This window comes from Ambystoma mexicanum, chromosome 2p (genome assembly GCF_040938575.1).
Source record: "Ambystoma mexicanum isolate Mex_15411 chromosome 2p, UKY_AmexF1_1, whole genome shotgun sequence".
Lineage (NCBI taxonomy): Eukaryota > Metazoa > Chordata > Amphibia > Caudata > Ambystomatidae > Ambystoma > Ambystoma mexicanum.
In genome coordinates this window covers 984,238,451-984,310,539 of record NC_090923.1, presented here as the reverse complement: position 1 = coordinate 984,310,539, position 72,089 = coordinate 984,238,451, and positions in this window count along the sequence as shown.

Below are 72,089 nucleotides of genomic sequence, written 5' to 3'. Positions count from 1 at the left end.
AAGGGACAGTGAGTAAATATGGTTGTAGACCCTCCCGGGTGGGCACCTTCCCATAGAACAGGTTATTTGGCCTTGTTCATTCTCAATAGAGGAGCTCCCACACCTATTTGTGAATGTTTAGGAACTTGGGGTTTCACCCTAAATTACCCAGGGAAATCCAGATGTGGACCCCTTGCTCACTGTGCTTAGAGAGGCACAGCTTCACATCACTGATGAGGCCGAACTAGGCTGAAACACGTGCCTGGGGTTGCTGTTCGTTTTCTTGTTCAGAAGTGATTTGCCGAGCATTTTGGTGCTGGATTGCCTATGTATGGGGGACCAGACTGATATGCAAATGGCTATTTCTCCTCTGTGAAAGGTACAGTGAGCTAAAATGTGCTTGTATAACCGCCTGAGTGGGCACTTTCCCAATAGGAAAGGCTATTTGGCCATGTTTGTTCTCAGTAGAGGGGCTCCCAGACCTTTTTGTGAATTTATAATTCTCCAAACTAGTTCAGACACGAGAGGTATTGCAATGGTCAGATCTCCATATTCTTCCCTATGGTCTTACTTTGTCTTACTTCATCACATGGAACTTATTTAATTCTGTTCCTTCTATAACAGGGATCCCTGTTGCCAAAGTAATTTGCTCTAGATCAGCATGGCTAGCTGCACAGTCACCCCACATTGCTAAAAACACTGATTCAACAAGACATGCCACTCAGTGTTCTGAGATTAGCGCTGCTGGCCCTGTGTACAAAAGACCAATACAGGTCATAGGATTTTTAAATGCTTCCCCGATAACTACTAACCAAAGTAACACAAAGGTTAGTCTTCACATTTCAACACCTTCCTCTTCTGCGACACAAAAGTCTGACATTGTAGGTGTGGAAGATGTCGCAGGAACATACCAGTTAGAGAAACAGCTTGTGTGCCTTAGAAGACAAACTGAAGACTTCTATGATAAGTTTGTCTACTTGCATAACAGGAATCTAGCAAGGGGCCACAATATACCAGACCATGTGGCACGATGTAAAACACCCGACATTCTGTCTCTGAATATTGACATGGTAAGGCCTGGAATGGTAACACAGAAAGTGATACAGACCTATACAGAGCAGATGGAAGACCTGAACTTGGCATATGCATACCAGCTACAGCTTAACACAGCTCATACCATTACCAGCCAAAGTAACTCAGACTGTTGCAAAACTAGTGAAGAAACCACTCCTCCAGTTGGCCAAACAGCTCAAGCTGACATTTCATCACAAGCCAAGTGTAACCTTTTGAGTGAAGATTCCGCTGAGTTGAAAGACTTGCCAGTTCTTGCCCTTGATGTCAATCCTTTACTCACACTTACAGCCTCTACTGAAGTGACCAAGTCAGATATGTACTCTGCTTCTATGGACATTCCAGCACCATACCATGAGTCATACATTGAGACCCATCCTGAACTTAACCCAGTACCTGTATGGAGTCCATTTCTGTCATCAGTCAATACCCCAGATCCATCTGTCAACCTGAGCACACACAACGTTGAAGGCCAGATACCTGAAAGCCTGCCCTTGCCTGATACTACCCTAACCAACAGGGAAGACATGAACTTGAACAAAGTTGTCCAAGACCTATTGATAAGCACAGTCATTGGTGTCATGTTTCTTGAAGCCTTTCCTTCCGTTCACAAAGACTGTATGAACCTCCAAGGGAATCCTGATCTACATCCCTCAAATTACCCTGTTGTGGAGACAGACACTGTTATATCCACTGAGGTAACTGAGTGGATAGTGGATACTGTTCCTTTCAAGAACCCTTCCAGGTACATGAATGCCAGTGAAGATTCATTTACGAACAAAGATGCACCCTTGTTTATACATTGCAATGAGTTTCCTGTCTTGCCTGATGTGCCTTCTAATAAGAAAATCACGCTGAATATCAATACATTGGAAGATTTGGAAGAACCCCATAAAGCAAACAATTCAGCCGTAGACCTGGTTCCACCTATTAGTGTTGTACCATTGCCAGCCCTACGGAAAATCTCTTCTTTCAGAAAAGAAGACGCAATGGAGCATGCAGCAGAGCTTCACAGCTCCTCAGTCCATGGACGCATTGCAATGTTTTGTGCCTCTGAAAACTTGTCTTTCCTGGATTTAAACACCATGGTTCTAAAGGATGTAAAATTGTCCTCCTTTAAAGACTCTCACCCTGAAGCCTTAAACAGTGTTCGGTTCATCATGATGTGCTATCACAGTATAAGACCCTTCTACAGTGAGACAGGCCTTGGACTCAATCTTCTTTTTGGTCTAACTACATGTGGCCTGGGGAGGGGTATACTGTCACGACTGTGCCACTGGTGCACCAATTGGCACCCATCGTGGACTATTTGGGACTCATTTGTTTCCGTAATACTCCCTGGACAACATATTTTCATATTATTGTCTTTACTTTTCCGTTTACAAGGCTGTTGCTGTTGGTTTTCTTGTTCAGAAGTGATTTGCCGAGCATTTTGGTTCTGGATTGCCTATGTATGGGGGACCAGACTGATATGCAAATGGCTATTTCTCCTCTGTGAAAGGTACAGTGAGCTAAAATGTGCTTGTATAACCACCTGAGTGGGCACTTCCCCATAGAAAAGGCTATTTGGCCAGGTTCGTTCTGAGCAGAGGGGCTCCCAGACCTTTTTGTGAATTTATAATTCTCCAAACTAGTTCAGACACGAGAGGTATTGCAATGGTCAGATCTCCATATTCTTCCCTATGGTCTTACTTTTTCTTACTTCGTCACATGGAACGTATTTAATTCTGTTCCTTCTATAAACAAGGCAACTGGCAGATAGAGGGGGCCGGTGCATATTTTCAATGGAGAGTTTAACCATTTTCAGTTATGAGTACAAATCATTCTAGAGGAGTTATGCATGGTCCTCTTCCCCCAATAGTTTTTTTTTTAAAATTTTCTGTTAAAATGGTGCAGTTTACAGCACACATTATTTGAAAAATTATTTAAAAGTCCATACAATTCACATCTGTTTCTATAAGTTACACATAAAAATCCCATTAGAAGCCAGGATATCAATAGTACACAGGAACATTTTTCAGTGCATGTCCTTGATGCCATAACTCACATTAGCACCTGGGGTGGGGGTGCAACCAATCAGGTTCTGCGTATCGTGGGCTGAAACCTATAATCTCAGCCCGTGTTCCACAGAACCCACAGCCTGCCTCCACCACCATGGCCCGCCATCTCCCCCCACACCCCATCACATATGTTTACTTATCCCAACCCCCCATCCCCACTTACCTGATTGCAGCGCTGGTCGCCTGCCGCTGCAGCAGCTTCCCTTTTCCATCCACCACGGTCACAGTACAGAGCCCCCCCTTCCATAACCATGGTGGCCATTTTGGATCAGTATTTCCATTCATTGAAAGGGACGCGTGTGGCGTCCCATTTAATGGATGAAAATACTTTTTTTTAATCACCCCAGGTTACCACTTTGATAACACAGGGTGCTAATGGCCTTAACAACCCGTTCCAAGGGCTGGCACAGGGGTGGGGGGGTAATGGCCCACAGCCCTTGTTAACCACTGCTGCTTCACTCGGGTCATTAACTTATATGCTAGCGTTGTCACTGTAAGAACACACTCTGTTGGCTGTACCCACTATTGCCATTATTTCTTCTGTAACAGTAAATGTCCAAGCTGGCTATGGCAATATAAGCCTGTATTGTGTTAAGGGTCAGTAATGCGAGGCGAACAACTGTTTGACGATCTTTCAAAATATGCCACTTTATTTTAAAAGCACATTTTTCAAAATGCCTCACTCCCCTACTCTGAGGAATTCCCTGCCTATTCTTAAAGCTAAGGGAACACACTCTAACTTGGGATAAAAATGGTCTTCACTCTAAACAACAAACACATTAATAAAATGTATGACAATTCAACATAATATGAACAATATATACATTTCCTAAATAGCCTTCTGAAGTCCTGGGTGATTTCCCTTCCCCAGGATTTAAAGACAAAGCAAAAGTTAATCAACAAAAAGGTTCCAATGGTAATAAGTCTCCTCCTTTTAACACATGTTCCACTAGCAACAAATCTCCTCCTTTTGGGCGAAGTTTTCCACTTTTCACTTCAATCAAAATAGCCCAAATGATAATCCTGGGGACGATGATTTGTCAATCCCACAGGAAGATTTGCCTCAGTTCACACTGTCAATGATACAAAGTTCCTGGTAAACAGTTAGAATTCTTGTAATTATGCTTTCAACAGTCACAATGGTATCAGGACAACCTCTGAATACTGCTGCTTCTACTTCAACAACTATAGTTTGTCTTAACTTTTGACTACTGTGACAGCTTCAATGAATTTAAGGCACACTTTGGCAAGATGTATTCAGCAATGTTTCAACCTCTTCAGGTAGGCTTGGCACTCTTCCTGCACACTACATTCTTCAAAGGTGCAGCCTCTTAGCCTCTATTGTCTTACTGTAAACAATGGTAACTTGTGTGTGCCTCCAAGACTCTTCTCCCAAGTCTCCAAAGTCATGGGCATTACAGTTTGAATCTACTTAAAAAAAACAATGATCTTCACAGCCAATTCCTCTTCCACAAATTTGCCCACACCTTTCTGTTAACGTTTAGTGTAACAATTACCCAGAAGCCTTAGTGCCACTCTCGTAGCCTCGGATAAGAGTTGTATACTTGTTGGTTTATGCCAATTAACTGCCAATAACTTCACAGTATTTCTGGACGGCTCTAAACTCTGAGAAAGTTTCAGTTTCTCTCTCAGTATGGGGTATCTCTTGGTTTTAGGCAATGCTTGTTCTCTTCTTCAGGCTTTTATACTCTTGTGAATACTAGTATACAAAGTATAAGATTCAGTCTTTCAGGGAAAACCACAATTAAGCACACACAACCACTCTTTGATGTAGTTTTCGAGTTTTGAAAATGGTGTAATTGTATTCCGATAGAAGCAGAGGATAGAGTTCAGGCCTCCTTGGGGAATCTCAATAAGGCACATGCAACCATTCACTAATGTAGTTTCCCACTGTAAAGATTGTAACTTTGAGATTGTCAGCATTAAGTGTTCTATAATGGTCTTTAAAGTGTTCAGTTTTCTAAATTGAGGACATGTAACCACTCTTTGAATAATTATAGTCCTCGGGTATTAGAACAATGGATTTAACAGCATTAGCTTCCTACGCAAGCAAGAGACCTTTTTACTTTATATGCATGTGTTACAATTCCATTGTTCAAGGAATTTTGAATACAGAGGTCCACTTCAACTCGCTGAAAGTCTTACGTGGGTGGAAAAGGAGCTGGTTACTGTTACCGGCAAGACTCGCTCAATGCTTTAAAAAGCTGTGCTTCACTTACCACTTCTGAAGAATTTGCTCTGTGGGTCACACTTCTTTCCTGTCTTCAATTACAACTTCTACTGCTTCTGGCTCACTGGGGACCCACACCCTTCTCTTGAACAGGTGTCTCTGGTCTGGCCACATGCCTTAGGAGTTTCCTCTGCTTCCAAGACCTTCGACTTGACAAGTGCTTCTTGCCTCAGTGTTCGACAAGCAGCTCTGCAACCACGGCAATCAGGCTCACATGGGGAAAACTGTTTCTCCAGCACGTCTTCCACTGCGCAGCCTCTGCACTTCAGATGTTTGGGAGGCCAGGACTCTCTCAGAACACGCTGGTGAAATCTGATGTTTTCACTTTCTGGCATCTCTCCTGTTCTCCCACTTCTGCTTGGTTTGCCAGCCTCTTGTCTTCCTTCTACTTCTACTACCACACCCTGTACTCTAGCCAGCGTTCCAGCTCCTTCCACTCCTCCGTTTTCTCTCTGCAGGGGCCTTTTATGCCTCCCAGGTTCAGTAAGCATTCTCAGATGTGGGCTATTAGCCTCAATTGCCTGACTACTACAATGGCTACTATGCTTAATTGTCTGACTTTGATGAGTGCATGCTTCTTTAGCTCTCTTCCTCATCTCAGCCCCCCTACGTTTCTGGGATTTGTAGATTATTTCCACAAAGTTAGGTTTCAGCATATCTGTCTTATTCTAAAGGGTAGTTTAATTCCCTTAAAATTATTAAGAGAGGGTCTATGAAAATGTGCCTTAAAAGAAGAAGCTAGTTTATTGAAGACAAGATTTCCACATCCCTTTATAGTGTATCCTTGGGTTTAGAGGAAGGTGTTTAATTTGGGATACCAAAAAGGATCTTTCTTTTGGTAAAGTTTGCTCAGAATTTACAACATTAATGTCAACAACTCTAGATCTAATGTGAGGGTTAGGCAGGTTGGACTGGGCCAAGAAATAGGCCTAGTCACCCAAAAAAAAGTGGCTCTCCCCTCGCCTCAAAAAAGAGGCCTATCCCTTGCCTCACGACCCTTGACCTCTGATGTCATGACCGGAAGAGATGTCATTTGACCCCACCCCAAAGTGACATCACGGGAAGTGACTAAACACGACCTTTCACCCCTTGACAAAATAGCAAGTGGCATCAAATTGCATTGTACCTAAGTACACTAAATTACTGTGAATCCAAGCAGACATCCAAGGCCAAATGATAATGTTATTGTATAGCACTTGCGCTTAAGCTCTTTTTTATAGTACAAATATGCACACAATTTCACCCAACCTATGTTGGTACTCATTTATCGACCTGGATAGAAATAAAAAAAAATGTGAAAAAAGAAAATCATTTCTTTTATTAAAAAAATGTCTTCCAAACTGACTCAGGCATGGCCAGAAACCAGCCCCCACTCCCCAGGGACGATTTCGGCCATGCCACGGGCGGAAAGGCCAAGGGGCCAATCTGACCCTGGTGTTAGCTCCTTCCAGAGAAAAAATACTGTGTCTTGTCCCATGAATTCTCCTTACTACCCTGGGCCCTGTATCCTCCCAGGTGATCCTTCCTCAGTACATGACTCCCAGGGTTAGGATCAGGAAGCATCTGCCTTCCCCAGGCCACCTGGAAGGGCACTTTAGGCAGAGTTTCAGTGAGGGATCTGCAGCATTCTTCACAATTGCCACTGTATCAACACATTCATGATGGCTTTGCCCAACAATGCCTCTGCTGCCACTGCAAAAAAAACACATATGAAGTAGGGTCTGTACTCCCACTCTAGGCGCGCACTCATGTTGGCTTTTCATAATAATGTCTCTACTGCCACTGTCAGAACACGCTTGTGTTGCCTTTGCCCAATAAGACCAGTACAGGTACTGTAAGGACATTTTCATGATGGCTTTGTCCAATAATGGCAGTACTATAACTGTGAGGACAAACTGGTATTGGCTTTGACAAATCATGTCTGTACTGGCACTGTAAACACAGACTTACAATAGCGTTGCCCAATAAAGTCAGTACTCCCCTATAAGCACATATTTGTGTTGACTTTAGCAAATAATGCCAGTACTGCAAATATAAGAACACACTCATGATATGATATGATATGATATGGCATTTGTAACGCGCCTATACAGAAGTGTTTTAAGGCGCGACGAGGCAGGGAGGGGGGAACAGGGGGAGGACAGACAACGATCCTACTAGGCCAGGTGTCATTCAGACCGCGCAAGTGCAGGGGTAGGGGGAAGGGAAAAGTGCAGTACAAGGTAAGTAGAATAGAAATAAATAGATAAATAAATAAATAGGGCCAGCTGGTGGCAAGTGCAAGGTAAGTACAGACAAGTGCTGGGAAGGGGGGGCTGTAGGGATACAGAGACAGTCCCGCAGTGCAGGGGTTGCCAGGGAGGCAGTGCAAGTGAAGAGTGGCTGGGCCCAGGACCGAGGTCGGTGAGAGTGGCCAAGTTTCAGATTCAGTGCAGAATTTAGTGAATAATTTAGCAGGGGAGAGGGAGAGAGAAAGCAGAAGCAAAGAGGAAGGTTTTGAGGTGCTTCCGGAACCGGAGATGGTTCTCCTCAAGTTTCAGGTGGCTTTAGGCAGGAGACCCAGTACTACCACTGTAAGCAAACACACTATGTATTTGTACACAATGTAAGCATTGCAAAAATAATGCCAGTTTCATCACATTAAGAACACACTCATGCTGGCTTTGCCTAATAAGACCACTGTTGTCTCGACAAGAAGAAACATGTGTTGACCTCGCCCAATAATGCCAGCAACGAAACTTTAACAATACACTCCTGCTGGTTTTGCTCAGTAAGGCCAGTACTGCTACTGTAAACACAAACTCATGTTCATATTGACCAATACTGTCAGTACCGCCACTGTAAGATCATAATCAGTCATGCTGGGTTTGTCAAGTATTTCTACTATTATCACTGTGAGAACACACTTGTGTTGACTTTGCCCTATAATGCCAGAACTTTCACTCTGAGAAGACGTTGGACCTCATCACGAGTTTGGTGGCAATCCAGTGGTAAATCTGCGGAATTACTGCCAAACATGATTACGGTTACCACCATTCAGTCCTGTGTCATTGGCATGGGATTGTGAGTGGTATTAAGGCAGTAGAAGTCCCAGTGTTTCGAGTCCATAAGACTCCATGTGGACTTTCAATATATTTCCATTGAGTGGTAATAATGTGCGATAAATCCACTGAGTTTTGGAGGTAAAATAGAGGATTTAGCTCCAGCAAAATGCTGATAGTATATTATTCATTTTACGTCCAAACCTGCAGTATGGCAGTGCATTAATGCGTCAGTAAAGTGGTGGTAACAGAATTACTGCCACTTTACCCCCATTTTTACCCAAAGCAACATCATGATGAACGTGAATGATGACTACCTAAGAGCTACACATTAACTACATCAGCTGGCACTCTGCTATTGCACATCAATTTGAGGCAGGAGACTAAGGAAATGTGTGGTTGCTTGGTAAGTCATCATACATAAAGCTCTTCACACGTCCATAGGTACACATGAATGAACACATCACATGTTGCCTCGCTCCTCCAAAGTTGGCAGTGGTAACCCACTAAGAAGCACTGTCTCACCCCATTCAGGTACCCAGTGGGCAGAAAGAAGCAAAGGTACAACACCATGCCCATATGCACCAGGAATCAGGTAGATTATGGATTCTTAAATTCCTATTCAGATGCTCAGTCCATTCTCGGGGAATGCTGCTGTATGACCCTCTGATGGTGTGTAACATCTTTGTTGCATGCTGTATGCTACTTTACATTGTGCTCAGGCATGTCCTGCAAATTGACCTTTAGTATGATCTGTTGCCGCAGCCGCCCATCCCACATGCTGTTCCAGAAGGACTGCAGGACACGACAGCAGCCCTGTGGGATGTCCTTCTTTTAAAGATATTCTGCATAATTGGGCTTGTGTGCCACCTAGGCCCTGCAACAATGTACACTGTGCATACCTGATCAGATAGGCCCATTGGCCAGTGACTGTATTGGCATGCCAATGTACTTCAAGGAACATATTCAACATATAAGAGCAATGATCTTCCCTGCTTCTGTCATGTTATGTTATGTTATGTTATTTTGCACTTATATAGCGCCTTATATACCATTGGTATGGTCTGAAGGCGCTGGTAGGTTGAACGCCCTTGGGAACCGAAGTTCTAGTCAGTAGAGGGAGGAGAGAGGGTCCAATAGGTGCGAGTGCGCATCTGGTATGTGTGCAGCTGGTGCGAAATTTCCTGTGGAAGCTGCTTCATAGCGGTAGGTGTGGTGGCTGAGAGGTCAGGAGTATGTGTTCGAATCTGGCAGGAATTATCCAGACCGAGAGTGGCAGCGTAAGGCCTGAGGAGAACGCCTGGCTGGGGGTGCGAGACCAGCAGTGATTACATAGAGTGATGTGGAGTGAGCGGCGTCAGATGTTGATATGAGAACAGTTATACCGAATGGTGTCATAGTATCTCTGTGTTCTAGTTGGGGGGTGGTGTAAGGAGAGAGTAAGCGTGGGGTGTGATATGAGGTATGATCTTTTAAAGGATCCATGCATTCTAGGTATAATATGGACTTCATGCAGTTAAGCGATTCGTCCGTTCTGCACATTCGTCGGCCCTCCACCCGTCTTCTCGCCACACACGTCCTCTCGCTACACATGTCGTTTCGCCACACACGTCCTCACGCCACACACGTCCTCTCGCCACAACACGTCCTCTCGCCACAACACGTCCTTTTGCCACCACATGTCCTTTTGCCACCCACGTCCTCTCGCCACCCACGTCCTCTCGCCACCCACGTCCTCTCGCCACCCTCGTCCTCTCGCCACACATGTCTTCTCGCTACACACGTCCTCTTGTCACAACGCGTCCTCTCGCCACAACACGTCCTCTCGCCACACACGTCTTCTCTCCACACACGTCTTCTCTCCACACACGTCTTCTCTCCACACATGTCTTCACTCACTACACCCGGCCGCCCTCCACACCAGGCCGCCCTCCACACCTGGCCGCCCTCCACACCCGGCCGCCCTCCACACCCGGCCGCCCTCCACACCCGGCCGCTCTCCACATCCGGCCGCCCTCCACACTCATGGGCCCTCAACACTCATGGGCCCTCAACACTCATTGGCCCTCAACACTCATGGGCCCTCAACACGCGTTCGCCCTCAACACTCGTCCGCCCTCAACACTCGTCCGCCCTCAACACTCGTCCGCCCTCAACACTCGTCCGCCCTCAACACTCGTCCGCTCTCAACAGTCATCCGCTCTCAACACTCATCCGCTCTCAACACTCATCCGCTCTCAACACTCATCCGCTCTCGACACTCATCCGCTCTCGACACTCATCCGCCCTCGACACTCATCCGCCCTCGACACTCATCCGCCCTCGACACTCATCCGCCCTCGACACTCTTCCCCTCAATAGGTCGGTGTGATGGTGCTAGTTTGGAAGCCGGTTGGTTTTAGGAGAAGAGCCAGGTTTTCAGTAGTTTGCGGAAGGACGTTAAGTCCTCAGTTAGGCGGATGTGGGGTGGGAGCGAGTTCCACAGGGTTGGAGCTTGGGCTGAGAATGATGTTCCGCCTATCCTGATTGAGTTTGTTTTAGGAATAGTTAGGAGGCCGGCTGAGCTTGATCTTAGGGTGCGAGAGGGATGATATGGTATTAGTTTTTCTTGAAGATATTGAGGTCCAGTTTTATGCAGTGCTCGATGGGTGAGGCATAAGGTTTTGAAAGCCACCCTACGGGCTACTGGAAGCCAGTGCAGTATCTTGAGGGCTGGGGATACGTGGTCTCTTGGACCTAGCTCAAGCAGCATTTTGGCTGCCGCGTTTTGTGCTCTTTGGAGTTTATTCAGCTGGTAGGCATGGATTCCGAGGTATAGGGGGTTTCCGTAGTCCAGTCTGGATATAACGATTGATTGGACGGCAGAGACTCTGTTCGGAAATGAGAGGTATGGAAAGATGCGCCTGAGGGTTTTAAGGTGGTAGTGGCAGGACTTTGAGACATTATTGACTTGGCGCGAGAGTGTTAGGCCGGAGTCTAGGGTGCAACCAAGATTTTTCACTGTGTTGGAGGGTGTCGGTGAGTTGCCCATGGCGGGTGGCCAGGGAAGAGGGTGCGGAAGAAGATCGGAGTTGCCGCACACCATGATTTCTGTTTTGGCGGGGTTTAGCAGGAGGTGGCTTTGGGTCATCCAGCGGTCAATGTTAAGGAGGCAGGCTGCCAGGTCGGGTCGGGAGTTGGGTTTCAAGTTCAGGAATTTTAAGATTAGTTGGGTGTCGTCGGCGTAGTTGTAACATATGATGTTGTGTGAGCGAATTATTGGCGGGAGGGTGATCAGGTAGAGATTGAACAGCAGGGCAGATAGACATGCTCCTTGAGGGACTCCCGTGTCGACTGGTCGAGCTTGGGAGGTAAAGCTGGAGAGTGTAGTTATTTGGTGCCTGTCTTTGAGGAAAGAGGCTATCCATTTAAGAGCGGTTCCACGGATTCCTAGGGAGTGGAGGCGGTCTAGGAGGATTGAGTGATTGATCGTGTCAAAGGCAGCGGATAGGTCAAGGAGGATTAGTGCTGCGCATCCTGCGGCGTCTGCTGTCATTTTGAGGTCATCCCAGATCGACGTTAGGGTGGTTTCGGTTCCGTGACGTGATCTGAAACCTGATTGAGCAGGGTCTAGGAGGTTATTGGCTTCGACAAAGGCATTTAGTTGGGAGTAGACGGTTCAGTCAATGAGTTTGGCAAGGAACCTGGTGTTTGAGATTGGGCGGTAGTTTTTGACGTCGTTAGGGTCGAGCGAAGATTTTTTTATTAGAGGTTTGACGTATACCATTTTGAATGTCTCGGGAAATATACCGGAGGAGAGGGAGTCGTTTATGATAGATCTTGCGTGCTCCCCTGCGCAGGTAGAGGCAAAAATTCCTTTAAGAGTTTTAGCTGGGCAAGGGTCTAGTGGCGATCCAGATGGTTTTGCGGGCAGATGTGGTAAACATATTGTCATAGGTAATTACACTGTGACCAGGTCCCTGAATAATGTACACCACTTGCCCAGTTGCAGACACTTGCCCAGTGGCAGCCACGTGACCTCATACTTTCATAACTACACATATCAACACACTTTGGTGATCACCATACCATGAACACACCTCAGGCATAGCTCCATAACCTGTGTTGTTTGTGGTGGGTTTAAATTCCTTGCCTTGCACGGGGGACATTTAGTGGGGTGGGCCATGGTACGAGGTGCCTCCACAAACTAAAGATCGAATGATTCCGGTGGCAGTGTGACTGAGATCCCCTGCACAACCTCCCTTAGTCCCTGTCGTATGGCAGGGGACAGTCACAAGAGGCCTCTATATGGATTGCCTCCCCGAATTAAGGAGCTTGAAGGTCTCACCACCGTGACCGAAAGCCTTAGAGAGAAAACAAAAACACAAACACACAGGCTCATAGACATTCATGTTTGTAAACGAGATACTTTAAATAGACACACTGTTACTTTTATTGATGGTCCAGTGTTAGAGAACAACTCACGCCAGAGGCCCAGTGAAGTTTTCTCAGAACTTTGAGTTCCAGTGTGTGATACAGTGATGCCAGTTCACGGTTTACCAGCATAATATCCATGTGAATCATGTAGCCTTTTCAATCCATTGTCTACCAGCAGTGTTTTCACCCGTGAGTGATACCAAGTTGCAATTATACCGAAGACAACTATTCCTTTCATTCTCGGGGATTAGACATACTATAAAAGGATTTACCAACATCATTTTCACAAGTAGGGAAGTAGTGGTGCTGGTTTGGCCCCTAAAGCTCAGAGTAAGCTCAGGTGAGCCTATAAGGGGAAGGCAATCCCAGCCTCGCCCTAATTCCAGGACTCAACTGCAGACCCACACAAAGACCACAATTCAGTGCGAGGAAATACAGGGCTATAAGCTGTGTCTGGTTGTGTGCTGGTTTGGAGAGAGAAGGTCAGGTATGGAGAAGTAGCTGGAATTGGAAATAGAAGTTTGGGAGGGATTGGTGAATACATAGAGTGCTCAGAGGAATTTTGAGCAGAGTTCCTAGAGACTTGGAGAAGCCAGGCAAGGGCGATGTGTCGGCGTAAAGAGCGAAGAGGCTGGGTACAGGAGGATGGCATGAAAACAGACAGGAAGCACTGATCTGGGTAAAGACTTGAATGGTTTGAAGTGAGACTCACAGGGTAGGGTGTGTCCACACCAGGATGCAACATTTTTGGATAAAGACCAGGGTGGCTGGAAAGATGATCCAGGAGGCAGGATGAGGTCATGACACGGGGGCGGGGGGTCCATTCTTGCTCAAGACCTGGGAAAAAGGAGAAGAGATCTGGAGATGGGAAGAAGTAAAAAGGAGGTTGGTAACAGTAGGGAAGATATTTGTGAAAAGAGTAAGAAGGAAGGTGGTGATAGTAAACAGGAGGTTGGAAAAGAGCATAAGAAAGAGATTGGTGACAATAAGGAGAACTTTTATTATAGTAACAACGATGTTGGGAAGAACAAGGAGATGGTTATTGAGAAGAAGAACAAGGCTGAAGAATATCCGAAGGTGGATGGTGATGGGTTGGGGGAGGTTGGTTTACATAGTAAGGAGTTGTGAGAAGGCTATCAGAAGGTTGCTGATAGTGTCAATAATAACAACGTTCTATTTATATAGCGCTTTCACCAAAGAGCTGTATATAGAACATATACATACAATTATTATCACCCAACCGACGTTGGTACCCATTTATCAACCTCCAAAGGATGAAAGGCTGTGACAGCCTTGCCAGGATTCCAACCAGCAAACTGCACATCACACCAAGGTTACACCAGCGAGTGTTGAACCAACTACCTTACCGGTTATAAGGATAATGTGGAGTATATGTGAAGGAGGAGGTGACAGGTCTCATCAGGCGGAAGATTATTAGGAGGTGGAGACATTTTCAGACATTGTCAGTGACGGTTGGTAGAGAAAAAAGAGGTAGGTAGGTGTGGCTGGAGAAGGTAAGGAGATGTCAAGTGAGGTGGTAAGAGAAAATGAGGAGGAAAGCTGAGAGAGTATCATGAGGTGGTTGAATGAAAACATGGAGGTGGTTGAAAAACAAGCACATTCCAGGGAGATGCATAAGGTGAAGCAAGACTAGGGTTATCCAGACGTGGTACCCCCGACTAGGCCGAAACACGTGTCTGAGTTTGCTGTGGGAACTCTTGTTCAATGGAGGATTGCGATAGCATTTCGCTGCTGGACTGCTCAAGTGGTGGCACACAGACTGATATGCAAATGGATATTTCTCCTTTGTGAAAGGTACAGTCAGCTAGCAGACTCTGAGTGGGTGCATTACCACAGAACAGGTTATCATGCCATGTTCTTTCTTGCCAAGGGGCACCCTGACCTCTTTTTATGTGTAAAAGGAACTTGGGGTTGGTCACCCTAAATTACCTAGGGTTATCCAGACGTGGACCCCTTGCTCAATGTGCTCAGAGAGGCACAACTAGGCCTAGGCCGAAACAGGTGTCTGGGCTTGCTGTTGGAACTCTTGTTCAAATGATTACGGCTGCGGATTCCGAGTGGGCACATTGCCACAGAACAGGTTATCATGCCGTGTTCTTTCTTGCAGAGGGGCCCCTCACCTCTTTTTGTATGTAAAAGGAAGTTGGGGCTGGTCAACCTACCATTACGTGGACCCCTTGATCACTGTGCTCAGAGAGGCACAGCTCCACCTCACTGATGAGGCCCGAATAGGCCAAAACATATGGCTGGGGTTGCTGTTGGTACTCTTGTCAAAGGAGGATTGGCATAGAATTTCGGTACTGGACTGCTCAAGTGGGCGGAACAAAGACTGATATGCAAATGGAGTCCTCCATTGTGAATGGTACAGTGAACTAAAACATGTGGCTGCAGACTCTGAGTGGGTACATTCCCACAGAACAAGTCACCATGCCATGTTTTTTCTTGCAGAGGGGAACCCTGATCTCTCTTTGTATGTAAAAGGAACTTGGGGTTGGTCACCCTAAGTTACCTAGGGTTATCCGTACGTGGACCCCTTGTTCACGGTGCTCAGAGAAGCACAACTCCTCCCGTCTAGGCCGAAACACGTGTCTGGGCTTGCTGTTGGTACTCTTGTTCAAATGAGGATTGCCATAGCATTTTGGTGCTGGACCGCTCAAGTGGGTGGGACAAAGACTGATATGCAAATGGATAGTCCTCCTTTGTGAAAGGTACAGTGAACTAAAACAGGTGGCTGCGGATTACGAGTGGGGACATTGCCACAGAACAGATTATCATGCCGTCTTCTTTCTTGCAGAGGGGCCCCCTGACCTCTTTTTGTATGTAAAAGAAACTTGGGGCTGGTCACCCTATCCATACGTGGACCCCTTGATCACTGTGCTCAGAGAGGCACATCTCCACCTTACTGATGAGGCCCGGATAGGCCAAAACATATGGCTGGGGTTGCTGTCGGTACTCTTGTACTTGCAGAAGGGTGCCCTGACTTCTTTTGATTGAAATGATACACATGTCACAGCTTTACTGCCAAAATAATTGATGTGTGTCTTCACATTAAACAAAATAAGTGTCAAAGGAAATAAAATACACTTTAACCCACCGTAAATTAAATCCCCTGTGAAAGTAATCTATTTATGAACATACAAGTTGCCATTGCCACTTGTTGGCATGCCGTGGCTGCAGCAGAGAGATAGCCCATCATGTATCAGGAGAAATCATTAGTGCTACTGCCAGGGTGGGCTATGACAAGGCAATCTGTGACTGGGAAATGGCACTCGGTGTAGAGCTGTGGCTTTTTAAAGGTGACCATTGCTGCCACAGGACCCTCCAGGGCAACAGCAATGTGGTTGGCGGCAACAATGGACTCACTCTGTATCCCTTCACCTGATGTACATCCAAATTGCTTCTGAACCACCTACACTGGAAGTATTGATGTGAAAAACCAACACCCATCTATGATGCTGGAAATGCATTGGAGGTACAGGGCCTCCCTGTCCCTGTCCTGTAGTCCCTTTTCCTTTGTGTTCTGTACTGTTTTCTGCCCAGGAGTCCATGTGGGACTCCTGGCAGTGCAGCTCTTCCTATTTCCGGTTTGGTGTACAGACCCATGGGATACCCTTATGGCACCCATGGGTGGGGGGTACAACCCTGTGCCCCTAGAGTATGTTTTTGGGCACCTGTGTGTGGCCCACAGAGCAGGGTATGGGCTGGTGGCCGTCCCATGCTGAATATGATAGGTGCTCTGAGTATCCTCCATTTTGGGATACCCAGGCCCTGCCATTGGAATCAGTTGATTCCTGATAGGAAACAAGGTGGCCCCTGTGGTCTCTTGCTTTCTATTGCCTGTTACCTTGTTTTCCCAAAGTCCTGGGAAGCCCTGACTCTGTCCCTTCCCCCTGACTGGCTGTTGGGTGGAAGTTCCATATATAGTATTGTAGTGAAGTCCAGGCCAGACTGGCTGGAGCCTTCCCAGTGACTGTATGTTGTGGGTACACCATGTGGGTGGGACCTGGGTGAATGGAGTGTGTGACCAATATGCACTTCTTGTTGTGGATGTCTGGTTTCTGGTATGAAACACAATGACTGAGACAGCCCTGCCCGAAACTGGTTTGAATGCAGTGTGTAGTGTTGAATGGCTGGGTACTTGTCCCAATACACATTACTTGTTGTGAGTGTCGGAGAATGGCCTGAATGCACTGTATGCCTGATTGGCTGACTGACTGCTGAATGCCCTTGTGAGTGATTGGTTGCCTGAGTGTGACCCAGCAGAGTGAATGGGAGATCAACTGGTATATCTAGGGGCCTCTCACTGCTAGAATTCGTTCAGAAGCTGAAGTTGAAACTGATGCTTGAATCTCTAAGCCGAGCCCGAAAAAGAAGGTTGACTGCTGTTACCTTCATTGCAATCTGAAAGCCGCTGTGACGTCGAGACTGATCCAAGGGAGGACCTGGCTAGGCATCTCTTGCCGTGCGCCGAGGGACATCGAGCACCGCTAACCTTCGCTGAAGCTCTCTGGAAGTCAGACCCTCGACAGGCTTCCGACCGGAGACGGGGACAGCCGAGGAGAACAAGGAGAAGCACCGGACATTCTGTCCACCGTCGTCGACCAGGGTTTGCAGGTTTGCTATAACCGCTGGAGGCCCGTCGAAGCTGGGTTGCCCAGAAGTGGGGAATGCTTGTCACCGTGCCATCGGCGACCGGAGCCGCAACGCTGCATTGATTAAGACATTTTGATTACTGGACGCGGTCGTCCGCACTGTCGACTGCCTTATCCCGCTGGAGAAGGCCAGGCTGTCGACACACCGAGGAGCATCCGCCGGTGGGTTTCCTGCCACTCAAAGACAGTAGAGACGCCGGAAGTCTTGATGCCCTTGCTGGGCCACAGTCCTTCACAAACTCTTTGCAGTCCTGAACTATCAACATTGAGGTGCCCCGCATGCCTCTTCCTTGCAGGACGTCTTTGATCTGTCGTCGACGAGCACCACCAGAACCGAAACTGCCGCCTCGACACCGAGTTCACTTTCTCCGAGGGATCTCGATGATCCGTGGCTCCTGCTTTAAAGGGAGCCGCTGAAGAAGGATCCGTCGACGACCCGGCGTAGAACTCTGCTATTCCAGGTACATTGGGGTGGTAGAAACATTATAGAAGGAAATAAGACTAATTGAACAATATATGGACTGGGCTTGCAGTATATCTTTATTTTGCAGGTTGCCCAGGTGGGGGGATCTCCACACAGAACTGTGTCTAGTGGTAGGAGCCAGTATTCTGCCAATTGTCCTAACCAACTGCTTTCCTCCTATGTCTATTGTTGGTTACCTTTATTAATTGATTTGTGTGACATTGAACCAGAGTACAGTTGATGCACTTTAATGAAATCTGATAATAATTGTGGTAACACTTAGAACTGTATATATTTGCCATTGTAGATTAACTGAGCACAAAGTGAGTTATTGTGATTGTGTACATAACCTTGAACCTTAACTATATAAAGACTGTATTTTAACTAATACAGTGTGTGGACATTCCTTTGTGGGTGCTTGGGGACTACACTGTACTTAAGAACCTGCCTGCATCACCTCCAATGTGGTTGCCGGCAACAATGGGCTCACTCTGTATCCCTTCACCCGATGTACATCCAAATTGCTTTTGAACCACCTATACTGGGAGAATTGATGTGAAAAACCAACACCCATCCAACTTTGATTTTGGATACATGGGTATAGCCTTATAATAACACAGAGGCAATGCCATCCACTCTGACTGAAGAGCACTGTCATTTTAAAATAATCAAATATAGTCTAACTGCAAGGTGTGGGCCAAGCTGCGAGTTGCATCGCTATTTTTCGTAGATATTAATAATCATATGTAAATGGGAAGGCCTGCATGGTAAAAGTGACATTGCATAAACTAGGCCCAAATTCCTGAGACCACAGAAATCCCCAGCCATGCCTGAACTCCCATAAGTACAACTCACCTCCCCAAATGCCACGTCTATTCATAGTTCCAAAAGTATTTCAAAGATTTGTTTTTCACCCAAGAGGAATGTGTCCTACAAGGCCGCAATCAGAGACCGGAACCTGGTGTGTATGTTATCTCACACTGGCCAATGCATTACCCTGCCTATTACCAGGTGACCACACATTATAGCCCATATAACTGACTAAATCCCTAAGACTCCTGAATACTACGGCATCAGTTGTACTTTGACCACCAACTCCAAAGTAACAAGTCCTGAAATGTTCAAAGAGGACGGACGGGGCATATCTGCAAAGTGACAATCGTGTGATTTGTTTTGCGAGGTGCTGGGAGGGATACATTATTGTTCAAAACAAGGGTGAACACCTTGGAGCCGGATGACGCGGAGGGAGTGAGTGAAATGTGTGTGTGAAGGTTAGAGTGCACCGAAACCTTCTTTGTGTCCGTCTTAAGGCCTGCCAGGTGCACAGTATAAGTGATAAAACAAGCTGTATAGTAGGAGTATAATTAATTTGTTTTCTGACCTTTCGACGTGAGAAGAAGATGAACGCTACAGCACCCACCTAATGGAAGAAGGACGGACTAGGCTGGAACGAATAAAATGCCATCCCTTATGGTTAAAGGTTTTACATGTATAGAGTCCATTCCAGTGACGGCCACTTACATAGGGGGGGGGTCGATGTACCCCTGCCCAGGCCCCCCCGGAGTGTGCAGAGAGAGAACATGGGTTCTCTCAGTGTGCCTGCAAATCAATGTTGTGCAGAGCAACAGATTCATTATTTATTTTTTAATCTGTACTATGCAATGTTCAATGTGCTGGCCTGGGCCAGGCCTGCTGCCACGGTGCTGTGCCACCCTTCAGATCAGCATGTCCTGATTTACACAGATTTGCCCCATTGTACCACGACTACCACACAGGCCTTCCCGTCTATCTATGATTATTAATATCTACGTAACCCTTCATCAATCAGAAGGCTGGCGGGGCACAGAAGGGGTGGCCTGCACTATTGTAATTGTGCGCAAACAGCGCAGCAGTCCTTACAGGATCAATGTGCTAACAGCTAGCATAGCAACAGGTTGTTTATGAATAATCATTGGCTGTTTGCCAGCCAATGACAATATGAGTGTGGGTGGGGTCAGGTCATGGGCACCCGGTGTGCATCACCTTCTTGTTCATTCTCTGCTTGCTTATGTGTCTGGTATCTTCTTCTTTCGAGGACTCCGAGGGCTGCCCACAACCAACCCACCACATGGGCTAATGCAACCCTAACCATCACCAACTCTGCTAATAAGGTAAGTGTTACTAATAGTTAAGTAAACTCTTCTTAGTCGTCATCATACACCATGATGAAGACATTGTTATTTGTGCCCACAGCCCGCCGCACGGCCTTCACCAGGAATGCTGGTGAAGGACAGTGGGCCGTAGGAAGGAATTATTTGTGTTCTGAGTCCGGGCAGGGAGGTTGCCAGCGGGCCCAGACCTGTCCTGGGCTGGGCTGGCCTGGTCCTCCTCTGGAATTCAGAGTCAGGATGCGAGACGGAGACCCCTGGTGGGATGGGTGCTCACACGCTTGCTCCAGCAGGCCCAGCCCATGACCGTCCTCCTGTGGACTGGAGAGACCATCCCATGACTGGAGAGCCCTGTCAGTGTGGCCCACTTGGTATCCCAGTGTGACTTCTCTGAGCTGCTTCAAGGTAGTCAGGAGTTGGGACTATAGTGTAGGAGGCCCTGCATTCCGAGTCAGAATGCAGGGCCTCGAGCTCCTAGAGTCCACACCCACCCACCCAAGCATCAATTAAAAATTGGCCCACACATTTGCAAATGGCTATTCATTCCTTTTTATGACACTGTTTTATATAGGAGCAGCTGCATACATCTGCAGGAGATCCCGCCCTTCTACCTCCCCTCTATTGTAGACATGAGACAGTGCCATGTCTGATACCAGCCGTCGTGCCAGTACTGCCATGAGTAGTTGGAAGGAGATACCCGTTGAGAGAGCCCTATCGAATGTATCCTCAAAGTGATGACAACCTACAAGGGGATCTCCTTGAAGGAATACCAAAAAGAGCAAAGAAAATGAATTAACAACATCATAAAAAGATGTGCACAATATCTTGAGCTATTGGCTGAAATGATGTATGGATCCTAGTGGGCTAATAATGAAATAAGGGATCGAGTGAACTCTCAAATGTAAAAGAAGATTACACATGCACAAAGTGTATAGACTGAGAAATCAAACGATGGAAAGGAGAAAAGGCAGCTTTAAATGCCAGACCCTTGGGAAAAAACAGTGACACTATTTTATCATATTTTGTGTCAGGGATTGCTTGAACCGGTACAGAGATGAATGAAAAAAAGTGGGCATGGGAGCGAAGCCATGGGCTGAGATACAGTTAACTATTGTGCATCATTGTCAGTTGCTACAAGAGAAGAATAAAAAGAAAGATGAGAATAGAAAGGTTGAGAACATCAAGTTGGTTCAGAAACAGTTGTCAAGGTTTGCCATAGAAGGATCAGTATTGACAAGTGGAGAAGGAGTAGGAACACAAGAAGTAATGGGTATGTTGCAGGTGAATAATGCACGCACGATGGAACAAAGCGGGTATTGGCTTTGGACATGAGGTAGAGGTGTAGGTTTTAGAGGAATAGGAGGCAGATTTCAGAGCACACAGGGTGGATTTCAGAACACTCAGAATGGGAGTCAAAATTCTCTGGGAGGATATAACCAAGGATGGTTTGCCAGAGGACCACCGCCAGTATGTTGGAACTGTGGAATGACAGGGCATATTGTGCGCATATGTAGAAGCTGAGGAAACACACAACAAAATGGACAACCTTCAAGAAGAGGGGCAGCATTTCCACCCCCATAGAGCACACAAGCATGAGAGGGGTTTGCCCAGGATCACAAGTCTCATCAGGCACAGGAACCACAAATACAGCAGGCACAACAGCAGGCACCAATGCAAATGTGCCCACCACAAGGGCAGCCACAACAAGCACCTATGCAAACTCAACAGAATGCTAACACAGGGCACATACTGACACCTATGATAGGGGGTGTCACTGTGGTAGGAACAAATCCTGTCACAGGGACAGGGATGAATTTATACTCTCAGTAGGACAGCTCACAGGGTGACATGATGTGTTCAGTACTATCTGTGACACAAGACCCCCAAGAGGAACCAAGGGTCAGTGTAACGATAGGAGGCTAATCCTTTTCTTTTCGTGTAGACACTTGGGCGACTTGCTCTTGTATACAGAAGGGAAAATATTCAATGTTAGGTATTGCCATGAATGCTCAAGGGTTCTCTAGAGCTACACATTTAGTTCCTTTTACTGATAAGTTACCTGTTTCTATAGGGGAATGTGACATTTCTGTCCCCTTGCTATATTCCCGACAGACACCAGTTAACATTTTGGGAGGAGATCTAATGACAAAACCAAACATGAACATTTCATTCACTGATCAGGGAATAGTGTGCTCCACTCCAGGACTACACTATTTAAAAGTAGGAGAGTTCATACTGGCATACACAGGGCAAGTTGCTCTACAGGGAGTCCTGGTAGATCCAGATGTCTTCATGTATTGGGTGATCATTTTATTGACATGGTTATCTGGACTAGTAGGGAAGAGTGTGAGGATACCTGATGAGTTCTTATTTACACCACACATATCTATGGATGAGGAAGGTTGACAGATTATTCCTACAGAATTGGAAACAGCTATAGTACGAGGAGGGATATCAATGCTTGAAGGGGTAGATAACGAAGGCAGATCATGCAGAACGATGATAGCTCTTGAGCTGGGCTACAGATTGACTGACATAACAGATGATGTGTTCAGAGAACAATGTATCGATGAAGAGGTGGTGTTCTTTAGGAGCATTACATACTGGATAAAGATCGAGGAAAGAGAAATCCCACAGAAAATGGTGAAAATTGCAACAACAATGTGCATTCTTTCAGGAAGACCTAGAAAAGGTGTCAAGTGTCCTTTGTACTACAGGCCCATATGACGTAGGCCTATTGAAGGGAATAGGGGAGGTTAAAATAAAACCTAAACAAGGAGCAATTTTACCCCAATGAAAAAAGTATCCTATGTCCCAAGAAGCTGATGAAGGCATATTCCAGACTATTTCTGCACTGATGAATCAGGGAATTCTATTATCATCAGAATCCCCATGCAATACTGCTGTGTCCGATCAAAAAAACTAAAGGGGGGGCATGGAGATTTATCTATGAATTTACGCCCTCTTAATCAGATTGTAGAAGCAGAGATTCCATTAGTTCCTAATCCTGCTAAAATATTTTGTAGTATCCCTGCTGATGCTAAGGGCCTCATCACGAGTTGGGCAGTAACGCCGGCGCTATTTGCGCCGGTGCTATTAGCCCTACCGCCAACCCCCCTGGTGCTATTAGCGCCGGATACGGGTTTGGCAGAACGGTTTGTGCCCATTCAGCCCATTCGGGAATTCCAAATTCCCCATTGGGCCCAATGGGGAATATTCGCGCTATTACCGCTGGCGGATTTCCCGCATTATTCTCAATCCCGTTGCACAAGGACTCACAAAACCTAACTTTCTTTACATTCAGACAAATGAGGCTAAAACATACTTGTTTACTTTAAGGGGATTGTTGACTTTAAGGGGATTGTGAGTCCCCATCAATCTTTAACAGGCTCCAACATATGGATCTAGGCAACATTGAACTCAAGAGTGCGGTGATTCAATACGCAGATGACATAATAGTCTGTAGTGAAACAGAATGCGTGTAGACAAGACTCTGTTCAGTTAATGACTAAATTGGCAGACAAAGGATCCAAGGTGGACAAGGAGAAATTACAGTATTGTCAGGAGGAGGTGTTGTACATAGGTCAGTTGATTTCACATGAAGGAAAGAAGGTGACACCTGAAAGAGATGAGGCTATCATGAAGACACCAAAGCCAAACACAATGAGGCAAATACAGCAGTTGCTGGGTTTATGCAATTATTGAAGGCCATGGTTGTTCGATTATAGCACATATACTAAGCCACTTTTGCAAGCACTGAAGAAAGCTCAAGTTGGTAAGGAAAAAATAAAATCGACTGAAGAAAAGGAGGAATGATTTCAGGAGTTAAAACGAGAAATTTGTACAGCTCCAGTTTTAGGGATTCCCAACTATAGCGAGGAATTTGATTTGTTTTCACATACAAATGGGTCAGTAATGACAGCAGTACTCACACACAGAACAGTGTTGGGATATACGCCATTGGCATCCTGCAGTGGGATTTTAGACCCATTTATGAAAGGACATTTACCATGTGAACAATCTTTGGCTGCTGCCACATTTGCTGTTGAGAAGTCCACAAGTATTACTATGTGCTGTTCCATGACTCTCTACATGGAGCATGCCTTATTTGCCATTTTAGAGAAACCCAAAGGTACATTAATGTCACAAAGAGGTTCAGTTTACAAAGTCATGATTTCTAATCCAGCGATTAAGATAGTGAGGTATAAAATAGTGAACACAGATATGTTTGTAGCTACACTGGTAGAAGAAGGTAATCATGTGCATGACTGTGCAAACCATGTTGAATTTTATGATTATATACCCTGGTTGAAAGAAAATGCTTTAGCGGGAGGGGAGATTTTCTTTATTGATGGTTCTTCGAAAGTTGCCCAGAGTAGTGGTGAGAGGCTTTCAGGCTCTGCAGTTGTAAGATAAAGATGAATCCCCTTCAGATCTAAGCATTTCTCATTATTTAAACACAGTGGAACTATTAAATATCCAATCATTGGAAGACACACATACGATTGAAACCTTTGCTGCAGATCTAAACTTAGATACAGGATTAGCAGAACCTTCGTCACTCAAACCGAAATCAACATTTTATCCTCAACTACTGACAGATAACCTAATTGATATTTTCCAAAAGGCAGTAATGGAAGACTTACGTAAAAAGTATCTCAGACACAGCAAATCAAAGATAAGCAAATCGAATTTAACACTCTCAGAAGAAAAGGCACTACAAGATCTGAGCAAAGATGATTCGATCACAGTAAAACAAGCAGATAAAGGAGGCAAGATTGTCCTCCTCAATACAGAAGATTACATAAAGATGGCAGAAACACATCTCAATGATGAAGAATGCTATGAAAAACTCCAGGACAATCCCATTCCAGGCTTAATAGAGGAATGGCATACATTAAGCAAACATTTGAATGATGAAGGTCTCCTCTCTGATGAAGAATTTGATTTCATGAAACAACAACATCCAATTATTTCCAGTATCTATTTTCTACCTAAAATACATAAGCAATTTGACACAGTGCCCAAAAGTAGACCTATAATTAACAGCATAGGCTCTTTGAACGAACCAATTTCTGAATATATAGACTCCTATCTACGGCCACTAGTTCAAGATTTATCATCTTTCATAAAATGATACAAAGGATGTAATCCAGCAACTAACACTCATCAATTGGGAATCAGACTTTAGATTAGTCACCTTCGATGTTACTGCATTGTACACTAGTATTCTGCACAGCAAGGGGATACACACAGCTCAACATTTTCTCCAGACCAGGTCGTTATCATACTTACATCAAAACAAAATGATATGCCAGATACTCGAGTTCACGCTTACCAACAACATTTTTGTATTCAATAAACAGTTATACAGACAGAAACAAGGAACTGCCATGGGCGCTAAGTTCACCCCAGCCTATGCCAACTTGTATATGGGAGTATACGAATTACAACACGTATGGAGACACAGTGCGTTCTCAGAAAGACAGCAAATAATCTATTGGAACAGATACATAGATGATATTTTCGTAATCTCGAAAGGGTGCAAAAAATCATTGAAAGAATTTCACAAACATCTCAACAACAATACATTCAACCTAAAGTTGACAATGGAAGAAGCAATGAAGGAATTCACTTTTTGGATTCTACATCAAAGACAATAAAATTCTTTTGACATTATACCTAAAACCATCCTCGGGAAACAGCATATTACATGCCAAGAGCAATCATCCTTCACATATATACAATAATATTCCATATGGTGTAGACTTGAGAATCAAACGCAATTGTACAGAACAGACAGAATATTAGAAACACAAGAAAGCAGCAACAATAAAATTTAAACAGAGAGGATATTCCAACAAAATCCTTAACAAAGCACAGGAAATAACAGATAGAAGACCAAGAATAGATATACTCAAAAATAAAATCAAAAACACAAATGAAAACAAAGATCGGAAACTAAGAGTCCTAACGACCTACATCTTGGAAGCAAAATATCTGAAAAAATATTGCAAAAACATTGGCATCTGCTTAACATGGATCTAGATCTTAAACCCTTTCTGGAGGATCACCCCAAAATCACCTATCGAAAAGCAAGAAACTTGAAACAAATTTTAAGCCCTTCTCATTTAGTACACCACAATTTATCAAAAGGATTAACGCAACTATGGAACATCTCCAGACTAACAGGGAACTTCAGATGCAGCACTTGTACCATGTGCCAATATTCTGAAAATGGACTAAAAACAATAAAAATACTGAATGGCAAAGATCACAAACTAAAAGACTTCATCAACTGCAAATCAAAATACGTAGTGTATGTGTTGAAATGTCAATGCTCCAAAATATACGTGGGAAGTACAATAAGGACTCTCAACACAAGAATGGCAGAACACATAAGAACCATCAAAAATAAGGACTTTAGATATCCCTTGGGACAACATCTCCTAACAGAACACACTGAAACATATTTGGACAACATTTAATTATATGTAGTGGAAAATATAGAGACACCTTCCAGAGGAGGCAACACCGAAAAAATACTGAGACAAAGAGAAACGTATTGGATTTGCTCGCTAGATTGCTGCCATATGGGACTAAATTTTGACACAGAACTGGGTCATTTCCTTTAAATGATTATTCAATATATTGATGAGGACATGGCATCATTTACTAATCATCGGATGCATTTAATCAGGTGGTATAGCCAATTTCATTTGATTCATTCCAACATAGGAACATCCAAGATTGATGGAAATCTGTCGATAACTTTGCCCTATATATTATGTATAATGAATTGTATCAATGGTGTTACGTATTAAGGCTTATCTTTTGTATACTGCATTATGTTCCTATATTTGTGCCATTTGTGTTATACATCACGTAAAAATGATTCTATTGCATGGGTATGTTTAGACTTTTCCATTAGATACATACAAAAACTTTTTTTTACTAACATTTAACTACCCAGCAATTTACCATTAGACCCATTATCAATATTGACCAGCACTGACATAAATGAGCAGGTCCAGAGCTTACAGCACATTACAACAAACAAAACCAATCCAAAATGGCGTCTCACGTATAGTCACGTTGCACGCACGTCTAAACGTGCTGACGTCATGCCGCTTTATTATAACGTGGCCATTTTGAAAAGATAGAGTTATCCACCTAGGATTGCAGCTGAAAGGAACACTGAAATCTATTCAAGGTAAGATTTGAAACCATAGTAACCTCTATAGATAGCAAATTAGAACCGCAAGAAAATATAGTATTAGAGCGAAAGTGGCACTTCACAACTGAGCTAATGGGTCAAATGTATTTCAACTCTAGAATTGAATTTTGGATCTGGCAACGCCGACCTAGAGGCAGAACCCCAAGAATCAACATAGTGATAGCATCACATGTTCTACAGGAATGCATTATAATCCCATGCACAAAAGTAAGTGGAGCAATAGCACAAATGTATTCGTATTTCTGCATATAGGTCATATCCACACATATTTAAAGGATGTCTGACAACTATAATTTGCGAATTAAGAAACACATAGAAATATACACATATAAAGTATATAGATCTAAGGATCATTAAATAATGCAGTGGTGTAGCAACACATTTGTTAATGTTCGCAATTGACATAAATATCATTGGCAAACTGTGAGATATGATCTAGAATATAATTTAAAAACCAGTAGATGAGACATCAATGCATCAAGATACTGCCTCTTATTCTCTCTTCTTCTTCTTTTTTCTTTTGTTTTTCTTTATTCCTCAATGTTATTGTAAAGTATTATATACCAACATACAAGTGGTATTGCAAAATGTAACCCTCCTGAAGAAGCACACAAATTGTGGGGAACTAAGTGTCGAGGAAACAACATTGCAAAGCAATTATGTAAACACTATTTTCGAAAATATGAAAATGATAAAAATATTATTTTGAAAACACTGCTGATCAAGAAATTTAAGTCTAAAACCAGTTTTGGAGTGCTAGAATTGAGTGACTGGACTTCTTCTTTATGGTAAGATAAAGATTAAATGGGGAATTTGAGGTAGTGGTGAGTGTAAAACTACCATCTCACTTTTCAGCATAAGCAACAGAATTGGTAGCGCTTATTGTCGCACTACAGAAACACGAAGGGCATTAAGTGATGGTGTACAGTGGCTCTGCCAATGTGATGTCAACCATACACGCAGGGCTGTCACGTTGGAAAAGGAGGGGTTATCTCCATGCTGACGGCTCTCCAGTGCAACATGCGGCCTTATTGGACATGCTTATTAAGGCACTACAGCTCCCAGTGGCCATAGTGGTTGTAAAATGCGCAGCACATACTAAACAAACAGACATTATTTCTTATGTAATTGAAGCGGCAGATGTAGAAGCCAAAAGGGTTGCATATTCTCCAGACATTTCGAGTTCTGATACTAAGAATACTAAAGAAATTTTGAATAGAAGCATGCTAGTGCAAGAAGGGTTTAATATGCTGTCAATTACGTAACTAATAGAAACTCAGGGCAGAGCCCCGCAAGAAGAGCAAGAGCTATGGAAACATAGGGGGTGTTCTTTATCCCCCACATAAGCATTATGGTGACAGGAAAGTACTGGAAAGCCAGTGATGCCAATGGCATTGTTAAAAGTTTCACTTGAGCAGCTGCATTACCCCGTGCATATAACCAGAGAAAGTCTTGCTGTCACAATTGCAGAACACAGGTTCATTCCCAATTTATTGGAACATGTTGCAAAGTTTATGGTGAATTGCAACATGTGTCAATGGTTTACTGCTGGACATACACTAAGAACAATCAGAGGAGTAATACCTCGACTGAATGGTCAATTTCAACATTTACATATTGATTACCTCAATATGCTGCAGACATGTAATAGATACAGGTATCTATTAGTGATGGTATGTCCCTTCTCTAGGTGGATCGAAGCTGGTCACTGTACACACCCTGATGCCACTTGCGCAGAAAAGGTTTTAGTGCCTGAAGTCTTTCCTAGATGGGGAGTGTGGCAAGTATTAAGATATGATAATGGGCCACATTCTGTCAATGAGCTATTAGAACAAATATGACTCTTACTAAGTACATCACATAAGTTCTCTTCTGCATATCATCCACAAGAAAACAGAATATGTGAGCGACTCAATAACCTCCTCAGAGAGAGGATAGCCAAGAACAAATTGACTTTGAAGAAGATATGGCTGTATTGCCTACCCCTAGCCTTACAAGCCCTTCGAAATGAGCCACGTTCTGACCACCACCTCACTACCCATGAATTAGTGATAGGGCACCGCATGAGAATGCCTCTTATTCCTCCATCTAGAGTCAGGAGTGATGCCCAGAGTGTAGCGAAGGCTCTAACTGATAAAATACATGATTATTTAACATTTATGACAACCAGTGTTTCTTTAATTGCACATCAAGTCAAGCATCGGCAGGAGGAGTCAAGTAACATGGAAGAGGACAATCCAGTGACCAATCCAAGTGAACTATTGCCACCACCAAAGTTAAATGTTGGTAATTTAATCCTTATTAACAATTTCACTTGAAAGTGGCACAAGCCTAGATTTAATGGCCCCTTTAGTGTTGAGGATGTCGGACCTTCTGCAGTTAAGGTATTGGGAAGACAAGCTTGGCTGCATTTAGGCAATGTAAATTCTACAAAGGTTAGACCCTCCCTCCAGCGGTTGCTGACCAAGAAGCAAGACAAGAAGAAGAATTTCCACATGTGCAGACTCGATTGTTGACCCAGAAGAAGGATAATAAAACAGCGAGTGGTTAGTACCTATTTCCTTTGGACTGGAATTCAGTGGACACTCCTTACACATTTTAGCAGGAAGTGCATAGACTTGCAGAGAATTCCAGAGGCTAAAACTTACTTTTAGAAAGTCTTTGATGGAATGAATATTGCATCAGTATTATGCCTAACCGTCAGTTCCTGATTCGAAATTGGGGGAGAGATCAATACCGAGACTCATTTTGTGGAGAATACCTATTTCAAGGATAATATATGATACGCGTCGTCATTGACACACATCGGCTTGTAGTTGCTATATTTGTGTTTATACTTCAGTCCTACCCTGCTCTTGTTCAGAGAGACGTTAATGTTCATACCTTTCTGCATGACCCTAAGAATGGTCCAGTGATAAGGAGACTCTTATTAGCAATAATTGAGCAAATTGTGCAACTACGAATATCAAAGTGAATATTTTCATTAAAAATGATTTGGGAAGAGGATACTGTGATTATAATGAGAGCATGAGTTCGACCATTATGGGATGGCACCTTAAATGTTTTTCCAGACTCCTATGCCTGATATACATATGCATGTGTATTCTCTTTATCTTTCTGTATCTTACATTTCAAAGTCCCTATTATCCTAGTGGTGTCATTGAAAAAGAGCTCCTATGATTTGTCCTACTATGAGTACAAATGATGACAATTTCTTTGATCTTTATGGGTATGTCAGACAACATAAGAGGGATACAGAAAAGGTAATCAAGGGATAAATACCTATCTTGATATTGCAGTTCACCTGGGGAATGATATGTGGTACCAGCACATGAAAAAGGTGGGGGAGACAGCATCTGGTCAGAATTGCTGTCTGCTCTCTTATCCCCTATACCATGAATACAGTAAATACCTTCATTTCAAACGAGATGCCAGCGCATGATGCAAAATGCCTCAGTCATCTAGCAGCATGTACCAATAGAGTGCAGTAACAAGGTAACTGGGCAACCTTGTGGTGGAGATCAAGACAGTCATTTCCATACCAAGATTCCTACATTAAGACAACACAAATGGATAAGGAGCCCGGATGGGCAGACAGGATGCTTGTGTACCCTGCTGCAGGACAGGACAGGTTGATTGTTGAAGAAATAAAAAGGATGAACTGTTCTGACATGACAGAGAAGACTGGAATGCCTTGATATTGGGAACATTCACAACTACTGATCAATGAATGAGTGAGTGCAAATAAAGGATGAGAAGATGGGATGATGTCTTTTGCAGCTCATCTGCCGAAGAAGGAAGCAGTGCAGGGAGTACAGAAGATGAATGATGAATGTCTGATGTCTTGGGCCAAGTACTCCAAACTGCTGACATGGATGGAAGACGAAGAAGGAACGGTGCCTGTTGTCCCACCGAATAATGTGACAATGTTCTTCCGAAGCAAGGCAAAGAATTAGGTTGGACATAATAAAGGGTGCAAAACCATAATTGACGTTCCAGGAATGAGGAGATGGACAGCTGTCCTAATGCCACATAGTATGATGTCATTCTTGATGCATTATTAAGTATGAGAACCATATTTTGTGTGGAGATCACTGAGCAACTGAGTGTACATCCGTTAATGTTCGTTGTAACCTGTTTTAGACAAATGTTAATAAAACAGTAACTTGCCATCTTCTTGAGTTTGTCCTGTTATTTGGACTCAGAATTATTCTATGTTGGGCCTCCAGATCTAGAGCATATATGAAACTACCCAGAAATTGGGGTGGAGTGTGTTCCTTGGTGTACATCCACGTTCCAGCATTGGCGATTCCACAATCTGAGAAGGAAAAGGTCACTAGAGTTCCAGCGGATGAAGAGATCAAACGATTTCTCACACAAATCACTAATAGCCTACGAAAACATTCCAGATAACCATAAATTGTTCATCAGAACTGCAGTCGTGTTTACATCTATGTCCATGCCTGGAATTCAAACAGCAGTGAATCCCAAATGGCTGCAGATCACCAGATGGAGCTGCTACAAACAATCAATGCCACTATAAAAGGATTTAATGCAATAAAAGAAGAACTGAGGGCCGTAAAGTTGATGCCCCTGCAGAATAGGTATGTCCTTGATATGATTACAGCGATGGAAGGAGGTGTTTGTGCAAAAAAATCGGGCCATCATGTTGCACATTCACACCATCTCATGATGGTGAGAATGGGACCCTGACAGAGGCCATATCTATGTTGACCGATCTGCCCATGACAATGGTGAATGAGACAGAGCCCATTGCAGATGACAGTGAGTTCACGCTCCTGTTCTCATGGATTCCGTATTGGATGGTGAATATATTCAAGTTCCTTGGAGCCATACTGGTGATAATAATATTTGGATTCTATATGATCATGATAATAATTGTACAATGTAAGAAAACAGCAAAGAAAGCAGTAGGAATGAAGATCATGATTGTTGCAAAAGATGAACCAGAAGACAAGATACTGACTGCTGATGATGCCATCAGAGACTACAAAAAGGCTAGTATTGTGGAACCTGAAGGAACAAAGTTCTGGTATCCCAAGGATCACAAGAATTATGTGGGACGTTGGGACTACTGTACCCCGAATGAAAAGTGCAGCTATATGATCTGGAGTGTGGATGAATATGTTAAAACAGAGGGCACCCTGAGGGGGTGATGGAGATATGGACACCTAAGAAACACTTCTTCAAGAGAAAATACAAAGGAGCAGAAAAACGTGCAGAGGTGTTTGAGGACTCAACCAGAGGGGGGAATGTAGAGGAGCAGATGTATACATCTGCAGGAGATCCCGCCCCTACCTCCCCTGTATTGCAGATATGAGACCTTTCCATGTCTGACACCAGCCGTCATGCTAGTACCGCCATGAGTATTTGGAAGGAGATACCCATTGAGAGAGCCCTATTGAATGAATCCTTGAACTGATGACAACCTACATGAGGAACTCCCTGAAGGAATATGAAAAAGAGCAAAGAAAATGAAATAATGACGTTATATAAAAAGATGTGCACAACACCCTGAGCCATTGGCTAAAATCATGTATGGATCCTAGAGGGCTGATGACGGAGCAAAGGTTTAAGTGAATTCTCAAATGTAAAAGAAGAAGATTAAATGTGCGCGAAGTGCTGCAGAAAACAAACGGTCAATAAATGTACAGACGCTGAAATGCAAGGTAGATTAGGTCATCATAGAAGCTAGCAATGAGTAGTCAATAGAATGCTGGCAAAGCCACCATTGTACAGAAACTGGACATTGCTATTATGAATTAAGTAAGCCAGAAACCATGAAGGGAGTAGTGGAAAGTTGTGTCGCAGAAGAAAACCATGCTCATGGAGCTGCATGGCGAAGCGGTCTGGCCTAAATTCAAGATTCTAGAAATCAAGGTCAGATATCTACTCTGAAGAAGAATGAGTGTGCAGAGGATGAATCTTATCAAGTTAAAGTGCAAGCAAGAATTCAAAGGCTGCCAAGTTTTAATTCATTTAGAGCATTTAAAAACTGCAAAATGGACCAGATCGTGGTCTCCTGTCACATGAGCCAAAGATCAAAATAGAGTTTGAACTTGGAGTTCCAGACACAATAGTGAGTGCCCATACTCCTGTGCATTCCCAAAGATGAGAATACTCTGAAAGGCCTAGTACAAAGAGAATTTCATGGCAGAAGGCATTGGCGAGAAAGATGCAACGACTAATTGGCTGTTGAGGCAGCTTCATGTCCTATATCCCTGCTCCTGGGTCTGGGTTTACATGCTGCTAAATGAACCAAATGTTCCATACATGGCACAAGAGTGCCAACCAATTGTATTAGGCTGTATAATGAAGGACGTCATAGTTTGTAGACCATTGAGAAACTATGCATCTAATGCTTCTGAAATGAATGACATGTTGTAATAGGTAGGCATAAGTTGTCCACCTGATATTGAACAGCCAATAACAATCCTAGCTCCTATAGAAGTATATATCTAGATGTTTCCCTAAACCAATCCGACACTTGATAGGTTTTTCATTATTGCCACATAGTATGATGTCATTCTTGATGCATTATTAAGTATGAGAACCATATTTTGTGTGGAGATCACTGAGCGACTGAGTGTACATCCGTTAATGTTCGTTGTAACCTGTTTTAGACAAATGTTAATAAAACAGTAACTTGCCATCTTCTTGAGTTTGTCCTGTTATTTGGACTCAGAATTATTCTGGTGTAATCCCACCCATTACCATATGCACATTCCAAAGGGCCATAAGCTCAGTTTGAATAGTAACCAAGGGCTCAGAGGGACATTTTTGTAAGAAGTGCGATGTAAATTGTGCATATTTTAACAAAAATGTATTATACCATTCAGCAACACTGGTCAAAAACTACTAGCCGCAGAGTAAATTAACTAATCAAACTGGCCCAAATTGCCGCAAAAATCTGACCGCACATCAGCATTTTGTGTTTTTGGTTCAGCCATGGGCCTATTGCCCTATAGGCCAGTCCAGCCTATTTCTAGCTTAATTGTTGTTTGGTGCTCGGACCAGCTCAGGACGGGAGAGCCCTGGCGGGATGGGCGAGAAACACACTTGCTCCAGTGAGTCGCAGCACGCCCACCCCAGGACCTGCATTTATTTTAAAGAATATGTATTCAGCAACAATGGTCAAAAGTAAATTGGCCAACAAAACTGTCCCACATATCAGCATTTTTGTGCTTTTGGTTCAGCGATGGGCCTATTGCACTATAGGCCAGTGCAGCCTGTTGCTAATTGTTGTTTGGTGCTCAAAACACTTACGAGATTAAGAAAAGTTTGTTTTTTCTGCTTTGTTCAGACCAGTGCTGCTAATGTAGGATAGCCTAACGATTATAAACGCAAAATGGGATTACCTGCTTCTAAAACAAATATGTTGTTCCTGAGCTACCTGTATTTTCTGTCGCTGGATGGGTGTGAAATACCAATACAACTTGTCACCTGGTTAATGGTGCTAGTTATATCTTACTAGGTGTGCCTTCATTTATGGGCACTCATTATATGGCCCATGCCATCAAAATCAGAGATCCCATGAGGTTCTGTTTTGCACGGGGAAGGGGAGGAAGATGGTGGGAATGGACATATGGATTAGCCTGGTATGGACAGTCAATGGGTAGGTAAATAACCAAGCAACACCTACAAGCTGTCTGTCCCTCATCATATGCCATTTCTCCCTAGCTGTACACATACTAGTGGTACTACAATAGTTTCAATGTACCACATTTCAACATTAATATTTTATTCTGCGGACTCAGCACTTACACTGAAAACAAAGCCATGGCTCTGTTAACAGAACATACTGAGGGTGAGGGCTTGCAGTCATGTTCCTTCTTGCAGGGGGGGTCACTGCGTGAAGGCAACATGTGACCTCATAATGAGTTATGAGGTCACATGTTGCCTTCACGCATTGAAATATTCAATGGTAGTTGGTGCGTACAAAAATATAACAGCAAAATCTGTACAATGCATCAGGGGTAGTTTACGATTACATACATTTAAGTCATTCTGGGTGTTTACCTAATTATGATGTTATATATGAGGTAGCAAATTTTGGTGGGGATGGGGGAGAGGAGGTAACTCAGAGACTTTGAGGGATGGGCAAACTTACTTGTGGGGGCATCTAAACCTATTTACACATTGTAATGAGACTATTGTTGTGGCGCTTTAATCTTACAAACAGTTCACACTTTCCTTAACATCTGAAACAATTTTCATACTGCTGCTCTGAGCCTATGTTGCCCTTTCTCAGATCAGTCTCTCGATTTCTATTTACAGACCATCGAAAACACCTTGCAGGAAAAAATCCAACCAGTCCACATTAATTGTGAAACTAAAAATATCAGACTTCAACCTCCATACATACTGCACCTTTGAAAGATAAAAAAATATCAGGGCTTACTACCAAATAATAGAAATAAGCCAGTCACAAGGTCAAAGTTACAATTGTATCTATTAGCAAGTGGCCACTTGGATCTCAACACCCAACAATGTGTGCAAGCAGACACCGTGAGATGAGAGACTACTGAACATTCCAAAAGTACACGTATTTATACAAATTCTGCACAGCCCTGGACACATCGTCCAACCCCTCTTCATGTAATACATGTAATTCATAACCTAGGGTTCGTGACCTAACTACATAACTAATTCACACTCAAACATCTTTGCAAAGTTTGCTGTTTTCCATCAAACAATTCACATGTTTTCCAAACACAAGAAACAAGGTAACCCTCCTCATTTTACTAGCTTATATTTGTCTACCATTTGTTCTTGAGCTTAAAGTCAGTTAGTTCCAAGGAGAGAAAGCAAGGATTTCTGCAGAAAAGCATTTTCAGCTATTCATTATCCTACTTCACTGTTTGAACAGAGAAGGCACTGTTGGGACAGATGGCATCTAAATCACTGATTAGTACAGCGTGTGTTTAGCTTCAAAGTTCTTCAGTGCAGGATAAACAATCCACCTTAGCAGCTTCAACATTCTTATATATGTTAAGATCGTAAAGCAGCACAAAGTTCATCTTGCTCTGTTGAAGCCGAAAACACGAGTTCTGAACATGGAACAGAAAGCAGGAGGCCATCAAAATGGTGGACAACTCAAAATGGCAGTGTAGTTAGCCTCTTTCAGGTTCATTCAATGCGACATTACAGTGTGATGCAAATGTGCTTAGGTCAACATTTACTATCAGTAGTATTAAAGAAAATACATTTTCACAAACCCTCCTTTTGACCTAAACCAAGAGCATTATTCAAACATTAGCATCATCCAAGGAAAACGTATCATCATCAGAACATCCTGAATCGTCATTTTCATAAACATTGATTGCCATGAATTCCATTTTATGGTGACATCCTGAATTACTAAGGCATTAGTAACATTTTCCTGCGGATGTGTATTTGTTTCTAGTTTACCAATGGCTTGTGCACAGCTTCCCCCTATCATGGAACAAAATGGCAGGAAGACACTGTATGCAACAACAAGAAAACAGTACAATGCCAATGATCACCATCAGAATTGCAAATATTTTCCAGCCCCAAGTTCGTAACAGGTCCCAAAACCATGTGCCAACCCAGCAGTCTGTCTTATACAAAATGGCATGTGTGGCATTCATAATCATCAAGAGGTTGTTGTTATGATAACCCCCTCTATGTCAGACGTCCCGAGGACCAAGAGTATGCAAATGCATATATGGTGGAGACATGGTAGATAAACTTGCAGTCAGAAAAAGAGTATCAAGTGAACGCATACTTCCCAAATACCAAAATACAAGTGTCAATGTAATTGCAATACAAGCTGTTATTGTGATCAGTATCCATTTGGTCCTAGGGGACCATGGCCCTTGATAGACAGCACCATCATCAGCAAAATGGTCAGTGTCATCATTAGTATGAGCGGCCCCAAACATAGGCATATTTTCTCAGTGTCCATCAAGAAGCCTCACTGTTAGGCTTTTTCTTTTCAGTTCATCCGTTGGTGGCACTTCACCATGTGGCCATTCTTGCTTGAAGGTAAAGTTGCCGGTCCCTGCGTCTTATTGTATGCAGAAGAGGAATGACAAGGGACTGGCTCAACGTTGGTTTCTTGTGGGTGCAGAATCCTAGCCACACTTTCCTATTCTATTACATTAACATAATGTCAAGCCCTTAATCTAAATCCTGTTTCATGGTCGCAGATTGTACCTTGAAACACCAGGTACAGAATGGTCAGCAAACAGTGCATTGTCGCTCTCAGAAAAGGATGAAGAAGCAATGTCGGTCGATGGTGAAGAAGAAAATGAAGAAGAAGCTGTGGTCCTCCCAGGCCCCACGGGATCAGGAAGCAACTTTGTAGCACACTCGATCTCCTTGGTATTGATCAGAGCTGGCTCACTTGGAGCACTGGCTCCATCAATTTCCTTCTCATCCCCTTTATTGTACGGCAAAGCAAGAGGAACTCTTTTCACATGCATTGTGTGAATCCACTGTCGCTTGCTGTTCACTCGTACAGCTGTTTACCAAAAGAATCTAGTAGGGCCCCTTCCAGCGAGGTGCAAGACAGATGCCCCTCTCAAAATTCTTTACCAAGACCCCTTTGCCTGGTCAGAATCGGTGACCTGGACCCTCATATTTTACAGGGAGGGCTGTTTGTACCTGTTGGTGAATCAAACAAAGTTTTGAGTCAACTGACCACAAAAATCAGACAAAAGCGGATATTCAATGCCCCTCAATCGTTTTGGTCTCGGTGCATTCCATACATTGGCTGGTCTCACTATGACAATCTCATAGGGGGGAGCCCTGTTCTTGACTGTGCAGTCGTAATCTAACTGTCGACAAATCTTCCGAGCACATATGTGTGTTGGGCCATGAGCCATGGTGACTATAACAGTAACATAGGCGTTGGGCAGCATCCATCTCTGTTTCTCATTGTCCACCCAACAACCCTCATCATCTAAACTTGCTGGACCCTCAGCCCACTGTTTGATTTCTTCTGGAGTAGCTTCAGCCTAAATTTCTTTTACACTGCTAATCCCTTCCTCTATCATGAAAGTATCAGTGACCCATCTCGCTGAATCAAGCACATACATTTTAGAGTACAGATCAGTAGCAGTCTGTTTGGCTATCCTATCAGCAAAAGCATTTCCTTTTCCCACATCGTCCATCACTTTCTGGTGTGTGGCGCACTTCATTATTGCTAGTTGTATAGGAAGCACAAGTGCTGATAGCAATTGGACTAACAGAGTGCCATGCTGAATTGTAGTCCCATGTGATGTCAAGAATCCCCTTTCAGCCCTAGTCAGACAAAATTATGAACCACCCCTCATGCATACTGGTTATCTGTATATATGTTTGCACTAAGCCCTTCAGAAATTTCACAAACTGTAGTTAATTTAATAATCAGAATTATGTAGAATTTGTTTTCTCCCTACAACAGTGTTTAATGTGGTTATCGCATAGGCAGCGGTGGATGTATCATCCAGTAGCTTAAAACAGAAGACATCACAAAATAGCTCCCCTCGTGGACTCTTTAAGGGTATATCAGTTGAATCAGTTCTGCTATTGGTTTTTTGTTCTGTAACATAAAGGCAATCATATGACATCTTGTCACTGCAGTCTGTCTCTTGTGGAGATGGCAATAGTTCAGCTGGATTCACTGAACAATATCTCTTAATTTGGATATGCGGTGCATATAGAATCAGCTCGTACCTTGTTAGTCGAGTTTATGTGAGATGTTGAATCTGTGTTCTGTTGAATAAAACATGTACGGAGTGGGGTGCCATCACGGTTAAAGATTAACCTAAAACCATACCCTCACTTTGTTTTACAGATGCAGCAGCAGCAGCTACAGCTCTCAAACATCTTGGCAAAGCGCATGCAACAGGGTCTAACGTGGAGGAAAACTATCCGGCCGGCCTAGTCTTGCCCCCATGTTCCTGTGTCAAAACAGCCAGCGTACACCCGTCAGATTCATGCACATACAAAACAAATCCCTTTTTCATAATTTGGTGTGCCCAAAACTGGTGCTGAACACAATGCAGCCTTAAGCAAATCAAAAGCGTTCTGGCAATCCATGTTCTGCGGTAAAGGCAAAGAAATGTCCTTCTTTGTCAGTGCCTACATAGGTTTTATCAACAACGAAAAATTTGGAATCCACTGTCTACAATATGAAGCCATGCCAATTAAAGCTCTGTCCTCCTTCTGTGTATTTGGAACAGAGATTTCAGAGATGATTTGTATCCATTAAGGTGTCAGTGTTCTTCCCTCCTTCGACAGGAAATAACCCCAATAGGCGACCTCCTGTTGACAATACTGAAATTTCTTCAACAAAGCCTTATGCCCATGCTCTGCTAAATGAATGAGCAGCAGCATGGTGGCCTCCTTGCAAGCATCTTCTGAATCAGCAGCTAGAAGTAGATCATCTACGTATTGCAGCAAATTGCATGTGGAAGGCAATTCAAGCATATTAAGCTGTTCTTTCAATGCTCTACTGTAAATACTTGGACACTCAGTGTACCCTTGCGACACATGAGTGAACGTGAACGAGCATCCCCCTAGGGTAAACGCAAACAAATATCTGCTGTCAACATGCACAGGAATACTAAAGAAAGCGTTTTTCAAATCCACAACACTAAAATGTGTAGCCGTGGCTGGAATCAGAGTCAGAATAGTGGTGACATCGGGCACAATTAGAAACTGTGGAGAAACCACCTTATTCATTGTGCGCAAATCAATAATAAAATAGAAAGGAATCACGTTATCCCCTTTCTTGTAGACCGGTAAAATCAGGCTTCTACACACGCAATTTCTTCAACCACACCTTGGTGTATGAAATCTGAAACAATACTTTTTAAGGCCTGTTCAACCTTCAAACAAAATCTTATACTGCGGAATAGGCGGCAATTTAATACCTGGCTTCAAAACAATTTTAACCGGCTCAACCTGTAGAATTCCAACATCATTATCATACACTGCCCATAAACATGTGGGAACCTTATTCAACTCAGTTGGCAAAGGCATAGACAAAAATTGTGAAGCGGAAGATTGTTGAGGCGAAATCATCAAGTACACCCCATCTGGAAAACAGTAAATCACAGCATTCAATTTCTTCAATAAATTCAATCCCAACAAGTTTTTGCCACAATTTGTCATCAATAGAAATGGACAAGAATCAGTGAATGGTCCCAGTGAATTTGGTACCAGCCGAGAGACCGGACTAATCACTGGCATACCAGAGAACCCTACAGAAATGTTGCTCTGCCCTGACAGTGGAATATCTGGAACCTGCGGAGGATCAATAGAACACTTCTGTGCCCCTGTATCAATTAAAAAGACATGCTCCCTATTCCCCACCTTCATTTCAACGTTAGGCCCTTTCTGATGGACGGGAATATGTATTGGTTCCAGACCCTGCTTCGGGATGTCTTTATGGAACAGTATATAGTCAGATATAAAATCTTCAGAAAAATAGGCTTTTGAAAGATTATCAAAAATATTCCCACTATTAACATTCTGTTGCTGATTATTTTGTGCTGGTGCCTGTTGGTTCTGTGCAATTTCTACCAGGACCCCTTATCCCAGTACGCCCTCTGGATCGTCTACCCATGGTGCCATACGTGCTATTTGATCTCTGCTGAAGGAACAGGCATTGTGCTCGCCAATGACCCTCTTGTCTACAGTATGCACATTGGTTTATATGCACGGGACCCAGTTGTGCACCACCCTGTTGCTTAAATTGGCATCTAGAATCTGTATTCCCACCTCTTGCTCCTCTTGCTATTTGCCGTAATAACACTCTAGTCTTCAAATCGCCCTTCTTCTTTTCCATCTGCTCTTTCTCCGTATTAACCCTGTTTTCATAATACTGGGCCATATGTAACACTTCAGATTGTGATTTCACTTGCCGTGCACTCTCAGAATTCATAATCTGTGATTGGATTTCAGCCAACAATCCACGCACAACTTGTCATCAAACAACCTCTTTCCACAGTGTGATGCAAATGTGCTTAGGCCAACATTTACTATCAGGCAGTATTATAGAAAATAAATGTTCACACCTTCAGGATAGTTAATTGCAGTGACCATTCTCCAGAAAAACAAGCCAGGTGAGCTAACATGAGTCTTTTGTAGGGTTGGCTGCTCACCTTTAAAAATAAATCGAAAAGAAGCCCATGTTTGTGGGGACCAAGTGGTAGGGGAAAATCGGAGGAACAGTACAGACTAAAGAAGGGTATCCATCTATGGCTAGCTGAGAGGGTGTCATGCAAAAATAGAAAGTCATAAGACATCATGCAAAATAAACGGCATGTGGGTCAAACAGAAGCAGACTTATTGTCTATTTAGAAACTGTTTTTAGAAGGATAGGATTGGGGTGTCTGGTGCCACTTCCCTGATGTTGTCCTGCTCTCTTCCAGTTGAATGGTAGACTGTGATTTCAGTTTTATTTTACAGCTGAGAAATCTCACGACCTTTGAAACTTCAGAATACCTTTTCTCTTCACCATTACTCCCATTGTGCTTGGGACCGGTAGAGGTGGTGATGCAGTCAGAAAAATCTAATTACATTTCTCCCACTATTGTAAAACATGTTTTTTAGAACAGTGTTAAAAGAACAAACTTGCCTAATTTCTTCGATAAACACTCATTTTCCAAAGAAGCTGTAATATCGAATGTGTGCCTGGTGTCACAGTTGCTAATGGGCTTGCATGTCAACATTATAAATGCCATATCATATCATATCATGTATAAATGCCATATCATATCATATCATGTAATTTGCCTCTCTGAAAAATAGACGTGCACAATTTCTGTACAAACTTCCAAAATTGATTGACAGTTGAATGTTGTTCTGTTACAAGCTTTATGCAGTTATTTTGTAGGTTATATCTTCATTGAATAATTTTAATGGTTTCAATGTGTTCACATGTTAGGATTTTGTGTAAGGTTCCAGTGATCTATTTGACAAAACAGTCAGATGTAAAGTTTGTTTCATTGTTGATCAGATCAGTTTATGATGTTATGGTTGATGGTTGTGATAATAAAACACTGAAAATAATCCATTTAGTAAACTATTTCTGTTGCATTTTTCTCCATGCAATATGTATGTGCTATTTCTGTGACCTGTGCATTCCACATGTTTCAACTTTGAGCAACTGAAGCAATGGCTACTCGGCGCGGCAGGCAGACATTAGACATAGGACAAATGTTGCATTAATTAAGTGGTAAACAAGAACATTTTTAGCTTAGTTTCTCCCCTTTCAGAAAATGCCTAAAATCCCACCTTACTAAGAGAATGAACACATATGAATGCCAGTAACAGCCTGACAAAAGGATATTTTTCCATCATTACTGGCTATCTATATAATGAATTTATTTTTGCATACACCATAGTTCCAGATATTCTAAATGCAAGCTGCTGTAAAATACACCAACACACTTGCACACATATAAATAATGTACCACCATTAGTAGGTAAAACAAATGTTTTTTATGTCATATTTCTGTGGGTTTGGACCATAAATTGCACATTTTGGAAGCCATTTTTCAAACATTTTGGTAGGGGGAGAAGCTCTCCACCATACCATTGGTGTGGTGTGGGCTTGCTCGCTCCCAAATTCGCCTTGAGATGTATGCCCCACCATCTTTCAAAGTCACCAGCCGCCACTGGTCCAGTCAATCAGCCGAACAGGTTTTTACTGTATGTTATAGCGCCATCATAATGCTGTGTACCTTTAAAAGTGTCTGCTTGTACCTTTCTTTGGCACAACGTTCTTAGCAGTAGAGTTCTTTGCTGTTGCTCTCATCTGCGTATGAGATTAAAACGTGTTATGCTTACAAGATAATTCGGGCCTTTCTTCCCTAGAGGGTTGTATTCTCTTTGGTGTGAGTGTTTAGGGGTGTGCCTCCAGGTGCCCAACCAGTGCTAATTTTTCCCCGTTTCGAATATAAAGCTGGCGGATGGATTCTCGAAGCCCACAAGGTCATGCAGTTATCAGACCCTGAACTTTGGAATTTAGCACCTTCCAGGAAGATGACTAGCCTCAGGTGGTTTCACCTGCATCAGCCTTCTGCATCTCTGGCCCTCATCTCCATCTTCTGTCTTTTATTTAAGTACTCTCATTTACGACTACAGCTCCTTTATTGTTTCATCTGGCCAGAGGTATCTTCCTATGCCTCGCTAACACCTGTTGAAACATTCTGCAAGCTCTGTTCAGAGAACAACATATCTTAAGCCACCAAGCTAATCCTGGACTTCCGTGATTCCCTTGAACTCTTGTATCTGCTGCAGCAGAGATGCCTAAGAGATTTCATTCACGGAGACATCTCCAAAGTCTTGAGGCTTTGGGTGAGATGGAACATGAAGATGGCTTCCTTTATGGCTGCTGATTAGTGTACTTACCAATGTCTGCCTGTTTTCACTGGATTATCTTTTGACCGATAAAGCACTCCCATCGCCAAAGAAATGCAATGATCTTACTTACTTACTTATTCGCATTTTTAAAGCGCTCACACAGACCGCGGGAATCGAGGCGCTGTTACAGGAATTGTTTGTTAGTTGCGTAATTGTTGTTTTTTTTGTTGGTCTTAGTTGATATATTTATAATGCGCGTCTAAGCGTGGACCCGGGGATCGAACATGTGTTGCTTCGTGTCGTCTTGCTTCCAAGACGAACACGTTGCTGCTGAGTTATCCCGGCATCAAAGTTTACAAGGCAGCAAAGCCTATTAAATCCAGGCAAGAAATCCTGTACTCAGCACAGTGGGTATTCCCTGCAGAGAGGAACTGTCCACCACCTAGATCTTTTGGGGCTATATCTTACAGTTCCATGAACAGTTTGATTGCTACTGCCCTCGCTCAAGAGCTCTCAAGAAACCCTTGCATTCACACAACCCATGCCACTTGCATCAGCCCAATCATGCCTCTTTGGATCCGAGGGTGAAAGTCCGGAATGACAAATGTTATGTACTCCCCTAGCATACCGCTGCATTATAATATTGAGTAGGTACTGTTAAGTGGCATGTTTAAACAACTGTTTCTTGCCTGTGTAAACTGAGGCTTTATGCATTGTCCTTCAATTAAGATACTGGTGTGTAGCTATGCTCGCCTCCACATCTCTGGCTTCTGACGTGCTTCCCTTTAGGAATATGTAAGTGTGTTTTAGGGTCCCGCTTCCTTAGGAAAAGTAGCTTTAGTAGTTGAAAGTCATCATACTGTAAGTGTGCTCGCTTGCCTCAGACCTTGTGTGGACCTTTGAGGAGTTTTTTCAGCTCCACTAAATGTATCCCTTTATGCTGCCCTTCCTGATAATACTGTCTTGCATTTATGAACACAGCTGGTATCAAGAACTTGGATACAGGGGCTTTGTTCCTTGCTTGTAACATTGTTTCAGTATGATCCCTTGCTCTGTCTAGACCTCCTCTTTCATTGAAATGCATGCATACCTTTGGGTATTATAAGAGAACGTGCACGGAGGGAGGGGGGTTCTCACTTGCGTTGAAGTCTCATAGTGTCATTGGTTTGTTTTTGTCCTGTTGCTAGCATTTTACTAATAAATTGTTCGCCAATCCACCGGAAGAGTCAGTGGTAATTTTTTCCACAACAGGTTGAAGGTGCGAATGATCTTCTTTAGCGATGTCCGATCTGTTGAGCCACTAATTGCCCTACTGCTGTTATGCTCCTTTGTTCTCACTCACTGCTAAGTAACCTGGGGTGCACTCCCTACAAACAGAACTGCCATCTTTCCATCAGTTCAGGTGCATGGCCACTGGTGATCATATGCCCCTTGTTGCAGTTTCTCACTCCTCACCACATGCGAGGCTGCCCCTGTCTCAGGGGTGGCCCGACACCGTCCTCAGATTTTCTGTGATGTGGAGGACACTTTGTTGTCAGCCAGAGGGCCACCTGTCTGGTGAAGGCAGGCTCACATGCACACTCGGTTGGGCCTGCCATTTCCTTCCCCTATGTTTTGGCCGCTTGAATCTCAGAGAGCTAAAGTTCTCATTGCCTGGCACAGAAAGCATGCATGATTGATTTGTGGGGGTGGAACCCTTTCTATGCAGTGCCTAACCTTAAGAAATCCTCCAGCTCTCAGCTACATCTGTGCTGCGGCAGTGGCTGCCATTTTCTAAACTCCATGCCAATACAGAACGTTGGACGGCCATCTTTAATCACAGTTTATCTAGCTAGAGGGTCACTAGCGGAAGGCAATTTGCTGAACATTGTGGCTGTTGATCATCTAGCTACGTTTTTCAAGTGGTATGTTGTTGAATTAGTGACAGATGGGGTGGGTAAATCAGGAGCGCTTGGCCCTAAAGTCCTCTTCATTCCACTGCTGGCCATGCAACCCCAAAGCAACCTGTTCCATGACTCAACTTTTTTTAATGCATCGTAAGTGATGCTGAGCCGGGTGTAATTGGAATGCATAGACATATTCAACCATTGCAAGCCAAATATGCATCTATATACTAATGAGAATCCAGCAGACCAAGCAGTCAAACCAAGAGGACAATGATGCCAGTTGAAGAAAAAATAGCAGCAATCCTCAAAACAGGATGATAATCAAATGCTTGAATTCCTACTAGCTCAGTTAGAAGGGTAACCAATCTGATCAGAACATGCCTGAAGAAAGTCTCCAGCACGATGATGAGGTGGGAGAGAGAGTCGCAGAGATGATGAGGTGGTAGAGAGAGGTGTGGTCCTGAAGGCTGAGATCACTGACCACAAAGAGAAGGTCATGCACATGGTCAAAGCAACGGGGAAGCTGTGGCAGAGGATATTGGATGCTGAGTTGGTTTAGGATAGAAAGAACTTACCCGGTCCTTTAAATGAGCCCCTTAACCAGGAGCAAACCTGCAGGTATTTGCTGCATAGCTTTTGAAATTGAAAGTCTGCAACACTATACTCCAGGCAGCTTGCAGTACAGGGCTAATCATTTTGGAAAATAAGAGGGGCAATCCAACCGTGGGCATTGACTGTACCTTAATTTGAAACAGCCTAGGTACCCACAATTGGTTAAAGTTTATCACCTTGCTCCACCATGGGGCAAGTTTGGAAGAGAGAGAGAGGGAGAAATAGGTTGGTTAGGTAGGTTGAACCATTAAAAGGGAAGGAAGGCAGATGCAACTGGCTTTTAGGATGTGCTAGGTGAGAGGTGGAGGGGAAAGTTGTGGTAAGCTAAAAGTTGAAGTTGATACATACATTATGTGAAACAAAATGTATTAGACAAGAAACAGGGATTGCTCTACTGCAAGAGACATGCCTCCAAAGATGATATGCACATTTTAGGGGTGGCACAATAGAATAGGGTTCAGCATGCTGGATTGAGTAGGGGCTGCAGGCGCATGGCCGTAAGGTTTAATAAATGATCCTCGCTAGAATGAGGGCAGGTTCTTAGCAATCCACAAGTGGATTTCGAGAAGTAAGGGAGCAGATGAAAAGAAAGGAGATCAACATAATTATGAAATGTATGCCAGACCCCCTCACTATCAGTAGACCCGTTGATGAGATTCAGTGGTAGTTGGCAAAAGTAGAGCCAGTGCTGATGGTGGTGGGGGAGATTTCAACATTCTAATGGAACAGGCTAGAGACAAATTGAGAGGTCAGGGGTAGAATGAGGGGAGGAGACAGAAACTTTAAAGTGTTTGCGCTTACCAGCAGTCTATTCGACATGTGGCAAGAGAGGCATCTTGAGGAAACAGTCTTCTGCATCTACTGAACGCTCATTCCTCCTTTTCAAGACTGGACTATATCTTTCTCCCCTCGTTTAACTTCCAGAAGCGCCGACACATTTCCTACCTGTGGTTCTATCAGACCTCTCACCGCCAATGTTAACTTTTGCATTTCTGGGTACCCACCATATGGATATCTAGAGGTTAAGCACAGTTTCTTTGCTACTCCCTGAAGTTTAGGACCTGCAAAAGAAAGTTTCCAACCCTCTGCAAGACAACATAAGGAAATAATATGGAGGTGACTATAAAGCAACTGTAAAGTGACACAGCATGACACTCATTAAGACACATACCAGAGACAAACAGCAAGTGACAGTGTGCCTAGTGGGTGCAGCAGAACAGTGAGGGCAGAGCAAGGCATAGGGCAGGGATTGATGGGGAAGAATCACACAGGGTGATGCTAAGGCTATGGGACATCTTAAGATGTGATGCCTTGACTCAGCTAGGCAGGCTCCATGAGCTGCCAGAGGTAGAACAGACAAATGTGGGGATACAGCTACAAGGATGTTCATGCAGCAGATTATCACAGAGCACAAGAACTATGCCACCGGCAACGCTAACCATAGGCGGGAAATAGTGGTGTGTGGAACAGACATTTGGGAGCATTTGCTGAGTACTACGATGCATTTCATGTGGCTACCCAAGAAAGCACACAAGGAGAATATGGCACCTATTTAGGTGACCTCGGAATGAAACAGCTTTCAGAGCAAGATTAGATGGAGCCCTCCAGATACCAGAGTTTGTAAGGATAGTAGGACCACTGTACAACAACAGCTGTACAACAGCGAGACCAAATGGCTTCCTTGGGAAGCGCAAGGCAAAGATGCAGCCTAATGTATGCAGAATATGAACACAAGTTGCAAAGATGAAGGCCATCTACAAACAGACTTGTACCAAGATATTATTGCAGGCATACTGAAGAAGAACAAACCACCCCAGACATTGTTTCATATAATCCAAACTCATTACTAAATATTGAAATTGAAGCACTTTCACATTTCTTGGGCAAGAGGCTTTGGCAGTTTTAGAATCCTTGATAAATCCATATAAGAAATGTATGGTCCTTACCATGGGTAGTCGCGTAGAAAATGGGTTTTGATCCAGGTTCCATGAGATCAGTACACTGACCTACAATATTCAAACCCCGTAGCCAAGGCAGGGATCAATAGGTTCCTGTGAGCCGCCGGGATGCCTTCAATGATTCCCCCTCTGTTTGCTTTTGTTCTCCCTGGATGTGGGACCCTTGACTGAATGGATCAGAGTTGGCATGGTGATCACCTGATTCCAGTGGCTATGTAGGGGAGAGAATAGCATGTCTCTTTATATGTGGGAAATCTTCAGTTATACACCAGCCTCCATGGTGACGGATATCGTAAAAAAAAAAACGTGGCGTGCACAGTGGGATCAAAGTCAAAGGACACAAATGAAGTATTTTCCCAGTTTAAGGGGAAGAGGGAGCCATTAGGATGGAAGCACTCACAAGGTTGAAACAATTGCATTTCAATATTTGGTTATTCCTATAGCCAAACACCATAACAGGTGCCTATCTCTTGCCAACGAACCACTGCTTCAGAGGCATTCTGCATAATTAAAGAACTGAAAGAACATGCCTCTGACACTGTTCAGAGAGTGGCCATATTTACATGGTCAAAAAGGTGAGAGAGGTTATGATATTAGAGAGTATTAGGTCATTCGTATGGAAAGGCAAGCTACCAAAAGGTGCATAGAAAAGGCTTTGTAACTCTGTTTTAGAGAGTGGATTAGACCTTCCCAATGCCCAAAGGTATTATCAGGTAATTCAATTAAAAGAAAAAAAACAAGTGGCTCTGTCAAAATAGAGGCAACCCCGCCTTTAATTGGAGAAGGACAACATGGGCACCATGTTAAGACCACCACACTGGAAACCCTTTTATGGGACATCAAACGGCTCTCAGAACTATTTAACCTGAGATGATTCACACTCTAGGAGGAGAAAGGGATTTATGTGTTCGAGGATATTCTAGAGGGTGGTAACCAGAACTATTTTGGAGACCTACAAAAACTATTCAAACTAGGAAATAGAGTTATATTAGTGCCTTCTTATCAGACACGCACTAACAAGACAGTTAAGAGGTAGATTTGAATCCCCAGAATGCACCATCATTGTGGATTCATAACTCCCAAATACTCTCCAAAACAGGTTTGATGATAGATATACCGATAGCAGGACTGAGAGCAGACCCCAGAAACACTAAAAAGGGGATGGATTTACGGGTGCCAGTAAAGGTGAATTTGCGAGGCTTATTGTTCAAACAGTTCCTCAGCTAGCGCGATACACCATAGAACACCACTAAGTGTACCTCATCATGTCATCAGGGATGTCACCTCATCAAAGTTCAGCTTTCCTCCAACACTGTACATAATTCAGTGGTGTATTTGGGCAGATGAATGTGCCGGCAATACCCACCTCCCCTACTCAGATGACTATGCAAGTAATACTTCCTATCCCTACCCCTCACCAGTATCGTCTAGGTGAGAAAAGATACCAGCTGAGAGAGCACTATCGCCCCAAGAGTCTGGGGAGAAAGACGAAAACTAACTAAGATCATGATGATGTTGTTATGAATAGAATAGATGTAGATGGTGTGACCAGTAGAGTGACAAGCAGATGTTACCATATACATATATAGAGCTAGAGAATAGCTAGATGGTTTATACACATACACGTGAAGTACACATTGCAGTCACCAGTACACATAGACATGAAGAATACTTGCACATAGACAGGTAGTATAAATGCACACAGACATGAAGAATACTTGAATGTAGGCACGAAGAACCTACACACGTATAGGTGCAGCACCTGAAACCATTAGCATGTAAGAGATGCAGGGCATAACATCATGAAGAAAGCACCCAGGTGCAGCCGTTTTCCTAAATGCAGATGCCACTGCAGGTGTCAGAATTTATCAATGTCTCCGAATCCAAGATACTGAATTTACAAAACACATATATTCTTGAAACTTGTGCAGGGTAGCTTGCAGCTAGAGACAAGGTCGGAAACTAGGAACGGAGTAATGGATGAATGGAATGCAGGCACAAAATAACAGTTACAGGACGAGGAGCAAGCCAAAGCACTTTGCATCCATTAATTGAATAGTGTCCCCAGTGGCCATAAAGAACACAACATGCACATTAGAATTAGCTAAAACCTTACTAAATAGAAGGAAATCCACTCTCAAACACAGTACCTTAGCACGTGATTCCGATACAAGAAACACTGGTCATTCCTTATCAACCAACTGCACATAGAACACTTGCAGAACTTCCTCAGTATGCACACAGACACCAGACAGCACCAGACAGCACACAAGGCCAAGTTAAAAGAATAGGAAAGGCCTCATCACCTTGGGATAATTAGGAGTATTCTTTAATTGGAAATATGGTAGATCATGGAAGTCTTTTCTCCCACTTATGTCTGGTCCATATCTTGACACCTTGTCAGTGTGTCCAAGGTTGGAAAACTAGATGCCAGCCAATGAAAATCCCCCTTGACACACCGCCCATGAAGGATATCACCAACCAATCAATGATTCCTTTAATGATGTATTAGAAATACTATCTGTAGTAAGGTGGGTCCAGGAGGAGCCATCAGATAGGTATCCACCATTAAAGTGACTAACCCATATATATCCTATATGTAGTAGTACCCATTAACCAACCCCATTTCCCAGTATGATTTGTAAACTGATAGTGTAATGTGACCTCGTTGCTGATGTAATTTTGCAAACAAAACCAGCTTGTAAGGATTTGAAGTGTGAGAGCTATGAGATGAAATGTGTGTATGCTGTCCCAGCTTGGATATGTTGTTTGAATAAAGCTGGGTTTTGACATGCGCCTGAGACATCCATCATTGAATATTATTTTGACTAATTGCGTGATGTTCAGTGTACTTTACCCTATGGTAGCAGAGGATGGTCCTCTAGACGTTTCCGGACAATTGAGGGCTCCTCACCACACCCCACTGGACAGCGAGGGGTCCTGTGGCGAGTGGAAATAAACGCGCAATTGAGAAGAGAGATCGGCAGGTACACCCGTTGATGGAAAAGCTCTGCCAGGTCCTCCAGGCTGCCCCGCTAAGAGTAGAGAGGAGCAGGCAGCTAGAGAGAGCGCTACGCCAGAGACTCTCAGAGGATCTGTGGATGTGAGTATGAACAGTGAATGTTAAAACAGGGGATTTGGGGTTTTTGTATGTCATTGATTTATGAGAAGTTAAAATGATAAAAGAGTGACTACCTTTTACAAGGGTTGAGAAAGACCACATGGTGAGCCTCTTTGTGGGACAGAGATAAAGAGAGAAATTCCCCATTTATAAGGGAAGACGCTGCATTTTGATTTGTTTAATGTTTGCTGGCACCAGCCTTGTGTTGCAGGGCAATGTAGAATTGCAGAGGTGTTCTGTTTTTCTTTGTGTTGAATTGGTGTTGTGGAACAGGCAAAGGGATCTGTAGCATGAGTGGCATTTGTGGTGCCACTCAAAAGAAGGATTGTGGGTTTTTGGGGACTTGGCCTCAAAAAAGACTTGGGGTGATAATATTGGGGGTACTATTGAGGGGAGGGGTTAGAAAAAGGTGAGAGAGGGTTTAAGCAGTATTCATTGATCATTGGAAAGTTGTGTTTTATATTGTCAGCATGGCGGACACCCCTATTGTTCATTTATGTAAGACAAATCCGAGATACAAGACCAGAATCCTTAAGTACCATGCTCAGTGGGTCAAAGATACGGCTGCCAAAATGTTTTTGCAAGATGGCACTCATTCAAAAATTATGCTGGAACACGTGCACAAACTTCCACGCCACTCATAAGGACAAAAAAAAAAACAGAACAGATTGAGTATATTCGAGATGTGAAAAATGTTGAAAGATGAAGAGGAGGAGCAAAGCAAACAAGAATGGATGCTTAAACAGCATGATTGAGCAGGAACACAACCCACAGTTCCTCCTCTTCCTCCCCAAACTAGTGACCCTCCCTCGACTGTGTAGGGGTTATATCCATTAAAGGTGACTGCAGGGTGCTCCAATTGTATATATGTGCCCCAGCATATAGTGATGAAGACAGTTTGAGAGGCGAGAAAGTGAGCAGGCAAAGGCCAGCGCTACTACAGGAAGAATCTGACGTGTGGCGCAGAGTGCAAGCAAAGTTAACAGAAACGGATAAGGCACATCATAGCACAAAAGGCATGCAGGGCGAAAGAGATGAGACAGCTATTGTGTCTGACAAATGAGGGCAGATATTATTGAAACTTGATGGAAAGGATATTGATGAAGGTAATGAGAAGATGAGAGAAGGTAGGGTTAAACAGGAGGCAGAGAAGGAGAAAAGGGTGGACAAAGCGAGAGAAAAGACAAAGAGAGGAGAAGGAAAGAGAGAACAGACAAGCGGATGACAGGGAAAGAGAAAAGAGATGGAAAAGAGAGGAAGAAAAGGAATGAGACAGAAGGCAGAATGAAGAAAGAGAAAAGGGAGAAGTTTAGAGAGACGCTGCAAGGAAGTTGATGGCATCATGAGTAGAGACACATTGGTAGACAAGGGTGAAGAAGACGTCATAAGCAGAAGAAGGGAGAGCATAAACAGGAAGAGAAGGGATGGTACCAGTATCAGAGAAAGCTGGGGAACATAGCAGCAAGAGGGAGACAGGGAAGTATTGGAAATTTAATGAGTGGGACATATAGGATAGATCCTCTCAGAAGACTAGAGTTTGAGAACAGAGAAGATGAGGAAGAAGAACCGCAGACGGACGTGCATGATGATGAGAACAGGGAAGAGGAAGCTACACAAGCACCAGCTAGGTAGGTTGCTTGGTCATATTTTGAGGAACCAGCGATAAGACTGGAGCCCATTAAATACCTCTGGCTCCCAGAGATGAGCGTGAGGAGGCAGAAAGGAAGAGCCCATATGAAAATAGGCTAAGCGGTCTACCAGGATGTAAGAAAGTTAGCATGATGGAAATACCAAAGAGAACGAAAGGTACAGCTGCAACCTTACACAAAACCATATTGACATAATGGGCCTCATTCCAAGACTGGCGGTAACCGTGCTGGAAAATCCGACAGGTTGTCGCCGGACCTGGAATGAATTACCGGCTCCGGATTTACTGAAATTACCGGGGCATTACAGCCCTGGTGATCTGGTAATTCCGGAGCCGGCATTCCGTTACTCCCCATTCCCATGGAATCCCATTGGACTCCATGGGAATGGGGACCATGGAAACACCGGCACCATAATTAACGGTGCTGGTGTTTCCATTTCCGTCAGCAGGTGGGTGACGTTACTCCCACCAGGTCAAACCACGAGGGTCTCCCCGAAGACGTACACAGACAATTAAAGAACATTGTGGGTCTGGAGGCAAAGCCATGGCCAGATATACAATTGACTATTGTCAATCATTGTAGAATGAAACAAGAGAAGGACAGAAAGAAAGTTCAGGAAAGAAAGATAGAAGAAGCAAAAATGGTTCATAGGAAGTTGTCAAAATTGTCAGTAGAATGAGCCATAATAACAACTGCTGGGGAGAACCATAGCATGCAGGAGGCACAGGAGCCCGGGTTTAATGGAAACTGCATTTCAAGCACTGCAGGCAGGAGGGTTTAATGGGGGGTCAAACACAATTCGACCGAACCTCCAGGACAGTGCTGGACATGCAAGAAATGAGGACACATCTCATGGGGTATGTAGAGGTAGGGGAGGCATGCAACAAACCTGGCAACAATTCAGTCCAAAAGGGAGTTAGGGGGCATAGCCTACCCACCACAGTATAGCGCTGCACCACCAGAATCCAAAACCCAAAATTAAACGCAGTATCAACAAACACAGACGATGTGAATGCTGCCAACACAGCCAATAGTACAACCACAAATTCAACAACCACAACAGGAAGTGTAATCTCAGATACCGCAAACACAAGTGCAACCACAAGTATCCCAGAATGCAGTAATACGATGGGATGCAAACATTTTGCCACAGGGACTGGCAGCACCCCGAGCAGGGAGTGTGACAGTAGTGGGAGGAAATCCCTTTACGGGAACAGGACTAAACATGTTTCCACAATAGGACAGCCTACAGGGCGACTTGATTTGTCGAATTCTATCGATTACCCCAAACCCCCAAGAGGAACCAAGGTCGGGGTGACTATAGGTGACAGGACTTGCTCATTCTTAGTAGATATGGGGGCAACGAGTTCCTGTTTTAGAGAGGGAAAGTTTCCAATGTCAGAAATAGCAATGGATGGACAAGGATTCTCTGAGACTAAGACAATGGTTCATTTTACAGACAAATTGCCCATAACCATAGGAGAGCATGACATGGATATGCTATTTTTATATTATCGAAAGACACCAGTAAACTATTAGGGAGTGACTTGATGAGCACATTAAACATGATGATTTATTTTACTGAAGAGGGGATAATTTGCTCTACACCAACCATTCATTATGTGAATGCTCACAAGTTTATCAGGGCATTCTACGGTCAGATAGCAGAGAGAGGGATCCAACTAAACATAGAGCTATTCCTCTATGGAGTACAGATTCTATTGGCATGGCTTCCACAAATGCAAGATAAATTATTGAGACTTCCTACAGAATTTATGTTCAGGCCAGAGATACCAAAGGATGGGGAGGACGGGAAAATAATTACCATTGAATTAGTAGCAGCAATAGTAAGAGAGGACAAAGTGATATTACATGAAGTTGATTGTGCAGGAGTGACTTGGCACACTGTGGTAGCACTAGACTCAACACACAGATTAACTGACTTGACAGGCCAAGACCTATTTGAAGATGAACAGGCCAAGACCTATTTGAAGATGACAGTTCAGACAATGAGGTGATTTTTAACATTTGTCTCACATATCATTCACAAATTGAGTACAGAGAGGTTCCCCTATTAATATTGTTTGTGAGGAAATTACCATAATTTATGCAAGAAAGACTGAACTTATGCTATTTGGCCCCCGTCATGCACAAACTAATTTGGGCCAAGAGTATTCAGGTTTCAGGATAGACGGCAGCTATATCAAAGTGGTGCAGAAAGTTAAAACTTTGGGCACATTTATGGAGAATAGCCTAGATTGTGAAGCCCATGTCACAGCCGTCTCTAAGAGCACTAATTATCACCTTAAAGTGCTCAGACAGGTCGCTCCATTCGTTTCAGTTGAAAATCCTACTAAACTTGTGAGAGCCGTCATCCTACCACGAGCGGATTACTGCAATGCTTTCTTAGGTGGGGCAAGCAAAGCGGATATTCACGAACTACAAAAAATACAAAATAAAGCTATTCGCATCATCTTTCAGATGAAACGTTCAGAGCCTACTACTGCTGCCAGAAAAGAAACTACACTCACTTCCTGTGGAAGCCAGAATTCAGTTTAAATTACTAACTATCTGCCATAAATGCGTTTTTTGGGAATGCACCAGTTTATCTGAAGGACGTTGTTAGTATCTATCAGCCTAAAAGAAATCTCAGGTCAGCTGATGACTTCTTACTAGTCCAATAGCGAGTGAAATGATCTTGTGGGCTCGGTAGGGCCTTTTAAATCCAAGGAGCTAAGGCATGGAACGCCCTGCCTATACCTCTAAGGAAGACCAAGGACCTTCTCACATTTCAGAAACAATTGAAAACGTACCTATTCAATTAGTACGAACTCATGCAGGTAGCTTTCTGTCACCGTATCTGTCTCTCGGCGCCTGGATGCCTACGAGCTTTGTCGCGGCGCAAGTAAAATAACAATAACAATAACAGCAGGAAGATTTGGAGAAGGTACTGAGATCATTGTGGACCGTATGACGTTGGCCTACTAAAAAGAGTAGAAGCAGTGAAGATAATATTGAAGAAAAATGCCATTCAACCTCAAGTAAAAGAGTATCCCATGTCCAAGGAAGTGGACACAGGTATTTATGAAACCCTTGCTGCATTAATGCGGCAAGGTATATTAGTGCTTTCAAAATTGCCATGTAACATGCTAGTGTTTCCTGTAAAAAAAGGCACACGGGGAGTCTTGGAGATTTATACAATATGTATGCCCTCTGAATGACATTGTTGAGGCTGAATTCCCATTAGTGCCAAACTCAACAACCATGTGCTGTAATATACCAACCACAACCCAATGTTTCACAATGGCTGATTTGGAAAATGCTTTCTTTTCCATTCCCCTGCATGAATATTCGCATTATTGGACTGCATTTACTTATTGCAGAAACAGATTACAACCCATCCGCCTCCCACAAGGCTACTCTGAGTCCCCCATTGTCTTCAATCGAGAGCAACAAATGGATTTGGCAAATTTCCAAACTGACAGCACGGTCATACAGTATGTGGATGACTTATTAGTTTTCAGTACAACACAGGAAGAGTGTAGGAAAGACTTTGTGAAATTCTTGACAGTTTTGGCTGAAAAAGGTTACAAAGTAGACAATGAGAAGTTCCAGCATTGTCAAGAGGAGGTGTTATACGTAGGCCAGATAATCTCAAAAGAAGGGAGGAAAGTGACACCTGAAAGACCAGAGGCAATCAGCAAAATGGACATACCAAATACTGTAAAGGAGATTGCATTTATTTATTTATTGAGCATTTGTCAGGCTCCTTTACAACAGAATGATGTTTTAAGGCACCACAAGGCAAGGAGAGGGAACAAGGGGGGTAAATAACAGTTGCCAAAACAGTAAATATGCAATTGTGGTCCTACTAGGCCTTGTGACATTTGGATGTGCAAGTGCAGTGAACACAAGTGCAGGGGAAAGGGAGGTGAGGGAGGGTGTGTAGGGTAGTGAGAGGGGGGAAAGGTAAGGACAAGTGCTGGTGGGAGCCCGGGAGGGATGTGCCAAGGGGAGCTAGGTGAGGAGGCCACTGGCTAAGTGCTAAAATGGAGTAATCCAGTGCTGAGGGGGGAGAGTGCTGGTGTTGACTGGGTAGAGAGCATGGTAACCTGTGAGATTCATGCAGGTCCAGGCCGCCAGTTTCAGTGGCAGTTGGGGATTAGCAGGGAAGGGAAAGAGGTGGAGAAAAGCAGAGTTTTGAGAAGTTGCTGGAACTTAAGGAGGTCCGGCTCAAGTCTGAGAGAAGCAGGGAGCTGTCCCAAAGAGAGGCACTAGGGAAAAGAGAGACCTGCCCCCACTCTCTGCTTGAGCGTTTGAGAAGCAGAGAGTTGGAGTTAGAGGAGTGGAGGGCTCTAGCAGAGAAGAATTTAGGGAGGGAAAGTTGTAGATGGCATGGTCCCAGGACCCAGAAAGCTTTGTGGATGATGCAGAGAGTCTTGAATTAGATCCTCGCAGCCACCAAGCCTGTGGAGAGATTATAGGGGTAGGGAGAGAGGGTCCCTGGGCTTGAAGCCAAGGATAAGTCTTGCAGCTCTATTGGGATGAACTGAAGGGGGAGTAGGGAAGAAATGGGGAGATTGAGGAATGGACAATTGCAGTAGTCCAGCCTAGAGAGGACCAGAGCTCTGGAGACAGCTGAGTATAGGGAGAATGCCTCTAAGAAGGTGAAGCTGGAAGTTGGCCTTCTTGTCAAGGTCCAAGATGCGAGGGGCAAAGGAGAGAGAGGAGTCAAATATGACTCCAAGGTTTTTAGCCTCACAAGGTGGTGAGGGTAGAGGGCCCAAGGAAGGTGGCCAGAGGGTAGGAGGGAAACAGGGCACAGCTGTCCCAGTGAGAAGGATCTCTGTCTTACTGGCATTAAGACAGAGATCATTAGCCGCACAACATGCATGGATGGCAGTCAGCCAATCTCAATGTGAGATGAGGAGGAGGGGGTAGAGGGAAGTTTGGAGGAAAGCTGTGTCTAATCAGCATCAAAATTGCAAATGAGGAGAAAAGTAGGAGATCAGGTGAGAAAGAGAGGTGAGATAGATGTTGAAGAGCCACATTGATTGGATAGAGCCCTAGGGGATGCTGCAGGTATAGAGTGAGGTGGCGGAGGAGAAAGAGCCCAGTTGCAGCTGGAAAGGACAGTTAGTGAGGAAAGAGGTCAGATAATCCAATATCCCATCTGTGATTCTTGGGGTATCAGCTGAGCCGTTTTATGAGGATAGAATGGCTGACCGTGTCAAAGGCAGAGAAGAGATTGAGGAGAATGAGAAAAGCATGAGATTTAGAGTAAACATTTGCTAGCATGTCTTCACAGGTGTTCAGGTGAGCAATATCCATGCCTCTGGATGCCTGGAATCCAGATTGATAGTCATGGAGGCAACCAACAAGTTCAGTTGAGATGCAACACTTTTTGGGACTCTGTAATTATTGCAGGGCATGGGTCTTTGACAATAGCACATATATTAGGCTACTTCTAGAAGAACTGAAAGAAGTGCAGAAAGACAGGAGAGATTTGCAATGGACAAGTAAGATGATAAATGCATTTGATGAATTAAAGAGAAATCTGCATAGCTCCCATATTGGGGATCCCAGATTACATCGAAGAGTTTTTCTTGTTCTCTCATTGAAATGCAGTTGTGATGATGTCTGTACTCACACAGAAAACGTCATTGGGACACAAACCACTGGAATATTACAGCGGGGATGGATCCAGTAATGAGAGGCCATTACCCATGTGAGCAAGTGTTGGCTGCAGCAGCCTTTGCAATGGAGAAGTCAGCGAATATCACAATAGGCTCTTCAGTTACATTATATGTGTAACATGCTCTTTTTACCATACTTGAGAAGTCAAAAGGTAAACTGACAACCCAGAGAACATTGGGTTACGAATTCATCATCTCAAATCCATTGATCAAAATTGTTACGTGTCGCACAGTGAACCGAGCAAGGTTCATAGCAGAACCAGTGGAAGATGGAGATGATGTACATGATTATATGACCTACACAGATTTTCATGATGGCGTCCCCACATCAAATAAAACACCCTACGAGGTGGCAAAATACCCTTCATTGATGGGTCATCGATGATCAACCAGAGCAGTGGATTGCAAAATAGTGGAATAGTAGTGGTGAAGGTAATAGACAATGGGAAGTTTGAAGTTGTCAAAAGTGCGAAATTGCCAGCACATTTTTCAGCGCAAGCAGCAGAGTTGGTAGCTCCGATTTTAGTGCTTGAGAAGCAGGAGGATGAGGTGGTGACAGTATATTCTGGCTCTGCCTACTTGTCGACAGTAGTAGATTCTGGGTTGTCAAATTAGAAAAGGAGGGGCTTCCAGCATGCAGACGGCACAAGTACAACATATGGCATTCTTAGAGAGTCTATTGGGAGCCCTTGAACGTCCATTATCGATCGCTGTGGTCAAGTACACAGTGTGCATATGATATGTGCAGACATGATTTCTTATGGCAACAAAGCCGCAGTTGCAGAAGCAAAAAGGGCTGCATATTTTCCCAAGATATTAGATACCACAACTGGACCAAACAAATACAAATGCACACGTAGCATGGTGATGACAGAAGGGTGTACCACATTGCCAATAACGCAGATCGTAGAGTTGCAGGGATCCACTCCACAAAAAGAGCAGGATTTGTGGTGAAAGACAGTGTGCTTTTTATTGCCTTCTGAATTTGTGTGGTGCCAGGACATCACAGGGAAAGCTGTAATGCCCATCGAGCTGCTCTTAGTAGGACTGTAGAAGCTCCACTATCCAGCACACACCACCAAAGAATGCATTGCAGCGTAGATTTTGGAAGCTAAATGATCATGCAACCAATGTCATTTTAAACGTCATGATGTGTCAGAAATTCACTGCTGGACACACTCTGCGTACGGGGAGAGGAGCAATACCCTGTCCTACTGTGTAAGTCCCAAAAGAGTTAATGCAAATAAATGAAGAACACCAGTCACGCAACAAATATATAATATGAGTTTATTCCCACACCAAGCAGTCTCAGGTTCAACTATGTCTGTGAACTGTTATACAGAAATTGGGCAATTTACAAGGTGGCCAGTTAGCTTCTATATACAGTTCAGATTTGCATTGGTTGTGGTAATTACAGATGGTTTATGACCTGCGTAACATGGGTATTAGCCATGCCAACACATAGATCCTCGCACTATGTCATGTCTGTACAATTTACTCAGAGCAATACGGTTCACCCTGTTCCCATTGCAAGGAGCATTCCTTACATATCTTATCTGTGTTTTTCTTGTACTAAACGGGTACTTCGCATTTCAGCTGGGTAGTTCAATTATCATTTCCTTCCTAGAATGTGCATTGGTACATCATGTTTTCTAAACATTGGTTGCACAATTAGCTTCAGAAAGGAGGAGACAGGAAGACAAATTAACTGCCCTTTATCTCCGTCTGTGCCTCTGTCTGTGCCTGCATGTTCAAGACTCAAAGCTGGTAAATTCCATTAGCTAAGCATTCCTTCAGGCTGTGATCGTTTTCTGCATGCAACATGAAAACCCAGCAAGTGAGCAAAGAAACCAATGCGGAGTCTGAAGGAGTCTGAAAGGTGCACTTCAATGTGTGCATTTTCACAACCTGACCATTTTGGGATTTGCATATCGACTATGTAGATATGGTCCAAACTTTTAAAGGATATCAATATATGATGGTAGTTGCATGCCCCTTCTCCCACTTGATCAAAGTAGGTCCATGCGGACATCAAAATGCTGTATTCACTGCAAAATTCCTCGTACGTGAGGTGTTTTTCCTAGATGGGATGTATGCAAAGTGCTATTCTCCGATAATGGACCACATTTTGTAAACCAAGTGTTCAAACACATCACGTCCCTATTGGGGATAAGTATAAATTGTCATCTGTCTACCACCTGCAAGTAAACAGGAATTGTGAGGGCCTCTTGAAGGAACACATTGCAAAAATAAGAGACACCCTACATACAAATTGGCTGCGCTTCCTTCACCTGGCTCTCTTTGCCTTATCATATCATATCCAAACATAATTGGTTATTTATAACACGCTTAATACGCAGAGGTTTCTAAGTGCGGACCCAGGGATCAAACATGTGTTGCTCCACATCATCTTGCTTCCAGGGAGAGTGTGTTGCCCCTGAACTATCCTCCTAACATAATCAGCCAGGCTCTGACCACCACCTGACACCTTGTGAGCTGACAGGATGCAGGATGACATACCAAATTACTTCTCCCCCACAGGCTCGAAATGATGCTGAGAATTCAGCCAAAGTACTTGGAAGAGAAATGCATGACTATTTGATGGTTATGGCAACATCTCTGAAATGTATCTCCAAACAGGTGCAGGGAAGGCAGGGGGTTCCAGAGCCATAGAAGATGCCAGCAGACATGATTATATAGACAGATTGTTACAACCCCTTCAACTATATCTAGATAGAACAACAGACAACAATTGGACTACTGTGCTGGAATGGTGAAATTCACTATAAACTCACAGGAAGATCCACAAGAATTTCTAATGTACTTACTATTAGTACTGGAAAACAAAAACATACCTATAAATGAAATCTTCCAGATTTCATACATGTGGAAACATACATGCACTCTCTGCAACAATGTGACACAAGAACAAATCCCCAATGAGCGCTTTGTGTATATATCAATACCTAATTGTGAATCTGTTCCATTTCAGCAACTTGTACAAAATGCAAACCACGGTAGATTATGTTCGACCTGCAATTCGGATAATCGCTCCACGTTAGTAATACAAACACATAGTAAATACGTAATACTAATGCTTCTACGTTACAATACAGATGGTACCAAAAAGAACTGCAAGCCGACTGGATTCACACATGGTCAAATATCACTTGGTAGGAAAACCTTCACAGCAATAGGTATAATCTACCACGCAGGAACCACAACCAACTCAGGGCACTAAACTGCATATATAAAAAAGAAATGTGGGTGGTTTGAATGTAATGATAGTACCGTTACTCTAAAGCGGAGATTACCAGCAAATCTTACAAACGCTTATTTAATGTTCTTAAAACCAGAATTTGATAACTAAACTGTACTTAAACCTTAAGTACACTTGTAGTAAAAAAAATATAAACTGTCACAATATTCCAAAAGCTATCTAACTGCCCAAAGATGCTACAACAACTAATCAGATAAATTAATACCACTCAAATAGAGCAGAAAATAGACAGTTAGAATACACCAATTGGTATCTAACTGTCCCAAAATTTAGAAATATCCAAATAGATAAAGCAATACCACGAAATTATATAAAAAAATAAACAGTTAGAATACGCCTACTGGTATCTAACTGCTCCAAAATTGTACAATATCCAAACAAATACCTAATATCTTACTGCTCCCAAAAACTGGAACAATCCAATGTATAAAGCATTAGCTAGAAACAACAAGTAAACACTGAAGACAAACAAACAAATATACTGTAGCATAACAGAAAGAAGTTTTTTTTTTAATCCAACATGGATTTTCTTTCTCCCACAGACCCAATGATTTTAGAAACAAACACAGAAACTGAGCAAATTGCACAGTACTCTGGTTTGTCATCTACTAAATATGAGGGTCAAAAAAAAGAAAAAAAATTGATTGTACAATGTAATAAGTCTTTATAAAATACCAATACTAACATGCTATTTTCTTTTATCACAGAAATGAACAAGAAAAACATGGACTCCCGTTACTAAACCAAATAGTAAGTATAACATGATAAATACAACCATCGCAGTATATCACACCCATACTGGCTTATAACATTGTTCCTTATAAATTTGTTTTTGACCCAAACTTATAAGCCACTATGAGTGTGATATGCTGCGGTGCTTGTGGCCAGGGCATAGACTCTTGGGTGCATGGCATATGAGTGTGATATGCTGCGGTGGTTGTGGCCAGGGCATAGAGTCTTGGCCATGCACCCAAGACTCTATGCCCTGGCCACAACCACCGCAGCATATCACACCCATAGATTCAAGCATTTCAACCATTTTAATGTCCGCGGACACAAGGAAGTTCCTAGAAGACATTCAACTTGCCAGAGGACGATACGGACAGCGTCATCAGGACACCCCCATTTTCTTTATGTACGAAAATTTCAGGACACCGCGAGTGTTCTTAGAACACTTTCAGCTTGACAACGAACAATACAGACAATGTCTTCAGGACACCCCCTGCGAACATTCCAGGACCCCACGCGTCTTCTTAGAACACTTTCAACTTGACACTGATTCCATTCTGTTTATTTACGAACATTTCAGAACAGCCGTGTTGTCCGCAGACAAATCGAACACAACAAAAGCGTCTAGCACATAAAACAAATACAACATTGCACCTATCTCATACTCCCCCACCCTCCCCAAACACTCTTACACACCAACACACTCCACTAAATACAATTTTTAAACCAAGTTTCACCTCGCTGTCCGTGTTCGTCCGCAAATGCAAGATGGCGGGCACCACAGAAAATCTGATGCGCTTCACGCACCACGCCGTCCAATCAGCGAACACGTCGGATGTCCGCGGACATAGTACAAGCCGCTCGGCCAATCAGGGCACTGTCCGCGGAGCGAACAGGGAAGTCCGTCCGCGAAGCGAACGGAGATATCACTAATTTTTTTGCCTTACATTTTGGTAATTTTAAAAAGAACTAAATTTACACCAAATTTGCAAAAGCACGCTTTCGGGACCAAGCCCCCCCTCCTGCCGTAAATTTGGTGTAAATCGGTCCAACGGTTTGGGCTGTAGGCGTGTGCAAAGTTTTTTCCCATTATGTCTATGGGAAAAAACAAAAGTTTTGGGACCCCCCTATAACTTTGCCCCACCTGGACCAAACCTCTCCAAACTTTGCAAAAAAATTCAGAGTGGGCCATATACTTTCTTTGCAAGGTTTGGTGAGGATTCGTCCAGAGGGAGCGAAGTAATAAACCACCCAAAAAATGTTCTTCCTATGGAAACAACAACTTAACCATAACTACATGGACGCTACTGCGTCCATGTAATATGTAATGATGGCATAACTAGATGCTATATATGTAAATCGACCAAGATCATTGATTCATAACATATTAAGGAACTTTATACTTTGAGAAAATAGGACATTCATAGGGTTGCTACGCGCATGGATTGAGGTCGGTGTTCGCCTGAGCTCCTGCCCAAGATCCTGAATCGACAGCAGTTACGGTGCTTAATTGAGAACATACAAGGCTACAAACCTGGTCGAGGGCAGGGGAACCCATTTGCTGCACTCAACATCATTTTCGGGAGAAATCGGAGCCTGCAAAGGGAAAAACGAACCGTCGGAAGAGGCTACCCCCCGGCGGCCCAAGATGGCGGCCTCCGGCGCTGAACTCAACTGAGCGCGAAACACAGAGAATCGGCGGACGGGGTCTCTGAGTGGCCCCAGCGCAGAGCCTTTGGCGCCGGCGTCGTGTGCCTGATACAGAGGAAGCGGGGGGAAAGGATCCCGCACTGAGGACGGCTTGTTGTCTGGGGGGGCATGTGGGGCCGAGCGGCGCTGGGACCCGCGGATCGCTATCGGAACACCACCCGCAGCCCTTCGTGGGACTCCGGGGGACCCAGACAGCACTGACCTGGGGACGGAGAGGGAGAGTCCCCTTCCACCGCCCTTCCACTGCTGCGTGGCACTGGGCCTTAGGGAACGGGGCACGGGCTCCGTGCGAGAGACTGGAGGAGCCAGGAGAGGCCCCGCGGAGCATGTTGACAGACTCCGATGTCAGCGACCCGTGAGTAGCGCCCCCCCCCCGCGGCGGCAAGGATAGCCACAGGAGAAAATATAAAACAAAGAGGAAGCGCCCCTGTTCCCTCTTTGTGGTGGACGGGCTGAGAGCCCAACGGCTGGGTCAGGCCCCGGACTGTCTTAGTTGGCCTAGCTGGCGGACGGAGGTCTGTTCTACGGGGGACGCACTCGAGGAGAGGTTTTATAGCCGGCCCAACACAGCTGTCCAGCATTCACACAGATACCCGCGGAACAAGGCGGCAGGCACCCTGGCCCTGCGAGACGTGATGTCTCCATCTAAAACTAAACTCAAAAACACAACAATGGACACTTACACAACGGTCAGATCTAAACACCCGCAGCTGCCCGGACCTACAACTACGGGTGATCCAGCACACGCAGGTGTGGCACCGGATAACACGCAAGTCCTTCAAGCCATTGCAGAGCTCTGCACCTCCATTGAAAACAGGTTTGATGAAACAAAAGTGGACATGCAACTCATGCGTCAAGACGCACGCAACTTGACTGAAAGAGTAAATGTCAATGAGACCGCTCTACAGGTTAATGTCGAAAACACTGCGGATCTGAAGAAGCGAGTCCAGGAATTGGAACAAAAAGTGTTGAGGCTGGAAACACGATCCGAGGATGCAGAAGGTCGGGCTCGGCGAAACAACATCAGGATTCTAGGGGTTCCCGAGGACATGAAAGGCCCGAACCCTACGGAATTCATAAAAACGTTGTTACAACAAGAAATTGGGGCAGGGAGGCTTTCGCAAGGGTTTTCAGTGGAACGCGCCCACAGGTCTCTTCAGAAGCGTCCACCTTCAGGCTCATACCCAAGACCGATTATTGCCAAAATCCTAAACTTCCGCGACAGGGAGATAATACTGAGATATTCCAGAGAGGGTGGAGAAATCAAGAGGCAGGATTCTACAATTGCCATATACCCAGATTACACCCCTGCAGTACAATATGCCAGGAACTCATTTATACTGATTAAGGCGAGGCTGCGCAAACTTAACCTCAAATACATGTTGGTTTACCCTTCTCGCCTCAAGGTCCTTTATAAAGGGAAAGCAATTTTCTTGGAAACTCCGGCCACGGCAAATATGTGGCTTGAACACAATAACTTAGCGGACGATGGCGAAAAACTGTCTCAAGCTGAATAATAGATGTAACAAGAAGCATCAACCGGCAACATTAACCGCTGATCTTGCACATGAGGCATGAATTGGTTGATCAACCGGCAGCTATGACTGTAATACTCGGATAGCAATACTGGGCAGAAGAGCAAGACACCACACACGACCAAGTCAATGGCAAACAGGCCAATGGCCCACCCTTACGAGACATGTGCAGGTCACACTCCTGCACACCGCCCACGGCGGAAAGCCAGGAGAGGCTCTGAAAGCGTGGGAGCCCCTGAGTGCTACAGGCTCACTGTAACTGCTGGGGGCAGTTTGCAGTTATGCAGTCCGAACTGCTTGTTCGTCGGACTGCCAGTTCACAGAGTTGTTTGTTTAAGCTGCATTCGTTGTTGCAGCAGTTCTAGTTCAACACCACAATCTTCATGCAGAACGAGGAATAAAGAGGTGTGGCCTGGACATTCAAGATGCAAGACGGAAGGTGAGGAGGCGGGGGGGGGAAACGAAGCCCCGGGAGGAAGAGCCATAAATATGGCAATGCAACTTAGAATACTAACCTGGAACGTGAGAGGATTGGGGTCATATCTACGCCGGAACAGGATCAGGTGATACCTGCGCAGGAAAAAAGTAGACATTGCACTGCTCCAAGAGACTCATCTCTCGGTGGAGGACCAGGCAAAGGTGAAGGAGCACTGGGGAGGACAAGGTCAGGGGGCCCCATATTCAAAGTTTGCTAGGGGGTTGTATACTTGGATCAACCCAGCGATGCCCTTACAGATGACAAGAACTGAAGTAGATCTGGAGGGGAGATATTTGATCCTGTGGGGAGTGCTGGAGCAGGTAGAGATCTGCACAGTCAACACATATTTTCCAAACCACGGCATTCCGTCTTACCTAGCTAGGTTGCAGATGAAACTGGCGGGGCACAGGGATGGCCTATACATATGGGGAGGGGATCTTAACTGTGTGAGGGACGTGGACTTAGATAGATCTGAACCCCCGCAGAAGCAATCGGATAGAACCTCTAGGGTGCTAAACAATCTGCTGGAACAGCTAGACCTGGCAGACGTCTGGAGGGAACTCCATCCCACAGACAGAGGATACTCACATTATTCCTCCCCACACAATCTCTACACGAGAATCGATTACATGTTTATAGACAAAATGCACCTGGCTCAGGTGGAATCAATACAATGCTTGGGTAGATCGATTTTGGACCACTCCCCCCTGTTAATGCACTGGGCTTTGAAGGGCCCTAGACCCCCTATTCCGCTATGGCGAATGCCCACAGAGGCTCTGACAGACCCAATATTTAAGGAGGAGCTGGGAGACAAACTGGTAGAATATGTCACCAACAATAGTGGTAGCGTGAAGCGCTGGAGCACGGTATGGGAGGCCCTAAAGGTGGTAACGAGGGGAGAGGTTATAGCCGGGACAGCGGGTGTCAGGAAAATGCTGAGGAGGGAGCTGGAGGAAAGGGAGGAAGAAATAAGGCTGGGAGAAACTAACAGCTCCATCACTAGGGAGGAGGAGGAACATTTGCAGGAGGCACGGGCGAACTGTCAGCAGGCATGGGGACGGCTAGCAAAGTTCGACTACACAGCACGCACTACCAGGGCACACATACAAGGCGACAAGCCAGGCAGGTTACTGGCTTGGCCTTGCAGGCGAGAACACCCACAACACCCAGTGACCGCGATAAAAGACAAGACAGGTCTAAGGAGAACAACCCAGCATTCGATCCACACCACATTTGTGGACTTTTACTCCACATTATACGCACATGGCACCCAAGTCCCGCTGACAGATATAAAAGACACCCTAGAAGAGATAGGACTCCCTAAACTGAACGATCAACAGCGCGACTCACTGGAAGAGGCCCTCACCCCAGAGGACATTTCAGTAGCAATTAGAGCCCTGTCCACATGCAAGACCCCGGGGACAGACGGGCTCCCCCCGGAGTTCTACAAAACATACGAGACAACACTGGTCCCATTACTACACAAGGTATTTCAAGAAGCTTACGAGACAGGAACCTTACCCAAGACCATGAGGGAGACTCTTATAGTCCCAATACCCAAACCACAAAAACCAACCGAAGATTGCGACTCTTATAGACCAATAGCAATGCTGAATTATGACAGTAAGATACTGACCACCATCCTGGCCAACAAATTGTCCAAAGTGATAGTCTGTCTGGTTCACGAGGACCAGAATGGCTTTGTGCCTGGCCGCAACACAACTGCCAATTTGCGACGGCTACAGCACATTTTAGCACACACAGCGGAAGGCCAGGAGCAGATGGCAGTGATGTCATTGGACGCCATAAAGGCATTCGACTCTATCTACTGGGAGTGGTTGATAGAGGTGCTAAGGGAGTTCGGATTCGGGGAGGGATTTGTGCGCTGGGTCAAGATATTATATAACAATCCCACAGCTAGAGTGAAAACGGGAAAGTGGGTATCGGAAGCCTGGGATATACAAAGAGGCACCAGACAGGGCTGTCCCCTCTCCCCCATGCTCTGTATACTGGGGTTGGAGCCAATCGCTATCTATATAAGGAAACAATACTGGGATGCTGGAATAAGAGTAGGTGGGGGTTTCACGTCATCTCGTTATATGCGGATGATGTCCTAATTTACCTAACAGACCCAAAAAATAACGCCCCTACAATTCTGGAAGTACTGGATAACTTTGCACGGTACTCGGGGATACACTTTAGCAGACAAAAATCCTGTATGTTCCCACTGGCAGGCCTGAGAGGGGTAGAAATGGACAGCCTACCGCAGGTTGGGATAAGATGGCAGCAGGACATGTTTAAATACTTGGGGGTCAAGATCCGACACACGCCTGAACTCACACATGAGCAGAATACACAGGCGGTATCTCAAGGGCTTCACAACTCAATGAAATTTTGGTCAAGGTTACCACTCTCGATGATGGGAAGGGCTTCGATAGCAAAAATGATTATATTGCCACGTTACCTATATTTCTTCCAAACCATCTGCCTCTACATCAGGCCACCTTTCTTCCGAAAGCTAGAAGCTCAGGTCAGAGACTTCATATGGGGAAAAACACGCCATAAACTCACATTGAATGTTTTAACCCTCCCCTATGATAAGGGGGGCATACAACTCCCGGATTTTGAAAGGTACTACTTGGCGCCCCAACTCAGCCACGTCGCTAAATGGCTATCAGATGAGGTCACTAATGAAACTGGCCTACTGAGTGAGCTTGTCAAACCCATGTATCTCAAGGAGATAATATGGGCGCCCCCGGACCGTGCCGGAGGAGCTCCCTTACTGGCCAAACTGGGTAGACTAGTATGGGAAAGAGTCAAGACCATCACACACCTAAAGAACCCCTACTCTCCTGATCTGCCAATCATGGCGAGCATGAGAACGACTCCAGCCGTGGTTAACATACTTAGGCAATGGGAGGGATGGGGTATATACGCCTGGGGAGACATGTACGAGGAGGGAGAATTTAGGGATCTGGAATCGCTGCAAGAGAGGGAGGGTATACCAACGGGTCAGTTCTTATGGTATCAGAAACTCAGACACGAGGCTAAGGAGAGATGGGATGGCTGGCCAGAGGAACCAGCAACGACCCCCCTAGTGACAGAAATGTACAACCTGAGCGACGGGTGGAGGCCAGTGTCTAGGATCTATGCGCAGCTAAACGACAGGCCCAACCCCTGCAGAGCCACGTTAAGGACCAAATGGGAGACGGACATCGGTGAGGGGTTATCCGACAATGAATGGGATAGAACACTGAAATTCCCAAAGTCAGTGTCCAGAAACGCCAGGTTCAGGCTAATCCAAGCAAACGTGCTAAACAGAACGTACATGATCCCAAAAAGGGTAGCAAGCTTCAAACGGCAGGCAGAGGCATGCTGCCCATGGTGCACTAGTGATGAAGCAGGCCTAAAACACATGTTTTGGGAGAGTGCAAAAGCGGGCAGATTTTGGGCCAACATTAAACAAGCATGTGAGAAGGGCGGAGTAACCCGATATGAATGGACAATGAAGGAATGTCTGCTGGGCACATACCCCAGGTTAAGCAAAATAAAACATATTGTCCGGGTGATGGACATGGCATGCATACTAGCTAAAAGGGAGGTGGCAATGTCATGGAAGTCCAAAAAAGGCCCCCAATACATGAGGTGGAAAAGGGAAATGGAGCGATGGACGGCTGCAGAGACAGAAGCCTGGGGATCGGGGACTGTGGGGGGTGATGGGGACACCAACGCTAAATTTGAGGCATGGAAAGCTGTGGTGAGAGACATGTTCCTACCATCCGACGACATGCCCCCATGAGGCCTAGAAATGTGATGAACAGCGCTCAGCCGCAAGAAATGCATAGCTCACAACAAAAAGAAGGGGGGGACGAGTCTCAAAGGGAAAGAACGCCAACCCCACCGTCTCCCACCTACAGGGACATGGACAGGCCACCAACTTGACATAAGGTGCTACAGACTCCATAATCGTTGAACATGAAGACAGTTTATGTTTAGTTAATGTTGTTATGTTGTCCTGAGGGATGTTTACTTCCAGGAAATAATCAAATACGTATCATAATTGCAGAATGGCGGAGATAATCAGTTGGAAGGGAAATTGTCACCGATGTAATGGATTTTGGTGCTCCCGAGAACATGCGGAATGCCGGCATCCTGAAAGATCATGCATGAAATATCTGACGGCTTTTTTTGGAGTGTGTCTTCCTTCTTTGAAGAAGTACCTGGTTTACTTTCCCTAATTGATTCTTTTTTGCTTGTGGCACTTGATGAAGTATTACTTTCTTTTACTCTCTTTGGAGGATTTGCAGTGACATCCTGTTGCTTTTCTGTTTGATTTATTTTTCTTTTATAATGTTTTACTCTTTGTGGAACAGAATATGTGTTTAGATGGGGAGTGTATAGTGAACGAAGTCTATTGTATTCTAAAATGCAAGGAATATCAGCATTTATTTTACTTGCATCAAAGTTGATTAGAAATAGACCCTCAAGTGTACATAAGCGTAATAGTGCTACGTAGCTCATGCCTTCTTTAAAGACTGTGTTACCAATGTCTATCATTGCTTTGTCTAGGGTAAGGCCTTGTGATTCATGAATGGTGACTGCGTATGCAAGAGTTAGAGAAAATTGTTCTCTGCGTACATACATGTCTTTGAAGAGAAGGAATCGAGCTGTTGAGCATCCTATTCTTTTTACTTCTAAAAATTTGTCAAAGAGAATATTGACTCTGCAATTTGTCAAAGAGAATATTGACTCTGCAATTTAAGGATCATTTTAATATCTTTTCCAAGCCTGCTGTGTTTGAGATTGATTTTTCTAAACTATTTAGTCTTGTTGTGGCTTGGTCACACATGGGTAGTGTCATTCCATGTACATCTAGTTTGTCTGTGGCGCTAATTTCCATTATTGGTTGCATTGCTTTACTTAACGTTATTTCATTGAATTTGAAACAGCTTGCAAGAGTTGGCATTAAGGCCATACAATTGACATTTTTGTGGGCTAATTTTTCCATAACATCTGTAACACATGCATTATCACCATAAAGTGCATGAATGTGCCGGGTTTTCAATATTGCTTCTGCTTCTTTAGAAAGTATACCAACTCTGATACTTTTTAAGATGTTGGCATAAGTGAGATCTACAGATTGGCGCATGTTTTCTGTTAATTCTCTGTATTGGAAATGTTGCCAAAGGTTGACATTTCCAATGCTGCCAACAGTTTTACGGCAGAGTTTGTGTCCTAATGTTTTAAAAATAGGCTCACCTTTTACTGGTGTCAATTGAAGATCTCTGAAAACAATAATGTGTTTTCCTGCAAAGAGCTCTTCATAGTTTGTTTTGAGTACTTCTTGTAATCTGAGGTGAATCAAAGCCAACATTAGGTTGGACACCATGCTCACTTCATCTATTAGTAGCATTTTCATTTGTTTCAATACTCTGCGTAGTTCCATTGCAGCTTCTGCAGAAAGTTTCTAATAATCTAATTTGTTTTGGTGTTCTACTGGCAGGAGTAGTAATCGGTGTAAAGTGACACCACCTATGTTGTAGGCAGCTAAACCTGTGGGGGCAGTGACAACAGCTGACAGTTTGTTGTTTGTCAATTGTTGAAGGAACTTACTGATGATTTTGATTAGGAATGTTTTGCCAGAACCAGCGTCACCACTGACATACAATAGTATAGGTTTGTAATTTTTACAGGTGCATTCTTTGTTTTCATGTTGTACACCATGTGCAATTTCTTTAGTTACATCTTGAAAA